Below are 72089 nucleotides of genomic sequence, written 5' to 3'. Positions count from 1 at the left end.
AAGTAGTCCACCTTTTCACTGCTGCATCTGAATAAGGAGCAATCTGACTGCTTAGGGGGGGGGGGCTCCACAGACGTATGATTTAATTTGCTCGAGTCGCCACTGCTGACTATTATTAAATGAAGTACATAAGAAAGTTTATATAATTCTGAATGTCACTCACTACTAGTTCTCAGTCAACATATTATTTGGCTGTGCGGATTTATTTACGTCTAAGTTATTTTGTGGATCACAATGCTGCCATCTAGGGGTGGCTATACAGTAGAGGATATACAGTAGAGGATATACAGTAGAGACTATACAGTAGAGGATATACAGTAGAGGATATACAGTAGAGGATATACAGTAGAGACTATACAGTAGAGGATATACAGTAGAGGATATACAGCAGAAGCTATACAGTAGAGGATATACAGTAGAGGCTATACAGTAGAGGATATACAGTAGAGGCTATTCAGTAGAGGATATACAGTAGAGGATATACAGTAGAGACTATAGGGTAGAGGCTATACAGTAGAGGCTATACAGTAGAGGCTATACAGTAAAGGATATACAGTAGAGGCTATACAGTAGAATATACAGTAGAGGCTAAACAGTAGAGGCTATACAGTAGAGGATATACAGTAGAGGATATACAGCAGACGCTATACAGTAGAGGATATACAGTAGAGGCTATACAGTAGAGGATATACAGTAGAGGCTATTCAGTAGAGGATATACAGTAGAGGATATACAGTAGAGACTATAGGGTAGAGGCTATACAGTAGAGGCTATACAGTAGAGGCTATACAGTAAAGGATATACAGTAGAGGTTATACAGTAGAATATACAGTAGAGGCTAAACAGTAGAGGCTAAACAGTAGAGGATATACAGTAGAGGCTAAACAGTAGAGGCTATACAGTAGAATATACAGTAGAGGCTAAACAGTAGAGGATATACAGTAGAGGATTTACAGTAGAGGATTTACAGTAGAGGATATACAGTAAAGGATATACAGTGGAGGCTATACAGTAGAGGATATACAGTAGAGGCTAAACAGTAGAGGCTAAACAGTAGAGGATATACAGTAGAGGCTATTCAGTAGAGGATATACAGTGGAGGCTATACAGTAGAGGATATACAGTAAAGGATATACAGTAGAGGCTATACAGTAGAGGATAGAATATAGAATATACAGTAGAGGATATACAGTAGAGGTTATACAGTAGAGGATATACAGTAGAGGATATACAGTAGAGGATATACAGTAGAGGCTATACAGTAGGGGCTATACAGTAGAGGATATACAGTAGAGGCTAAACAGTAGAGGCTATAGAGTATCATGTAGTGTGCATGTCCAGTGATTTTTGGGAGTATTTTCTGAACTTGAAAGAAAGACAAGTAGAGAAATACTTTTTTCAAGTTCATTAGCTTTGTTTCAAAAGCTTCCGTAATAAAAATTAATCTCTCATCCAACTTACAGAATCTAAAATATCTAGCACAGTACATTACACATGATAATGAACGTAGTATATTTATCACACGTGGTAATGAACGTAGTATATTTATCACACATGGTAATGAACGTAGTATATTTATCACACATGGTAATGAACGTAGAATATGTATCATACATGGTAATAATGAACGTAATAAATTTATCATACATTAAAATGAAAGTATATATTTACCATACATTATAATGAAATACAGTGCCTTGCGAAATTATTCGGCCCCTTTGAACTTTGCGACCTTTTGCCACATTTCAGGCTTCAAACATAAAGATATAAAACTGTATTTTTTTGTGAAGAATCAACAACAAGTGGGACACAATCATGAAGTGGAAAGACATTTATTGGATATTTCAAACTTTTTTAACAAATCAAAAACGGAAAAATTGGGCGAGCAAAATTATTCAGCCCCTTTACTTTCAGTGCAGCAAACTCTCTCCAGAAGTTCAGTGAGGATCTCTGAATGATCCAATGTTGACCTAAATGACTAATGATGATAAATACAATCCACCTGTGTGTAATCAAGTCTCCGTATCAATGCACCTGCACTGTGATAGTCTCAGAGGTCCGTTAAAAGCGCAGAGAGCATCATGAAGAACAAGGAACACACCAGGCAGGTCCGAGATACTGTTGTGAAGAAGTTTAAAGCCGGATTTGGATACAAAAAGATTTCCCAAGCTTTAAACATCCCAAGGAGCACTGTGCAAGCGATAATATTGAAATGGAAGGAGTATCAGACCACTGCAAATCTACCAAGACCTGGCCGTCCCTCTAAACTTTCAGCTCATACAAGGAGAAGACTGATCAGAGATGCAGCCAAGAGGCCCATGATCACTCTGGATGAACTGCAGAGATCTACAGCTGAGGTGGGAGACTCTGTCCATAGGACAACAATCAGTTGTATATTGCACAAATCTGGCCTTTATGGAAGAGTGGCAAGAAGAAAGCCATTTCTTAAAGATATCCATAAAAAGTGTCATTTAAAGTTTGCCACAAGCCACCTGGGAGACACACCAAACATGTGGAAGAAGGTGCTCTGGTCAGATGAAACCAAAATTGAACTTTTTGGCAACAATGCAAAACATGTTTGGCGTAAAAGCAACACAGCTGAACACACCATCCCCACTGTCAAACATGGTGGTGGCAGCATCATGGTTTGGGCCTGCTTTTCTTCAGCAGGGACAGGGAAGATGGTTAAAATTGATGGGAAGATGGATGGAGCCAAATACAGGACCATTCTGGAAGAAAACCTGATGGAGTCTGCAAAATACCTGAGACTGGGACGGAGATTTGTCTTCCAACAAGACAACGATCCAAAACATAAAGCAAAATCTACAATGGAATGGTTCAAAAATAAACATATCCAGGTGTTAGAATGGCCAAGTCAAAGTCCAGACCTGAACCCAATCGAGAATCTGTGGAAAGAACTGAAAACTGCTGTTCACAAATGCTCTCCATCCAACCTCACTGAGCTCGAGCTGTTTTGTAAGGAGGAATGGGAAAACATTTCAGTCTCTCGATGTGCAAAACTGATAGAGACATACCCCAAGCGACTTACAGCTGTAATCGCAGCAAAAGGTGGCGCTACAAAGTATTAACTTAAGGGGGCTGAATAATTTTGCACGCCCAATTTTTCAGTTTTTGATTTGTTAAAAAAGTTTGAAATATCCAATAAATGTCGTTCCACTTCATGATTGTGTCCCACTTGTTGTTGATTCTTCACAAAAAAATACAGTTTTATATCTTTATGTTTGAAGCCTGAAATGTGGCAAAAGGTCGCAAAGTTCAAGGGGGCCGAATACTTTCGCAAGGCACTGTAAGTATATTTATCATACATTATAATGAAAGTATATATTTACCATACATTATAATGAAATAAGTATATTTATCATACATTGTACTAATGAACGTAGTATATTTATCATACATGCTAATAATGAATGTAGTATATTTATCATACATTATAATGAACGTAGTATATTTACCATACATGGTACTAATGAACGTAGTATATTTATCATACATGGTAATAATGAACGTAGTAAATTTATCATACATTAAAATGAAAGTATATATTTACCATAAATTATAATGAAATAAGTATATTTATCATACATTGTAATAATGAACGTAGTATATTTATCATACATTATAATGAACGTAGTATATTTATCATGCATGGTACTAATGAACGTAGTATTTTTATCATGCATGGTCATGAATGTAGCATATTTATCATACGTGGTACTAATGCTAATCATATTCTACGTTCATTATAATGTGTGATAAATATACTACGTTCTTTACCATGTGTGATAAATTTACTACGTTCATTAGTACCATGTATGATAAACATACTACGTTCATGACCATGTATGGTAAATATACTACATTATAATGAAATTATATATTTATCATACATTATAATGAACGTAATATATTTACCATACATTATAATATATATATGTATTACCATACATAATAATGAACGTAGTATATTTATCATACATTATAATGAACGTAGTATATTTATCATACATTATAATGAATGTAATATATTTATCATACATTGTAATGAATGTAGTATATTTATCATACATAATAATGAACATATAGTAGCTACATTTATAATGATTTCATCTGAGCTATTAATACTCTTGATTGGACTGGTATCTAAAAGCAGTGGCAAAGCTCGTTACAACATTATAGACCAACATAGTGTAGTAGCCTAACAAAAATGCAACCGGTGTGGTTTTCGGGATATTACCCCAACAATTAACCGCTTTTTATTCTAACCATATCATAAAATCAACAACATTTGATGGGAGTAACATGACAAAAAAATGGACCGATCCAATATTTGCAACCATATGTCACCGAATTCTTTCTCCTCAATAATAAAGACAAATACACATAACCTAATAATGACAGTACAGGAAATTCAATCATGTTTCTGAACATGAATAACACATGATAACGTACAAAAATGTCTGCGGTGAACAGGAAGCTATTTCTCAGGTATGGGACTCTTGTCCTCTTCGTGGTTCTGAGCGGCTGCCTCTGATCTGCTCTGTGATTGGTCCGTGGAGGTCTGCTCTCGGCTCAGTGACGGCAGGAGGAGACACTCCAGCTCCTCAGCGCTGATGGCCACTTTCTCAGGTACCAGCCAACGCTTTAGATGCTCCAGGGTACTGTGAAGGGAAGTTATCACACATCCTATCATTACACAAAGAGGCAAGGTTGACAACAGAACGGTCGGTGGACCTGTAATAAACTTTACAAGCTCAGCCTTCAAAGCTGCTCAGTGATAGTGAGTTATATCAGACTTACTACAACAAATGATGCTCTTCTACTCACCTCTGATCTAGCTCGTCCTCCTGAAAGATTTCCGAGCTCTGAGCGTCGTGCAAGAATCTATCCCAGCATTCTGTTTTGGCCTGAGATAGGGAGCGCAGCATCTCCCTGGATGTCACCTCAGTACACTGGCCCTTTATTCTCTTCAGACGATTCTCTGAAAGACAGGATTTAGAATGAATTTCATTAGTAATATGGGACCTTGATTTCTGGCTATCTCACGATCATTCCAAATAGCCAAGGGGAGACCAGGATTAACAGTAAAACCTGTGTTTGGATACTTTCCCAATTCTTTATCTTTCTGGACATAAAATATTCTGCATGAACTACAGCTTACATCTATCAAATCAAATCAAATTATTTGTCACATGCGCTGAATACAATAGGTGTAGACCTTACCGTGAAATGCTTACTTCAGAGCCCTTAACTTTAAAGTAACACAATAAAATAACAATAAGGAGGCTATATACAGGGGGTACCGGTACAGAGTCAATGTGGAGGCTATATACAGGGGGTACCGGTACAGAGTCAATGTGGAGGCTATATACAGGGCGTACCGGTACAGAGTCAATGTGGAGGCTATATACAGGGGGTACCGGTACAGAGTCAATGTGGAGGCTATACACAGGGGGTACCGGTACAGAGTCAATGTGGAGGCTATATACAGGGGGTACCGGTACAGAGTCAATGTGGAGGCTATATACAGGGGGTACCGGTACAGAGTCAATGTGGAGGCTATATACAGGGGGTACCGGTACAGAGTCAATGTGGAGGCTATATACAGGGGGTACCGGTACAGAGTCAATGTGGAGACTATATACAGGGGGTACTGGTACAGAGTCAATGTGGAGACTATATACAGGGGGTACTGGTACAGAGTCAATGTGGAGGCTATATACAGGGGGTACCGGTACAGAGTCAATCCAACATCAAGAATGGAAAGAAGACTGACCCTCTTAACTACAGTAAAGCAGTGATGGTCACCAACACTGGTCCTAGGTAGCTGTTGGGTATACAGGCTTTTGTTCCATACTAGCAAGGACCAGGGTTGATGGCTAGGGCTGTTACGGTGACTATATTACCTCCACACCTGCAGTCATGAGTCATGACTAGCACTGTTAACGGTGACTCTATTATCACAACGGCTGCAGTAAAATTCTACATGACAGTTGAGTCACGGAAATCTCGTTTTATGCATTCTGGACATGCATTAGTAGTAGCCTACCCAATTCGCTAACGATCATCAGGTCGCTAATGGCCTGGTTACTCAGGGCTCTATTGTCCTGCTAACCACTCTGACATGAGTGGAAAACATGGTACTTGTGGATGTTGTTTCAAAGCCTGACAACGAAGTGGTCAGCGCTTTCTAAGGTGATGATTAATTCAAAACTGCCATATGCATATTAGAGCTAATGCATAAGCACAAGTCTATATATGAGCCCAAGCCCCCTCAAACGCTGAATTAAAATAATGATTGTGTATAATGATTATACAATACATAGCCAATTACACATGGCAGAAAAACATTTAACAAAATACTGATTTACGATATTTGGTAAATAATTTGTCTATCCTAAAATAAACAAATTCAGATTTAGCCTACAATTATAGTGCATTCGTTTTGGATTTTGCATGGCCTATTAATATTGTTTTTTGTTAAATGTTTATTTATTTATTTAGTCTTTACTTAACTAGCAAAGTCCGTTAAGAACAAATTCTAGGAACAGTGGGTTAAACTGCCTTGTTCAGGGGCAGAATGACAGATTTGTACCATGTCAGCTAGGGGACTCGATCTAGCAACTTTTCAGTTACTGGCCCAACGCTCTAAACGCCCCATAATTAAGACATCAATAGCCCTATATAGGTCGCATCAATAGCCCTATATAGGTTGCATCAATAGCCCTATATAGTGGCATCAATAGCCCTATATAGGTTGCATCAATAGCCCTATATAGTGGCATCAATAGCCCTATATAGGTCGCATCAATAGCCCTATATAGGTCGCATCAATAGCCCCATATAGTCTCATCAATAGCCCTATATAGTCGCATCAATAGCCCTATATAGTCGCATCAATAGCCTCATCAATATCCCTATATAGTCGCATCAATAGCCCTATATAGCTCGCATCAATAGCCCTATATAGTCACATCAATAGCCTATATAGTCACATCAATAGCCCTATATAGTCGCATCAATAGCCTATATAGTCGCATCAATAGCCCTATATAGTCACATCAATAGCCTATATAGCCTCATCAATAGCCCTATATAGTCGCATCAATAGCCCTATATAGCCTCATCAATAGCCCTATATAGCCTCATCAATAGCCTATATAGTCACATCAATAGCCCTATATAGTCGCATCAATAGCCCTATATAGTCGCATCAATAGCCCTATATAGCCTCATCAATAGCCCTATATAGTCGCATCAATAGCCCTATATAGTCGCATCAATAGCCCTATATAGTCGCATCAATAGCCCTATATAGTCGCATCAATAGCCCTATATAGTCGCATCAATAGCCCTATATAGTCGCATCAATAGCCCTATATAGCCTCATCAATAGCCCTATATAGTCGCATCAATAGCCCTATATAGTCACATCAATAGCCCTATATAGTCGCATCAATAGCCCTATATAGCCTCATCAATAGCCCTATATAGTCGCATCAATAGCCCTATATAGTCGCATCAATAGCCCTATATAGTCGCATCAATAGCCCTATATAGTCGCATCAATAGCCCTATATAGCCGCATCAATAGCCCTATATAGTCGCATCAATAGCCCTATATAGGCCGCATCAATAGCCTATATAGTCACATCAATAGCCTATATAGTCACATCAATAGCCCTATATAGTCGCATCAATAGCCCTATATAGTCGCATCAATAGCCCTATATAGTCACATCAATAGCCCTATATAGTCGCATCAATAGCCCTATATAGTCACATCAATAGCCCTATATAGTCACATCAATAGTCCTATATAGTCGCATCAATAGCCCTATATAGTCACATCAATAGCCCTATATAGTCGCATCAATAGTCCTATATAGTCGCATCAATAGCCCTATATAGTCACATCAATAGCCCTATATAGTCACATCAATAGTCCTATATAGTCGCATCAATAGCCCTATATAGTCACATCAATAGCCCTATATAGTCACATCAATAGCCCTATATAGTCACATCAATAGTCCTATATAGTCGCATCAATAGCCCTATATAGTCACATCAATAGCCCTATAAAGTCACATCAATAGCCCTATATAGTCGCATCAATAGTCCTATATAGTCGCATCAATAGCCCTATATAGTCACATCAATAGTCCTATATAGTCGCATCAATAGCCCTATATAGTCACATCAATAGCCCTATATAGTCACATCAATAGTCCTATATAGCCGCATCAATAGCCCTATATAGTCACATCAATAGTCCTATATAGTCGCATCAATAGCCCTATATAGTCGCATCAATAGCCCTATATAGTCACATCAATAGCCCTATATAGTCGCATCAATAGCCCTATATAGTCGCATCAATAGCCCTATATAGCCTCATCAATAGCCCTATATAGTCGCATCAATAGCCCTATATAGTCGCATCAATAGCCCTATATAGTCGCATCAATAGCCCTATATAGTCGCATCAATAGCCCTATATAGTCGCATCAATAGCCCTATATAGTCACATCAATAGCCCTATATAGTCGCATCAATAGCCCTATATAGTCGCATCAATAGCCCTATATAGTCCGCATCAATAGCCCTATATAGCTCGCATCAATAGCCCTATATAGTCGCATCAATAGCCCTATATAGTCGCATCAATAGCCCTATATAGTCGCATCAATAGCCCTATATAGTCGCATCAATAGCCCTATATAGTCGCATCAATAGCCCTATATAGGTCGCATCAATAGCCCTATATAGTCACATCAATAGCCCTATATAGTCGCATCAATAGCCCTATATAGCTTGCATCAATAGCCCTATATAGTCACATCAATAGCCTATATAGTCACATCAATAGCCCTATATAGTCACATCAATAGCCCTATATAGTCGCATCAATAGCCCTATATAGCTCGCATCAATAGCCCTATATAGCTCGCATCAATAGCCCTATATAGCTCGCATCAATAGCCCTATATAGTCGCATCAATAGCCTATATAGTCGCATCAATAGCCCTATATAGTCACATCAATAGCCCTATATAGTCGCATCAATAGCCCTATATAGGTCGCATCAATATCCCTATATAGTCGCATCAATAGCCCTATATAGTCGCATCAATAGCCCTATATAGTCGCATCAATAGCCCTATATAGTCGCATCAATAGCCCTATATAGTCGCATCAATAGCCCTATATAGTCGCATCAATAGCCCTATATAGTCGCATCAATAGCCCTATATAGTCGCATCAATAGCCCTATATAGCCTCATCAATAGCCCTATATAGCTCGCATCAATAGCCCTATATAGTCACATCAATAGCCCTATATAGCTCGCATCAATAGCCCTATATAGTCGCATCAATAGCCTATATAGTCGCATCAATAGCCCTATATAGTCGCATCAATAGCCCTATATAGGTCGCATCAATAGCCCTATATAGTCGCATCAATAGCCCTATATAGTCGCATCAATAGCCCTATATAGTCGCATCAATAGCCCTATATAGTCGCATCAATAGCCCTATATAGTCACATCAATAGCCCTATATAGTCGCATCAATAGCCCTATATAGTCGCATCAATAGCCCTATATAGTCGCATCAATAGCCCTATATAGCCTCATCAATAGCCCTATATAGTCGCATCAATAGCCCTATATAGTCACATCAATAGTCCTATATAGTCACATCAATAGCCCTATATAGTCGCATCAATAGCCCTATATAGTCGCATCAATAGCCCTATATAGTCACATCAATAGCCCTATATAGTCGCATCAATAGCCCTATATAGTCGCATCAATAGCCCTATATAGTCGCATCAATAGCCCTATATAGTCGCATCATGCAACCCATATATCTTTTGATTTATAAGGCATTCTAAAGTTGCCAAAGAACTCTAAATCTAGTATATAGGACCTGTTTCAAATTATCACTTTTATGCTCAACATAGCCACTGCATATGCGCGCACTCTCACTCCAGAATGGGAAAAATATAGATTATATATTATATATTAAGCTAAGTTCAAATATATCCTTCTTATTATAAAATCCTATAACATATAAAATAATGGCACGGGACTTATATCTTGTCTGCTAAATGAACAAGCCTATAGCATATGGCATGGTGGATAGCCAGATAATATAAAGTAGGCCCAACACATATTCTGAAAAAAATATATATATAATCATATCATAATGTTTTGTTTAGACCTGACTAACATAAATAATGAATTTATTGTGATGGTGTGTATTCAATTCATTTATTATACTTTTAAAAATGTAGATGTTCCAAAGGAACATGTTCTCAACTGGCCTACCTGGTTAAATAAAGGTGTTCTCAACTAGCCTACCTGGTTAAATAAAGGTGTTCTCAACTAGCCTACCTGGTTAAATAAAGGTGTTCTCAACTGGCCTACCTGGTTAAATAAAGGTGAAATAAAAAATAAATAAAATAAATAAAAAAGGTGCACATCAGAAGCTTGTATGCTGCTTGTATGAGTAGAGCCTGGCGATGCTAAACATGTTTCTGTTAATTAATGATCAATTACCGTGAGACTGCCAGCCTTTTGCATGACAATAACAGGCTGACAAAATGTAATGACCGCCACAGCCCTATTGATGGCATCAACTGGGCCATAGATAAGGGTGAGTCAAAACAGAAGGTCGATATTAGATTGACTTTACCTAAACTAGCAATGTAGACATCCGAGTCTTCCATAGGTTCCCAGACGCTGTGAGAGGAGAAACTCATAGACATGCCATTAGATTGCAGGTCATTGCCAACATGTGAAGGTTGGAATGAATCTTTGAACAGAGCAGCATTATCCTCTCCTCGGCCTTGATCTTCCTCCTCCACCTGCACGTCAGGCAGGCTCCAGCAGATCTCTGACCACAGATCTCTGCTGGACCGGGCCTTATGACTCTCGAAATCGTCAATCATCTTCATGTAGATACAGTGATCTGTTGAGACAAGCATCATCAACAATATAGTCAGTGTTGTCATTTTAGACCCAAGCCACTATACCTGGACTTTGAATTACTCCCCTCTGGGCGCAGGTATAGGGCACCCCTCAGCAGGAAAAACAGAACGAGACAATTTGTGCCAGGTGTGATATCCCTCCTAAATTGCTCGGGCGAATGTTCCCATCGACCCCCGTAAGGCCAGCAGGCTAGTCTTTTCTTATTTAAAAAAAAAAGTTATTTCTTATTTCTTACTATTATTAGTTTTATTGGTATGTAACTGTTATGAAAGTTGTATTGTCAATCTTGTTTTGTATTTAAACACCACTTTAAATGTGTACATGACACTGCAACAAAATTTCCCAATGGGGACAATAAAGTCAGTAAGTAAATAAGTACTTAGGTAAAAACACTCCAAAAAACTACTTAAGTAGTACTTTAAAGTATCTGTACATGACTTTACTATTTATATTTCTGCCAACTTTTACTTTACTACATTCCTAAAGAAAATAATGTACTTTTTACTCCATACATTTTTCCTCGCACACAAAAGTACTCACTACATGTTTACAGGAAAATGTTCCAATTAACACTTATAAAGAGAACATCCCTTGCCATCCCTCTACTGCCTCTGATCGGGCGCACTCACTAAACACATGCTTAATTTGTAAATGTCTGAGTGTTGGAGTGTGCCCCTGGCTATCCGTAAATACATTAAAAAAATTATAAAATTGTGCCGTCTGGTTTGCTTAATATAAGGAATTTAAAATGTATTTTAGCGATTCCATTTACTTTTGGTACTTAAGTATATTTAAAACCAAATATTTTGAGATTTTACTGGGTGACTTTCACTTGAGTCATTTTCTATTAAGGTAGCTTTACTTTTACTCAAGTATGACAATTTAGTACTTTTTCTACCATGGAAAAAAGTTATGAACTACTAATAGCAAGCAAAATAATACATTAAATTACAGCTAGAAAGAGCAATGCAATTAAGTTTGAAGGTATACCAAACCCAAGGTGTTGGTAAACTGTCCACCAAATTAGAAATGAGATAAACTGCAACAATGAATCAATGTTCCTATTTGTTAGCTAGGATATTACCGTACTTTAGATTTAGCTAGCTAGTTAATGCTAACGCCAATTTAGTTAGCTAGCTGCAACTAAAATAATCACCTTGTCATTGGAATTTATAATAATAAATGGTAAACATTCACTCTGCTAGCTAAATATGTTTATTGGTGTCTTACCTTCGACTTCAATTTAGAGCAGCTAAACAGTATTTTACCAGGTAGTATCTAGGACTTTAATTTGTTAACGTTAGCTAGTTAGCCTGCTCCTCTAGCTGGAAGAATCCCAAACAAAATCCAAACAAGGCAATCCTTCTTTGGCGTGTTTTGAGTGATCTGACTAGAACTGCCTGTCAAGTCATTCTGAGGTTCTATGGATGCTTATTGGCTTTGATTTATGTCATCCCAATGTTATTGGCCAGCTCTGTGGGGACCAGGAAGTGTGTCCTGCAGCTGGGTCCTACATGGTTGTCTCTAGTTACTACAGCCACAAAGTCAAAATAGGTTAAATCGTTTAAAAAAAGAAAGCCTTTTGGTCTTAATTTATGGTTAGGCTTAGGCATAAGGTTAGCGTTGTGGTTAGGGTTAGGTTTTACCGTCCTACAGCCAGAGATACATTTCTGTAATATCTCTGCATCAGCTGAGGCCAAATGAAATCATCATCATCTTTATCTTCTTCTTCTTCTTCTTCCCCTTCAATGTTTATTGGCAGACGACACTCCAAAAGGTGAATTGCCACAACCTACTGTGAGGGATGAAAACAAAAAGATCACAAAAATAAGGTTATCAGTGTGATTAGGTTTGTCTGGCCTACAGCCAGATAGGCTTTTCTCTAATATCTATGCTACAGCTGATGCGAAATGAAATCATCATCATCTTCTTCCTTTTCCATCTTCTTCTTCTTCTTCTTCTTCTTCTTCTTCTTCTCCTTCTTCTTCTTATTATTATTATTATTATTATTATTATTCTCCTTCAATCTTCATTGGCAGTCTATACCCCAAAAGGTAACTTGCCGCCACCTACTGTGCGGGATGAAAACAAAAAGATCGCAAAAATAAAACAAAACCTTCAAGGAGCCTGAGGGCGACACATCATCCTTTTACCTCCACATAGGAGATCCGATAGAACGTCCTGACTTTCCCCACCTCGACTTCCTTCACCCTTACAGGAATTCTGGATCATCATCCTCTACTCCACAATTGCAGCACTGACCTTCTTCACTCCAATCTTCAGCATACACATTTGCCACACTGCCAAATTCTTTACACTTTTTTTACATTGTAGTATTTTGGGGACGAATGGTCTTACTCCGTACCTTACAGCAGAGTCTGCTGAGGGGAGGACGGATCGTAATAATGGTGAATGGAATGGAAATCATGTGTTTAATGTGTATTTGATACCCTTCCACCAATTCCGCTCCATCCATTACCACAAGCCTGTCCTTCCCAATTAAGATGCCACCAATCTCCTGTGGTACCTTACAAATCCCTCCTGTGGTACCTTATATACCCATCCTGTGGTACCTTAAATACCGCCCCTGTGGTAACTTATACACCCCTCTTGTGGTACTTTATATACCCCATCCTGTGGTACCTTATATACCCCTCCTATGGTACCTTATACACCCCTCCTGTGGTACCTTATATACTCCTCCTGTTTTACCTTATATACCCCTCCTGTGGCACCTTATATATATTTAAATGCATAGGGAGGTGTTCTTTGTATATAAAAATAAATAACCAAAATACTTTCTTCCCTTATCCATTCTGGTCAGGTGACAGGTACTAACCACTGTGGTGGTTCATTTCTTTACTATCAAATGAGGAGAGACAAACTTATCACACAAGTCAGAGTTATACTTAAACTAAATCTTTAATAGTGAGAGCTTTGCAATAGCAATGGCTGGTCGACGAATCATAGTTTCTGATGATCCGTTGAGAGCGGCGAGACAAAAGTACAAAGGTCTTTTATAGCCAAGATACACCCCTTTCAACCTACATGATGAACAACAGATATAAAGATTGGGTCACATAGTTAAGATTTGTATGAAAGATACCTATAATACATAGCAGACAGTATCTGCTGTGTCAACAGTTTTTATTGTCTGTCCCTCCAACTCCAAACTGGAACCATCTCTCCCTGGTCCCGTATAGAACAGAAACACTAACTCATGCTCTGGAATGCTCTTTAGGTTTTATCACCCAAAAGCTCATGAGGCCCCTTGATGATGTGAGGTCTGTGAGGCAATTGCCTCTTCTGCCTAATGGTAATGCCATGTTCAAAACAACTGGGAACTCTACGACTTCCGATGTCAGCGCGTTCAAGGCAACTGGTCACTCTGGAAAAAAAACAAGCGCCGAATGGGAATTGGATGGGAAACAATCCAAATGGGAATTCCAAGTCGGAAACTCAGACGTCTTTCTAGAGCTCCGACATTACAACCTGAGGATCACTGGCATCATGATTTGACCCATTTTCTTCAGAGTGGTCTTGAAAGCACCAAGACGTCATATGTATCTCCCAGATATTCATCCTTATCCAAAAAAACACATCCCAGCCAGAAAACTAATACTTGTCTGCATTACACTTCTTCTTGTTCACGCTTCTTGTTGTTCACGCTTCTTGTTTCAAACTCGCCATCCAGTTCCTTTTCCGCCATTGCGCAACCCAAATGGAATTTTGAAGATCAATAATTGGGAAAAGCTTTGCTACTCATAATAGTTTTACATTTGTTGGCTTACTATAATACTACTTACATGTAGTATTTTACATGTAGTATTTTACATGTAGTATTTTACATGTAGTATTTTAAACCAACCGTTTTTTAAACCAACATTTGCAATGTTTTCTGGCTAGCTAACATCAAGTGTATTGTTATTACAGAGAATTATTACCCCATTAAGGGCATTATGTTGTCAGAGCACTATTACATCATTATAGCCATTATGATTTCAGATTATTATTATAATAGAGGGTTTGCAGTTGTGTCACAAATCCCCTAGCAACCGCACCAGGCACCATGTTGGAAGACCAGAGTCAGTCTGTTAGATGCTTCCAATCATCCACATGGCTGACTGTGTTACCATGGAAGAGGGTGAAAGGATTAGCTAGTATTTCCAGCTGTCAGAAAAGGGAGAGTAGGCTACTCTGGATAGAGCAGGTACCTTTGTGGAAGGACATAATGAAAATATGTCCTCCCACAGTTCCAGTCCCTAGTGAGAAAAAACTGAGGACAGAGAGATAAAGCAATATAATATTCAGAGACACAAACACTACTCCATGGTTATTTAAAAATCTCATAGATGAGGAAAATAAACACAATTCTAGCCCAGTTATGGATTGTAACAATACAATAAAAAATATAGCTTTTCTATATATCTTCACATATAACTAATTGAACACACAAGCACTAATTCAACATAGTGAAGATAAAAACCAAGTAAACATGAAGCACAGTATGTGTGGATGGTGTGGTGTATGTTTATTTTTATTTGTTAGGTTTGGAAAGTAGAGTGAGTGAGTAATGAAATGGTTGCATATCCCAGAGCCAATGTATTGCTGTGGGACAGGGTATGAGAGGGCTTTCAATGTTGTTCAGATGATGGATATACTTTTATAATTAATTATACGTCTTATTTATTTATTTATTGTCCTATCATGGTGGAACAGTTTTAAAGTAGATGATACATTTGATTTGTTATTGTCCTATCATGGGGAACTAAATTTTTAAAATAAATTATATCTAATTATTTATTTCTGATCCTATTTTAATGGTACGGCCCATGACCCTATACCCTAGACACCCACCTGAATGATCCAGATACTAAGGAGAAGTCCCTAACTGTTTTATGTGCGGTATGTATGCAGCCAAATGAGGGTCTGAGACCAAGAGCAGCACTGCCCCCTCAAGATTCTGAGCCTGCTTGGCAGGGTTGGTCCTGAAAAGTCAAAGCCTCCTAAAGGGAGAGCATACTACACAAGGAAATTCTCAAAGCTGCTAATGAGGTCCTTGATGACCTTGTACCTAGCCGGTGGGGATTCCAGTGGGGTGCCCCCACCCAGGCAGTAGCAGTGCTGGCAACAATAGCTGCAGTAACCCATGGGGAGGGGGTCACACTCGGACATTCAGAAAGGGGGTATATTATTGTGACCTTAGAGGCACAGAATCAAAGTCGGACTGCATGGAGATGCTTGGGAATATGGTCAATACGGGTGACTGTATTGTGGGGGTTTCAGGGAAAAGGTGTACATTTGACCTCCATCATCTAGGATGTGACATTTTTTGTGCGGTCTTGCAGGACTTCTCGTGCAGCTGCAACTGCAAGTGCATTTGTAAATCAAGACCTATCTTGAGTTGGGCTCTGGGGTGGTGCAATTGTTGAGTAAGTGAGCTTATGGTTGTGAGGGGGTATGGGTTGAGTGTGTGTGGGCGTATGTGTGTATCCCACAACTGTTGCGAAGGAGTAAAAGATGTTAGGGACAATAGAGGATGATCCACAGCTATATATAATACAAATCAAGGTGAGGGCAATGGAAATTCATTTGGCAGTTGATCTACTTCAATTCGGTAATCCCAGTCGGTTACAGGTGGTCTATGGTGGTCTGCAGGCATTGGGATGACAACCCAACTCGGGATGAGGAGGGCTTTTAGTGGGTGGAATAGTAGGGACCAATTGGAGATTTACTTAGTAGAAAGGCAAAGATCATGGTACAGCTATATAGACACTCAATCATCATGTTACTTTCTAATGGTACGTTTACAAACATATATTATGGTAAAAATAATTGAAACTTGTGTCTCATTATGGTAAGTGGTGAAATAAGTATAGCCAGTTACAATTGTAATGGCCTAGTAGATAATAAGAAAAGACAATCAGTATTTACCTGGCTAAAAGAGAAGGAATATAATATCGCTTGTTTACAGGAAACCAATTCAACAGTTTTAGATTAAGTTTTGTGGAAAAAGAACTGGGGGGGGGGGGAATATACTTCTCCCATGGGCAAAGAAATTCAAAAGGGGTTATGGTTTTAATTAACAATAATTTTGATCCAAATGTGCAAATTGTCCAAACAGATCCTCAAGGTAGATGGATTATTTTAAATATGTTATTGGGGATGTTATTATTTATATGTTATTGGATAACCTATACGGTCCGAATAATGATGATCCAAGCTTCTTTAAAAATATATATACGAATTTATCAACTCTACAAGCAACACTAGACTCTATTATTATGGTGGGAGATTTTAATACGGTCTTAAAAACCTCTATGGACCGGAAAGGAAATCACACTACAAACTATCGCCCTCAGACACTTAAGGAAATCTTGAATGTCATGGATATATTGGAATTAGTGGATATATGGAGACTTAAATACCCTGACCTAGTGAGATATACAGTGGGGAGAAGAAGTATTTGATACACTAATGATTTTGCAGGTTTTCCTACTTACAAATCATGTAGAGGTCTGTAATTTTTATCATAGTTACACTTCAACTGTGAGAGACTGATTTTTTTTTTTTAATCCAGAAAATCACATTGTATGATTTTGAAGTAATTAATTGCATTTTATTGCATGACATAAGTATTTGATACATCAGAAAAGCAGAACTTAATATTTGGTACAGAAACCTTTGTTTGCAATTACAGAGATCATATGTTTCCTGTAGTTCTTGACCAGGTTTGCACACACTGCAGCAGTGATTTTGGCCCACTCCTCCATACAGACCTTCTCCAAATCCTTCAGGTTTCGGGGCTGTCGCTGGGCAATACGGACTTTCAGCTCCCTCCAAAGATTTTCTATCGGGTTCAGGTCTGGAGACTGGCTAGGCCACTCCAGGACCTTGAGATGCTTCTTACGGAGCCACTCCTTAGTTGCCCTGGCTGTGTGTTTCGGGTCGTTGTCATGCTGGAAGACCAAAGTCACGACCAATCTTCATTGCTCTTACTGAGGGAAGGAGGTTGTTGGCCAAGATCTCGCGATACATGGCCCTATCCATCCTCCCCTCAATACGGTGCAGTTGTCCTGTCCCCTTTGCAGAAAAGCATCCCCAAAGAATGTTGTTTCCACCTCCATGCTTCACGGTTGGGATGGTGTTCTTGGGGTTGTACTCATCCTTCTTCTTCCTCCAAACATTGCGAGTGGAGTTTAGACCAAAAAGCTCTATTTTTGTCTCATCAGACCACATGTCCTTCTCCCATTCCTCCTCTGGATTATCCAGATGGTCATTGGCAAACTTCAGACGGGCCTGGACATGCACTGGCTTGAGCAGGGGGACCTTGCGTGCGCTGCAGGATTTTAATCCATGACGGCGTAGTGTGTTACTGATGGTTTTCTTTGAGACTGCGGTCCCAGCTCTCTTCAGGTCATTGACCAGGTCCTGCCGTGTAGTTCTGGGCTGATTCCTCACCTTCCTCATGATCATTGATGCCCCACGAGGTGAGATCCTGCATGAAGCCCCAGACCGAGGGTGATTGACCGTCATCTTGAACTTCTTCCATTTTCTAATAATTGCGCCAACAGTTGTTGCCTTCTCACCAAGCTGCTTGCCTATTGTCCTGAAGCCCATCCCAGCCTTGTGCAGGTCTACAATTTTATCCCTGATGTCCTTACACAGCTCTCTGGTCTTGGCCATTGTGGAGAGGTTGGAGTCTGTTTGATTGAGTGTGTGGACAGGTGTCTTTTATACAGGTAATGAGTTCGAACAGGTGCAGTTAATACAGGTAATGAGTGGAGAACAGGAGGGCTTCTTAAAGAAAAACTAACAGGTCTGTGAGAGCCAGAATTCTTACTGGTAGGTGATCAAATACTTGTGTCATGCAATAAAATGCAAATGAATTACTTAAAAATCATACAATGTGATTTTCTGGATTTTTGTTTTAGATTCCGTCTCTCACAGTTGAAGTGTTCCTGTGATAAAAATTACAGACCTCTACATGCTTTGTAAGTAGGAAAACCTGCAAAATCAGCAGTGAATCAAATACTTGTTCTCCCCACTCTACATGGCGGAGGCTTAATCAAGCTAGTCGTCTTGATTACTTTCTTATACCATTCTCTCTGGCACCAAAAGTTTTAAAAGTGTTGATAGGCGACAGAATGCGGTCGGATCATCACATAATTGGCATATATATTACTCTTACAGAATTTCCACGTGGTCGAGGATATTGGAAATTGAATCAAAGCCTACTAGATGATAAATTGTTTAGAACTAGGACAGAATCATTTTTCAGACATAGCATCGGTACAGCAGATCCCCTTACTGTATGGGACACTTTTAAATGTGCCTTTAGAGGCAATGCAATTCAGTACTCATCTATAAAACAAGAGCAATTTAGATCAAATGAATCCATATTAACAAAGGATATTGAAGGACTAACAGTACAGTTAGATAGCAATAAAAATGGTACTATAGAGTCACAGAATGAGTTAGAGGAAAAACAAAAAGTTTACTTATTCAAGAAAGATCTAGTGTAATATATTATAAAAAATAAAGAGAACTGGATGGAATATGTGGAAAAATGCACCAAATTATTTTTCAATCTTCAATATAGAAATGCTACCAAAAAAAATGTATTAAAACTTTTTACAAATGATGGAGTCATAAATGATTCACCAAATGATATTTTGAAAGAGGAAGTAAAGTACTTTAAGAATATGTTTTCATTTCAGGCTCCTCCATCTCCACTGACTGAAACTAATTGTATGGATTTTTTTCCTAATAATAATGTAAAATTAATATCTGTACAGAAAGACTCATGTGAAGGCCAAATTACAGAGGAGGAACTGCTTGAGGCAATTGGGGCCTTTAAGGATGGGAAAACGCCAGGGCTGGATGGCATACCAGTGGAATTATACACAACTTTTTTTGGTATACTCAAAGGACCATTATTGGCTTGTTTTAACCACTCCTATATAAATGGTAAATTATCAGACACGCAACAAGGTCTGATATCATTATTACTGAAACAGGACCCAAGTGGTAAATAGAAAGATCCAGTCCATTTAAAGAAATGGAGGCCTCTTACACTTCAGTGTTGTGATGCAAAAATCCTAGCAAAATGCTTGGCACATGGAATTAAAAAAGTACTGTCAGATATTATTCATCCTAATCAGACAGGTTTTTTACATGGACGATACATTGGAGATAATATAAGACAAGTACTGGAAACAATAGAATACTATGAAATATTGGGGACACCAGGCCTGGTTTTCATAGCTGATTTTGAAAAGGCTTTTGATAAAGTACGACTGGAGTTTATATATAAATGCCTAGAACATTTCAATTTTGGGGAATCTCTTATAAAATGGGTTAAGGTTATGTATAGTAACCCTAGGTGTAAAATAGTAAATAATGGCTACATCTCAGAACGTTTTAAACTGTCTAGAGGAGTAAAACAAGGTTGTCCACTATCGGCATATCTACTTATTATTGCCATCGAAATGTTAGCTGCTAAGATTAGATCCAACAATAATATTAAGGGATTAGAAATCCGTGGCTTAAAAACTAAGGTGTCATTGTACTCTGATGATTCATGTTTTGGAGTCTCTCCACGGCCTCTTAGAGGATCCAGATACTTTTGCTATCCTCTCTGGATTAAAACCAAATTATGATAAATAATATGTATTGGATCACTAAAAAATGCACATTTTACATTACCATGTAGTTTACCAATTAAATGGTCTGACGGAGATGTCGACATACTCGGTATTGTCACGTTCTGACCTCTATTTCCTTTGTTTTGTATGTAGTTAGTATGGTCAGGGCGTGAGTTGGGTGGGCAGTCTATGTTTGTTTTTCTATGATTTGGGTATTTCTATGTTTCGGCCTAGTATGGTTCTCAATCAGAGGCAGGTGTCATTAGTTGTCTCTGATTGAGAATCATACTTAGGTAGCCTGGGTTTCACTGTGTGTTTGTGGGTGATTGTTCCTGTCACTGTGTTTGTTGTCACAGGATAGGACTGTTTTGCGTTTGCACATTTCTTGTTTTTGTTAGTTTGTTCATGTGTAGGGATTTATTAAAACATGAATAACCACCACGCTGCGCTTTGGTCCGCTTCTCTTCCTCCTACAGACGAACGCCCTTACAGAATCACCCACCACCAACGGACCAAGCAGCGTGTTAACAGACAGGAGCCACAGGAGAGGCAACAGAGGCAGCAGCAGCAGGAGCAGCAGCAGCTGCAGTGGGAGAGGCTGCACCACCTGGAGAAATGGACATGGGAGGAAGAACTGGACGGTAAAGGACCCTGGGCTCAGCCCGGAGAATATCGCCGCCCCAAGGAAGAACTGGAGGCGGCGAAAGCTGAGAGGCGCAGATATGAGGAGGCAGCACGGCGTAGCGGATGGAAGCCCGGGAGTCAGCCCCAAAAATTTCTTGGGGGGGGGCTAACAGGGAGTATGGCTACGCCAGGTAGGGGACCTGAGCCAACTTCCTGTGGTTACCGGGGGGCTAGAGAGACCGGGCAGGCACCGTGTTATGCTGTGGAGCGCACGGTGTCCCCAGTGCGGGTGCACAGCCCGGTGCGGTACATTCCAGCTCCGCGTATCGGCCGGGCTAGAGTGGGCATCGAGCCAAGTGCCATGAAGCCGGCTCTACGCATCTGGTCTCCAGTGCGTCTCCTTGGGCCGGCTTACATGGCACCAGCCTTGCGCACGGTGTCCCCGGTTCGCCTGCATAGCCCAGTGCGGGCTATTCCACCTCGCCGCACTGGCAGGGCGACCGGGACCATTCAACCGGGTAAGGTTGGGCAGGCTCGGTGCTCAAGAGCTCCAGTGCGCCTGCACGGCCCGGTCTATCCGTCACCACCTCCACACCCCAGCCCTCCGGTGGCAGCTCCCCGTACCAGGCTGTCTCTCCGGCCCATCCGTCCAGAGCCTTCCTCCTCTCCAGCGCTGCCGGAGTCTCCCGCCTCTCCGGCGCTACCAGAGCCTTCCTCCTCTCCAGCGCTGCCGGAGCCTCCCGCCTGCCCGGCGCCTCTGCCGGAGCCTCCCGCCTGTCCGGCGCCTCTGCCGGAGCCTCCCGCCTGCCCGGCGCCGCTGCCGGAGCCTCCCGCCTGCCCGGCGCTGCTGCCGGAGCCTCCCGCCTGCCCGGCGCCGCTGCCGGAGCCTCCCGCCTGCCCGGCGCCGCTGCCGGAGCCTCCCGCCTGTCCGGCGCCTCTGCCGGAGCCTCCCGCCTGCCCGGCGCCGCTGCCGGAGCCTCCCGCCTGCCCGGCGCCTCTGCCGGAGCCTCCCGCCTGTCCGGCGCCTCTGCCGGAGCCTCCCGCCTGTCCGGCGCCTCTGCCGGAGCCTCCCGCCTGTCCGGCGCCTCTGCCGGAGCCTCCCGCCTGTCCGGCGCCTCTGCCGGAGCCTCCCGCCTGTCCGGCGCCTCTGCCGGAGCCTCCCGCCTGTCCGGCGCTACCAGGGCCTTCCTTTTCTCCAGCGTTGCCGGAGCTTCCCGTCTGCCCAGCGCCAGCTGAGCTTCCCGTCTGCCCAGCGCCGCCAACGCCGCCCGTCTGCCCAGCGCCGCCAACGCCGCCCGTCTGCCCAGCGCCGCCAACGCCGCCCGTCTGCCCAGCGCCGCCAACGCCGCCCGTCTGCCCAGCGCCGCCAACGCCGCCCGTCTGCCCAGCGCCGCCAACGCCGCCCGTCTGCCCAGCGCCGCCAACGCCGCCCGTCTGCCCGGAGCCGCCAGTGCCGCCCGTCTGCCAGGAGCCGCCAGTGCCGCCCGTCTGCCAGGGGCCGCCAGTGCCGCCCGTCTGCCAGGGGCCGCCAGTGCCGCCAGTCAGCCAGGGGCCGCCAGTGCCGCCAGTCAGCCAGGGGCCGCCAGTGCCGCCAGTCAGCCAGGGGCCGCCAGTGCCGCCAGTCAGCCAGGGGCCGCCAGTGCCGCCAGTCAGCCAGGGGCCGCCAGTGCCGCCAGTCAGCCAGGGGCCGCCAGTGCCGCCAGTCAGCCAGGGGCCGCCAGTGCCGCCAGTCAGCCAGGGGCCGCCAGTGCCGTCAGTCAGCCAGGGGCCGCCCGAGCAGCTGCCCCTCTGTCCAGAGCAGCTGTCGCCCCTCTGTCCCAAGCTGCTGCCGCCCCTCTGTCCCGAGCTGCTATCGCCCCTCTGTCCTGAGCTGCTATCGCCCCTCTGTCCCGAGCAGCTATCGCCCCTCTGTCCCGAGCTGCTGTCGCCCCTCTGTCCCGAGCTGCTGCCGCCCCTCTGTCCCGAGCAGTTGTCCCTCTGTCCCGAGCAGCTGTTTCACCTCTGTCCCGAGCTGCCCCTCTGTCCCAAGCAGCCCCTCTGTCCAGTGGGGTCATTGAGAGGGGTGGCCATGGTGAGAAGGCCACGGAGGCGGACAATAAGGCGGACTAAGACAATGGTGAAGTGGGGTCCGCGTCCCGCGCCAGAGCCGCCACCGCGGACAGACGCCCACCCAGACCCTCCCCTATAGGTCAAGGTTTTGCGGCCGGAGTCCGCACCTTTGGGGGGGGGTACTGTCACGTTCTGACCTCTATTTCCTTTGTTTTGTATGTAGTTAGTATGGTCAGGGCGTGAGTTGGGTGGGCAGTCTATGTTTGTTTTTCTATGATTTGGGTATTTCTATGTTTCGGCCTAGTATGGTTCTCAATCAGATGCAGGTGTCATTAGTTGTCTCTGATTGAGAATCATACTTAGGTAGCCTGGGTTTCACTGTGTGTTTGTGGGTGATTGTTCCTGTCACTGTGTTTGTTGTCACAGGATAGGACTGTTTTGCGTTTGCACATTTCTTGTTTTTGTTAGTTTGTTCATGTGTAGGGATTTATTAAAACATGAATAACCACCACGCTGCGCTTTGGTCCGCTTCTCTTCCTCCTACAGACGAACGCCCTTACAGGTATACAAATCCCAAAAGAAAGAAATGATCTCACTCCAATAAATGTTTATAGAAAGTTAGCAAAACTGGATAAGATCTTGCTACCATGGAAAGGAAAATACCTGTCTATTTGTGGAAAAATCACCCTGATTAACTCCTTAGTTATATCACAGTTTACCTATTTGCTTATGGTTTTGCCTACACCTGCTTTTTAAATTATATGAACAAAAAATATTCAATTTTATTTGGAACGGCAAGCCAGATAAAATAAAAGGGCCTATTTATATAACAAATATGAATTCGGAGGGCAGAAATGATTAAATATTAAAGCATTAGACCTCTCACTAAAGGCATCAGTCATACAAAAGTTATACTGAAATCCAAACTGGTTCTCTAGTCAATTGGTACGGATGTCTCATCCTATATTCAGGAAGGGCCTTTTCCCCTTTATTCAGATTACACCTGCTCACTTTCGGTTGTTTGAAAAGGAAATAATCTCCAAAATATCTTTCTTAGAAAGCCTTAGAAAGTTGGTTGCAAATTAAGTTTAATCCACCTGAAAGGACGGAACAAATACTACAACAAATATTGTGGTTAAATTCAAATATACTAATTGATTAAAAAAAATGTATTTATTGAAATTTTTTAAAAAAGGTATAATTTGAGTGAATGATATCATAAACAGAACTGGTGGAGTTATGTCACACATGCAGCTAACACAGACATATGGAAATGTCTGCTCTACCCAAAATTACAACCAATTAATTGCAGCAGTACCACAAAAATGGAAGAGGCAAGTAGAAGGGGATAAAAGTAAGGAACTTGTATGTCGGCCCTGTTTTAAAGAGCATAAATGGTTAAAGAAAAGTGGGATGAATAAAAACATATACCAATTTTATTTAAGGACCAAAAAACTGACAGCTGTGCCATATAAATTGCAAAATAATTGGGAAGAGATTTTCGATGTACCCATTCAATGGCACATGGTTTATGAATCTATACGCAAAACAAAGCCGGATTCAAAACTTCAAATTTTTCAATATAAATTACTATACAGAGCATACTGAAGATGGTTTGCTTAAGACGACTACAACAATTACATTATCTATGCTAAATGTGTTTGAACTGTAAAAAGAAAGACAATAGTTAGGCTATAAGAAATATGTTTTCTTCAACGGGGCAAAGCAGAGATGAAAAAATACTTTTCATTTCACCCATACAGCAATATAGTCTATCATGAAAGTACAGTATGTTGACAATATCAACAATAGTTTTTCACACGTTCCAAATACATGATATATTCATAAGTTTACACTTTTGTCATATATTGTATATATTTTTTCCATATATAGACACACCCAATGTGTTTTAATAAAATCAACTGTAGGCTACTGAGTTTGTCTGATGCTATAAGCATACGGTGATTAAATAATTTAGGCACACAAGTGACTCAAGAAGGAGCCAGGGATCAAGATAGCCTAACCAGAAGACAAAAACCTCTTCCTCCCGCTGCTGCTGGCCTTTGCAGATTCTGCCATGATGTTCCTGATGTTGCAGTTGCCGTACCAGGCGGTTTTACAGGATGCTCTCAATTGTGCATCTGTAAAAGTTTGTGAGGGTCTTAGGGGCCAAGCCAAATTTCTTCAGCTTCCTGAGGTGGAAGAGGCGCTGTTGCGCCTTCTTCACCACACTGTCTGTGTGGGTGGACCATTTCAGATTGTCAGTGACGTGTACGCAGAGGAACTTGAAGCTTTCCACCTACTCCACTGCGGTCCCATCGATGTGGATAGGGGCATGCTCCCCCTGCTGTTTCCTGAAGTCCACGATCAGCTTCTTCGTCTTGTTGACGTTGAAGGAGAGGTTATTTTCCTGTCACCACTCCACCAGGTCCCTCACCTCTTCCCTGTAGACTGTCTCGTCATTGTTGCTAATCAGGCCTACTACTGTTGTGTTATCTGCAAACTTGATGATTGAGTTGGAGGCATGTGTGGCCATGCAGTCATGGGTGAACAGGGAGTACAGGAGGGGGCTGAGCACGCACCCTTGTGGGGCCCCTGTGTTGAGGATCAGCGAAGTGGAGGTGTTGTTTCCACCTGGGTGCGGCCCGTCAGGAAGTTCAGGACCCAGTTGCACAGGGCGGTGTTCAGACCCAGGGACCCAAGCTTAATGATGAGCTTGGAACCTGAACCTTAAAAGCTGACAGTGTTTTAATACACATTTAATTTATTTAGGATCCTGCGACTCTGTTGGGCTTAGTTGCTGTGAGTACTGCTGTCTGTCCCGGGATCCTGACAGATTCCGTATAGGGGGAGAGACACGAAAGCCCAGCTAGCCAAGCTGGCTCGGCGGTCTCCAACAGAGGTTGCTATTTGAATGTTTCCAGCGCTGCAGGAGCTGTGTTAACTTTGCTTTGTTCCTGGACAATGTGGATGGTGCTGACTTTCAATGCAGCAGTTAGTTTCAGAGTGGGTGGCAAGGAATAAGTTAGGCCTAAATATTTCTAAAACTAAAAGCATTGTATTTGGAACAAAACACTCACTGAACCCTAAATGTCAACTAAATCTTGTGATAAATTAAGTGGAAATTGAGCATTTTGAGATGACTAAACAGCTTGGAGTATACCTGGATTGTAAACTGTCATGGTCAAAACATATTGACAACAGTAGCTAAGATGGGGAGAAGTCTGTCCATAATAAATTGCTGCTCTGCCATCTTAACAACACTATCAACAAGGCAGGTCCTACAGGCCCTAGTTTCTACCTTCTTAACAACACTATCAACAAGGCAGGTCCTACAGGCCCTAGTTTCTACCTTCTTAACAACACTATCAACAAGGCAGGTCCTACAGGCCCTAGTTTCTACCTTCTTAACAACACTATCAACAAGGCAGGTCCTACAGGCCCTAGTTTTGTCACACCTGGACTACTGTTCAGTCGTGTGGTCAGGTGCCACAAAAAGGGACTTAGTAAAATTGCAATTGGCTCAGAACAGGGCAGCACGGCTGGCCTTTGGATGTACACAGAGAGTAATTTTATTTATTTGACCTTTATTTAACTAGGCAGGTCAGTTAAGAAAATAAATTCTTATTGATGAAGGCCTACCGGGGAACGGTGGGTTAACTGCCATGTTCAGGGGCAGAACGACAGATTTTTACCTTGTCAGCTCGGGGAGTTGATCTTACAATCTTTCGGTTGCTAGTCCAACACTGTAACCACTAGGCTACCTGCCGCCCTAATATTAATAATATGCATGTCAATGTCTCCTGGCTCAAAGTGGAGGAGCGATTTACTTCATCACTACTTATATTTATGAGAGGTGTTGACATGTTGAATGCACCGAGCTGTCTGTTTGAACTACTGGTACACACCTCGGACACCCATGCATACCTAAAAAGACATGCCACAAGAGGTCTCTTCACAGTCCCCAAGTCCAGGACAGGCAATGGGGGGCACACAGCACTACATAGAGCCATGAATACATGTAACTCTATTCCACATCAAGTAACTGATGCAAGCAGTAAATTGTGATTTATAAAACAGACACAAAAAACACCTTATGGAACAGCGGAGACTGAAGCAACACAAACAGAGGCACAGACACATGCATACACACACACGATAACACGCACTAAACACACACATACACATGGATTTAGTACTGTAGATATGTGGTAGTGGTGGAGTAGGAGCCCGAGGGCACACAGTGTCTTGTGAAATCTGTGAATGTATTGTAATGTTTTTAAAATTGTATAAACTGCCTTAATTTTGCTGCCTTGGCAGCAGCTAATGGGGATCCATAATAAATACAAATTGAAAATACAAGTGTCAGCTACTGTCAATGACTGTATACATTATATAGAGTATGTATTCACTATATAAAGGGTATGTATACACTATATAAAGGGTATGTATTCACTATATAAAGGGTATGTATACACTATATAAAGGGTATGTATTCACTATATAAAGGGTATGTATACACTATATAAAGGGTATGTATACACTATATAAAGGGTATGTATACACTATATAAAGGGTATGTATACACTATATAAAGGGTATGTATACATTATATAGAGTATGTATTCACTATATAAAGGGTATGTATACATTATATAAAGGGTATGTATACATTATATAAAGGGTATGTATACACTATATAAAGGGTATGTATACACTATATAAAGGGTATGTATACATTATATAGAGTATGTATTCACTATATAAAGGGTATGTATACATTATATAAAGGGTATGTATACACTATATAAAGGGTATGTATACATTATATAAAGGGTATGTATTCACTATATAAAGGGTATGTATACATTATATAAAGGGTATGTATTCACTATATAAAGGGTATGTATACACTATATAAAGGGTATGTATTCACTATATAAAGGGTATGTATACATTATATAGAGTATGTATTCACTATATAAAGGGTATGTATACACTATATAAAGGGTATGTATACACTATATAAAGGGTATGTATACACTATATAAAGGGTATGTATACACTATATAAAGGGTATGTATACATTATATAGAGTATGTATTCACTATATAAAGGGTATGTATACATTATATAAAGGGTATGTATACACTATATAAAGGGTATGTATACACTATATAAAGGGTATGTATACATTATATAGAGTATGTATTCACTATATAAAGGGTATGTATTCATTATATAAAGGGTATGTATACATTATATAGAGTATGTATTCACTATATAAAGGGTATGTATACACTATATAAAGGGTATGTATACACTATATAAAGGGTATGTATACATTATATAAAGGGTATGTATACATTATATAGAGTATGTATTCACTATATAAAGGGTATGTATACACTATATAAAGGGTATGTATACACTATATAAAGGGTATGTATACACTATATAAAGGGTATGTATACATTATATAAAGGGTATGTATACATTATATAGAGTATGTATTCACTATATAAAGGGTATGTATACACTATATAAAGGGTATGTATACATTATATAAAGGGTATGTATACATTATATAGAGTATGTATTCACTATATAAAGGGTATGTATACACTATATAAAGGGTATGTATACACTATATAAAGGGTATGTATACACTATATAAAGGGTATGTATACATTATATAAAGGGTATGTATACATTATATAGAGTATGTATTCACTATATAAAGGGTATGTATACACTATATAAAGGGTATGTATACACTATATAAAGGGTATGTATACACTATATAAAGGGTATGTATACATTATATAGAGTATGTATTCACTATATAAAGGGTATGTATTCATTATATAAAGGGTATGTATTCACTATATAAAGGGTATGTATACACTATATAAAGGGTATGTATTCACTATATAAAGGGTATGTATACATTATATAGAGTATGTATTCACTATATAAAGGGTATGTATTCACTATATAAAGGGTATGTATTCACTATATAAAGGGTATGTATACACTATATAAAGGGTATGTATACATTATATAGAGTATGTATTCACTATATAAAGGGTATGTATACATTATATAGAGTATGTATTCACTATATAAAGGGTATGTATACATTATATAAAGGGTATGTATACATTATATAAAGGGTATGTATACATTATATAAAGGGTATGTATTCACTATATAAAGGGTATGTATACATTATATAAAGGGTACGCATACACTAGCTACATAAATGGTATATAAAGTATACAGTATAAAGCAGATAAATGGGCAGGTCATGAAAATGTTAAACCTTAACTGATGTCAGTTTCGTCACCGCCTGCCGTCATGACTTTGCCTTAATTCTCTCACCCCACATCTAGAGTTGATCTCTTGAGAGATGCTGTTCTGTGTTTTTCTTTCCAGAGGTGAGCTCTGACTGCTGTGTGGTGTGGTTGCCCTTGCAGGAGGTGACTTCCATGTGGTGTGGTTGCCCTTGCAGGAGGTGACTTCCATGTGGTGTGGTTGCCCTTGCAGGAGGTGACTTCCATGTGGTGTGGTTGCCCTTGCAGGAGGTGACTTCCATGTGGTGTGGTTGCCCTTGCAGGAGGTGACTTCCATGTGGTGTGGTTGCCTTTGCAGGAGGTGACTTCCATGTGGTGTGGTTGCCTTTGCAGGAGGTGACTTCCATGTGGTGTGGTTGCCCTTGCAGGAGGTGACTTCCATGTGGTGTGGTTGCCCTTGCAGGAGGTGACTTCCATGTGGTGTGGTTGCCTTTGCAGGAGGTGACTTCCATGTGGTGTGGTTGCCTTTGCAGGAGGTGACTTCCATGTGGTGTGGTTGCCTTTGCAGGAGGTGACTTCCATGTGGTGTGGTTGCCCTTGCAGGAGGTGACTTCCATGTGGTGTGGTTGCCTTTGCAGGAGGTGACTTCCATGTGGTGTGGTTGCCCTTGCAGGAGGTGACTTCCATGTGGTGTGGTTGCCTTTGCAGGAGGTGACTTCCATGTGGTGTGGTTGCCCTTGCAGATGGTGGTGCTGGTGCTGCAGCTATTGAGTTTTTTTTTTTAGATCTCTGTCTGTCTGCTGCCTAGCAACACTTCCCATTTGCTTATTGACTAAAACTGGGCAGCAGATGAACATTATCCCAGAGGGTTGAAGAGGGTTGCCAAGGGCTTTTGGATTAACGACTCTGTCTGTGATTGCTAAAATCGTTCATTTAAGTGCTCCCGTTTTGTATATGCATTCAAAACATCGACCCACTGTTTGTTCCTCACAGATGTCTAGCTGAAAGGTCGGCTTATTCATGTATTTAATTTTACAAAAATTAAAGGGATGTGACAACCCTCATACAAATTGAGTCATCGTACCAACCAACAGGAAGATGTCTTGATAAAAGTGAACATGAATTGTTTTCTAAAGACTGATGTGAATGCAAGTAAACATAGCCTAACCTATAAATGATTACAAGTAGTCTGTTTCGGCAACAGAAAAACAACCCTTTTTACATAACGATGAGAATAGATGCAGTTTAGTCTTTATTTTTTAAATACTGAAATGATTATACAGTAATGTCATAATTTATTAATACAAATATTGTAATGAAAACGCTTGTTTGTGTTTAAATGCATGGGAAATAATGTTGTTTTATTTGAGAGAGATGGGATTGTTTGGCTTTGGGCTTTTTTTAAATACACTTTGCCTCTATCAATTGAACCATTGCCTGTATAAGAGATCATAAATGCTATTTATTTAGGTCTATATATCTTATTATGTTGTATGTGTGAAGCACTATTCAGTGTCAGGAGGATGAGGATATTTGATAAGGCTTTGAAACGGACTACTAACACACCGGGGCGTCATCGACGAGTGCCCGTAGTCATTTGGAAGGGAGACCCATACTTTCATGGCTGCATGTTAGGCTGCTTCAGTGAGATACGTGTGAGTAGTTTGGACACATTTTACAGATGATTTTATTTACCTTTAACCGACAAACAGTGGTTTTTACAGAGGTCCCTAGAGAAAACGATACTCTTTCTTAAATTTGATGGTACGTTATATCAAGAACATTTTCTATGTTCTCCAAGTCTTTAACAAACGCGAAATAACGCTTAATAACAGAACACTATCACGTGCTAGACCTTGCAATGCGCAATTGACAAACGTCACAAATTATAGCGATTTAATTTGTAAAGTGACAAAAGAACATACACTTTACAACTCAGTAAATGAGTTATCATCTGGCCCACGTTTGCATCAAAACCATTTTACAGTAATGTCGCATACAATGGAGTCGACAGAAATGACGAGGGTGTCAGCGGTAAATACCTCAAACACTTCAGTCAATTCTACCACAGACGAGTTGAAAGAAACTTGTAAACGTAAGAGCGAAGAGAAGGACGACCCAGAGAAAAGTAGTCGTGGAAAGAGACGTCGAGGAGGTGGGAAGAAACAACTCCGTACAGGAGAGAGATACATTCCTCCCCCTCAAAAACGCAACCCCGGCGTAAGTTTCAGCAAAGCGCATTTTGATGAAACAACATACTATTTTGAAGGAGGTCTACGCAAAGTGCGCCCATACTACTTCGACTTCAAAACGTACTGCAAGGGACGCTGGATTGGGAAAAGTCTTCTCGAGGTTTTCAGCAGTGAATTCCGAGCTGAGCCGTTGGAGTACTACGTTATGGCTTCCAAACTAGGACGCATCCGACTCAATGAAACCCCAATGGATGACCTCTCTGTAACACTCAGGGTGAGTTCAATCTTGAATTAGATGGATGCTGATTATGTTGGCTTGAATTAGATACAACAGTCTATCTAACTTTGTCCCTAAATTAAATGTAAAAAAAAATCTGTGCAGAATAAATATTTTCAGACCTGTCGCCCCCCCCCCCCCCCCCCCCCCCAGAACAATGACTTCCTAAGGAACACTGTGCATCGCCATGAGCCACCTGTAGTTGGACGGCCACTGGAGATTTTGGAAGATAATGGGGAGGTTTTGGTAGTTGACAAGCCAGCCTCGATGCCAGTTCATCCTTGTGGGCGCTTCCGTCACAACACGGTCATTTTCATCCTGGGAAAGGAACGAGGCATATGTGGCCTTCACACTGTGCACCGGCTGGATCGCCTAACATCTGGGGTGCTGCTCTTTGCCCGGACTTTGGAAGTGTCCCAGAAACTGGATGTGTTGGTGCGAGACAGACAGGTAAGACATCCTCTAGTCCAGTGTGCACCTAATCAATCGAAAAGGAACATTGTGTTTCCTGATGATATTTATTTTTTTAGTCACTTATCCTAGAAATCTTGTCATCAGTTTGGATTAAATAGGGGCTCAAGTATAATCTCTCTCTCTGAGAGGGAACATAAAATATACTTTATTAAAGTTTGATATAAGTGACTGATAGTCTGTCATCTTTTACAGCTGGAGAAGGAGTATGTCTGTCGAGTGGAAGGGGAGTTCCCAGAGGGTGAGATCATCTGTGAGGAGCCCATCCTGGTGGTCTCCTTCAAGGTGGGACTGTGCAGAGTGCATCCTAAAGGCAAGGATTGCCGCACAGTCTTCCAAAGGCTCAGCTGGAACGGCCACTCCAGTGTAGTGCGTTGCCTCCCTCTCACTGGCCGCACTCACCAGATTCGTGTCCACCTCCAGTTCCTGGGCTACCCCATCCTCAACGACCCTGTCTATGGCTCCTCTGCTTGGGGTCCCCAAAGGGCAAAGGGAGGCCTGATGGGCATGAGCGACGATGAGCTTCTCAAAGCGATTCTGGAGGAACATCGTTTGAAGGAGAGTCTTCATCTCCTAGACATCCCAGACGAGGGAATGGTACCGGTGAGCAATGTGCAGACTGATGCTCAGACACCTCAGCCAGAGCTGTTGCCACGTGTTTGCAATTCTGTTTCAAGTGACTGTACACTGAGTGACGTAGAACAGAGTGCAAATCAGGTCCACAGCAGTCCAGCCTTACCCGGTGCAGTACCCGGACCAACTGATGAAAATGATGATCAAACGGAGTCCACAGAATCTTCTCACTTAGCTGCTACAAACACGAAAGACCCTCTGTGTAGCGAGTGTAAGATTGTCCGTCCGGACCCCACCGAGAAGGAGCTCATCATGTACCTCCATGCGTTGCGCTATAAAGGACCAGACTTTGAATATTCAACTCGCCTACCTGACTGGGCCAAGGATGACTGGATTGACGACTAAGGCACTATAGGGATGTTATACCACAGAAGTGCAGGCAGTGTACTATGTGATGTGCCCAATAGGATGTAAAATATCACTATTGTTGTTTTGTTGAAGTTGTCTTTGGACACTTGGTGAACCAAGCTCGGTTGTTAGTTCTGTGGCTCACGGATCTGTAAATCATGAATAATTCTGTTTTTAAATTGTATAATTCATTTCCCTCTGACTCACGTTAAGGGATATATTACTTTGGACCATATATTTTCCATTGGACTCTAAACCAGGAAGATGTTTATCTAGGATTTATTTTCAATAGCCCTTCTAATTGAAAACCAAATAAACATTTTCATAAAGTTTGACAATGAAATTTTATTTTCATGGCATTGAATAAAACAATCCATTCTGCAGGAAAAATACACTTTATTATCATTTTTTTTTTTTAAGTTTCCCCCATGTGAAAATGAGTACAAGTACTGTGTTTTCTCAGGTTTTAATAGTCATTGCAACCTTTCTGTTTTCTCTGCTCCTCAAAAGCCTAAAGTTAAGTTCTATCATTCCTTTCTCTAAGGCAGGTTATTTCAAAAGCTCATCCAAGACTTATGATCACTGAATCAGTTGTCAAAAGGAAACCCTTTCAGATGAGACAACTTCAAAATAACCCTGCTTGTAGGCACATTTTTACAATTCTTGTAAATTCTTCACATTTTTGCAGTCATCAAACCACAATTAAACCCTTAATACATACATTATTCTGGGTTGTATTTTGAACCAAAAATACAACTCCACTGTTGTAAAGGATAATACCTTTCACATAAAACACATTTTACATTTTCTTCATGGAAAAACGACTGTTGCAAAGATTTGGCACATGCTGCACATTGTACACCATGATCCATAGACTGCATGTGTTCTGTCAAGGCAAACACACATATATATATTTAATCTGATGTTCCAGCAGGTGGTGAAATGTAGTGAAGGCTGCTCTGCGGATGTAGAACTACCATTTTTGATTACCCAGCCAAGCCTTAGTAGAGATCGTATTACTCTACATAGAACGCTGATTCTACATTTCTTTGAACCGTGCTGTGAAGCTGGTTATCTACAAGTCATGTTTAATGATGGAAGGAGCCACCAAAAGCTGGTAAAAATCACCTTTGTCAGATTCAGGCCTGCCAATACATCAGTTGGTTTCATGTACAAGACCTTCATTCTTTCATTATCAAAGGATAATGCTCACTATATACATCTGCTGTGCATCTGCAGCTCCCTACTGTAAGTGTACAACAGTGCTGTTCAGGTCCCCTAAATAATTAATACACACGGAATTGTCTTAAGTCACCAAATTAATGTTACATTTCTTGGCATTTGACTTTGTACAACAGCAATTGTTGTGTTGTACATTCTGACAGTGAAGTGGTTTACAAAAATGTTTTTTTTTATTTTTTTAATTACACACAATTTCTGATCTACTTGTAGTGATGTAACTTCCAGCACCATGTGATATGTCTTGATGGTGTTTTAATGGTGGGTGCGTGGAATACATAGCCAAGCGTATTGTTGCTCAAACAAAAGAACCCCTTCCCTCACATCTAAAAAAAAATGTATTTAGAAATTATTTTAAAGTGTGTTCAAATGACATTATTGTCTAAGAATCTATCCAGACTGTGGATATAGATCAGGGTAATACAGTCGAATAACAAACAGGTCAGTGATTATCCAACTTCCAGTGTGTGTCCTGCTGTGAATTTTCCAAAATGTGTAAATCCATTACAAAGAATCTTATTCACAAACGTAACATTCTGCCGTTTCTGACTGAGCTAGTCAAGCTGACAGATGATGAACCGAACACTTCTGCATGCTTAGATTACACATATCTTTTGAAATCTAATTCAGCTTGTATCTTCCCTCTGCCCATCTCGTTTGATCCATACATCAGGCAAATCTGGTTTACTGTTTGGCAACATCACTGGTCCTTCACTCTGGCTCGTACGGCCCCTCCCACACCCCGGAGAGGCTGTCTCATATGTAGTCTCTCTCAGGGAGAGACGTAGGGTGTCTCTCTTTCCGTTAAGGTGCCCTGGTTGTGGTTCCAGTTCTCCCTCTGCTTCAATAGAAGTCTGTTGGTTTGAGGGTCCAGGTTCAATGTCACTCAGGCAAGTCTCATTGGAATCCTCTAGCCCGTCAAATGAACTCTGAGATGACAGTAGGCGTTTGTGAGGGTGATGCTTAAAGTTGCTATTAGGGGCCTCGTCCTTGGAGAGGGATGGCTGGTAAATTGTTTCTATTGTTTGACTAATGATGGTGTCCTCCATGCTTGAGGAAGAGGACAGCGATACGTTCCAGTGCTTGATGCCAGCAGACTGTCCTCTGCACGTCTTGCACAAGAGCCTTTCCTTAGCCAGGTCACCTTGAGGAGCTACTACAGGCCTTAGGGTGTTCTCTTTATATGGGGAAGAGGTCTGCAAAGCTGGGGGTGGGTGACAGCCTTTGTGGTGCCTCCCACAGAGCTCTTCACTATCTGCCTCAATGTTGCTCCTCTCCACATCCCTCCTGGGACTCAGACCACCGAACTGGATGTCATCGGAGAGAACTGAGGGTCTGTTGGATAGCTTACTAGTACACGTGCTGTTCTCAAAGCTGTCACTCAGCTGACAGGCCAATGGCTGAAGCTCATACTGCTCAGGTTCCCTTCCGCCCTCTACCTGTCGCTGTCTTTGACGCTGATGGTTCGGGTAAAGGTAATTACCCTCGTCTTTATTGAAATTCCTTCGAACTCTTGATCTTCCAAAAGCCCCGTTTGCTGCGCAGGTGGAGGACCTAGGTTCTGCTGCTGAGCAGGAGGGCAGACTTTCAGTCCCTGGTTCAGATGAACATGGCAACATTATTTTCCCACAGTTCTTTTGAGGACCGAAAAAGCAGCATAGGGATTGGAAAAAGAAAGTGGCAAATCCACATGCTACACATTTCACCAGAAATAAGAAAATCCCCAGCTTTCTGAACAACAAGGCAGTTGTAGGGAGCATGGCGATGCCCACACAGCAGAAGGCCCCGGATCCTATTGCTACAGGACAGCTCATTCTTTTCAGAGAATGTGCAACTCTTCCAATTCTATCAGAGTGTGGCGCTGAATTATATGATATGCAGTAGTTGGCTAAAAAGTCGACAGACAGCCCAGCAGCAGCTGATATGAAGAGTGCCTCCACACCACTAAGCTGCCATTCTAGAAGGACCAGGAGGCCGATGGTGACAAAAACACTTCCTCCAACAGCAGCAGCGCCATAAATACTCAGTGGAATATTCCATGTGGTCAGAAGAAGCAAGACAAATGCTAGAGCTACAGAGAACCCAGTGACCACAAGGGTTTCTGAGCTCAGACATTGTTGCAAGTCAAATAGTGTCAACTGGCTCACAAACCATCCTTCCTTTAGTCCCAGTGGTGCGCCAGACATTTCACCATTAAACCATGACACAATATCATTATAGAAAAGGGTGGTGTGACTAAAGTTGTAGCTGTAGCGGTGCGTAGTTCTAAATACCATTACCAGGGCTGCTATTCGACCATCTGCCTCAAAATGTAGGCCTCCAACCTCGGACACATAGCCCTCTGCATGCCGCTCGGCCACCATCATGCTCAGGCATTGTTCAAAAACACCCGGTGGGTAAGGAAAGGGAATATTGTTGCAGCAAAAATGTAAGGCGTCCTCACTCTCTGAGCATCGTCGGATAGACACCCAGTGTATGAGTTGCTCGACAATACAGACGTTGTCTGTTGAGCCTTCGTTTTCAGATGATGATGACGACGGTAAATAGAAACTTTGGTTTTGAACTCTTCCACACAAGTCTCTCAACCACACCTGAGCCTCTGGGCTACTCATGTTAAACTCTGGATCCATAACTAAAGATCCGTTGCTTTTCGGATCAAAGTGATTGCCGTTATCGGTTGGGATGACTCCCCAAACAAGAGTCAATGTAATGAGCTTGTCCTCCCCGTTCACCAGCCGTTCAAACATGAATTGGTGGCGATATTCAGCGTCATATCTTTCAAAGGGATGGCTAGAGCGGAATAACTGAGTTGCCCTGTTGTCTAAAGTGGGTAGTCTCATACCAGGGTCTACAACTGAGATGTATGTTCCTCCTGCGGCCAACACTGCGAACCAGCAGACCCAAATGTATCTGAACTTGACCACTCCACATGGGAGGATTTTCAGGAAAAGTAAATTGGAGGTGTCGGACAGTCCTCGCTTCAACCCTCGTAGCTTCTGACCCAAGGTGAAGAGGCACCGCTTTCGTGAGCTTGTGTCCCAGAACCCGCCAATACTTTTCGTGCAGCAAGGCTTCCATGCCTGTGCAGTAACAGAGGCTGAGGCAGGCACAGTGTAGCGCTCGCGTAATATGAGCGAGCTGGGCAGCCACGCAAGGGCGGAAAAAGTACAGATTAAGGAAGCCGTTCCCAGGTACACAGCAAAGCATCTGACTGCTGTGATGCTGCTCAGGAACCCAGAGAAGAACGTGGCACTAGAAGTCAAGCCTGATGCCAATATCAAATATCCGACCTCTTGGAGAACTCTATTGACTCTTATCTCTAGAGAAACGGGTGGATTCTGGGATAGTTGTAGATTCCAGAAATCAATGAAAGTGAAGGCGTGGTTAGAACAACTACCAAACAGGATGAAAGCTGAAGCTAAGTTGAGGAAAGGGAAGAATGTCAGCTGAAAAACCACTTTGTAGAAGAAATAGGAAGTCAAGAGAGAACCCACAATTGCAACTAAAGACAGAGCTGACAGGAAAAGAGACTGCAAATAAAGGGCTATGGTGAGGAACAGCGAAACTACAGCCAGAACAGGGTAGATGGAGTCCCTAGCCAGGTAATACTTGAAAAGCTTTTGTTTGATGCCTAGGTCCATTCCTGTAATAGTAGTGTTCTTGTATGTAAGCTCACGACCTTCAAGGCTGTTCATGTATATCTCCATCAAGTGATCTCCTTTTTCAACTGGTAGAAACAGGAGACTATATTTCAGTGAGGGGACCTGATATTCTATTGTCTGTGGCCCTAGGAAGTCCTTATCAACCAGGTAATGCAATATCTGGAATACGGCGCGAGAGTGTTTGCACCGAGTCGGCACGGATGCACAGTTGCCTTGCAAGCCCCTCTCTGCGCAATATGCCACCAGCCTTCCATCGTGGTAGTATGGGGCGCAATAGCGTAGTAGGCTCAGACTCTCTGACACTTGCACAGAGGTCAGGCTGAGACAGGATGAGGCATTGCTGAGAAGTGCCAAGTAGTTTCCCAGTGACCAACTTGGACAGCATCCGCCCCTGATCATGGCACCGTCCACTTCCAATCGGATATGTTGCTTGCAGAGATCTTGGAAGTGGGGTTGTGAACGAATCTGAAACATGGAGAAGAGAAGTTTGGCAGTTACACACTTCTGTTGACTTATTCTCCCTCTACCCATGGCAAAATCAATGTAATTGATGTTCCATATTATTTTTATCACGAGAGTAAATTGAAATGGACAGATTTTATAGCAACTTTTCACATAACTTATTTCCATCTACCAGCTAATGGGGATCAATAACACCTTTTTTTGTTCTCTTTCAAATACATATAAATGTTTTAAGATGTGTGCTATCAGTGCCTGCCAAGTTCTGTACCCCAGAAAGGTATTTGATTGAGTTGGCTCCCTGATTTCGTGGTCTGGTTGGTAATGCTGGATATATGGCATATATGATATATGATTTTTAAGATGCACGAAGACCTACCCTGGCCTGCTCCATCTCGCACATGGAGTAGATCGCTTTCAGGCTCCAAAGACTGGCAGAGTTTCCAGAGCGGAAGACAAGCTGGGCGTAGCGTTCTCCTGTGATGTCACAGATGGAGTCAAGAACATGGCACCCCCTAAACAAAGACTGTCCTCAGTCTTCACTTACAAAAATGTATCTAGAGGGATTGCTTATGTTTTGCTCATAACTGAAAGTGAACACTGGAATGATGAACTAGCTCGTCAATACCTAGATTTTTGATTGATACATTATGGCTATGTTTCCTGCTAAATTTTTAGGAACATTTCTCTAGTAGCAGAGAGACATGTTAGTAGCCTACCTGGAGCGTCACAGAGGAATGTGTCTTGGGCCGAATCCCTGTCTAGCATTCTTTTAGACCGTTGCCTGGACGACTGTTCCTGGCTCCCACCGGCATCCCCTCCGCTACCATCTCCATAGCTTCATAAAATAAACATGAACACAACAAAATTATACATGAGACATCTAGACAATTCATATCAATCACACAGGCAATAGCTAAATCAGTACCCCACGCAACAATGGACATATGGACTCCCTATACAATTATCCAGCATTTTTTAATCATAGCTATACTACATGATGTGCAAGTGTAACCCTGTTCCATCTCTATCGTGCCTCTGAACTGAAAGATGCCAAATTGTAGCATGTTTTAGTGAGTAATTATAATCTGGGGCTGAGTGAACGCAATGTCCCATGGTTCTACTCTGTTGTGGCAGCCATTTTGTGCAGGGCTCTCTGTGTGTGGTGGAGAGCTCCTCCGGTTTTAGCACAGTACCTCCCAGCTGTCTTGTCTTTGAGGTGTTGCGGTATCAGAGACAGTGTGTTTCCAGGCCCTGTGTTCTGTTGAAGCTTGGCTAAGGCAGACTGTCGCACCCCGATGTATGTTCCTCGAGGCTCAAAGCCCTGCATTAAAAACATCAAAGTCAACGAAACAACATCTGACGACAGCCGAAGCAGGAAAACAATGCACTGAATTAATTTACATGAGAAATATGTACGCCTAATGCTGACTGTTTGGCCTACAGTAGGTGAATAAAGACTGATTTAGATGCTAAGGTTTAGTGACATACTATAATGGATGCTTTGAAAATTGATAGTGACATTGTACATGCAGTGTTGATTGATATAGCGTTGTCTTCAATATTCTTCCAGATTCATTTTTTACCCTGGTCTCTGCCATGGTCATTACATGTTGATTGCCATGAGTTTAACTGTACACATTTATTACACACATGGTAATTCAATTAGTTTATTTAACTATTATTGACTGTTCATTGTACCTGCAACTGCACTGATATGGCTACACTTGTATTTCTTGAGCTGACAAGATGAAATGTTTTGAGAGATCTGCCGGGTCTACTTTATTTACGGCAGCTTTTCAAGAGGCAAGAACGAGCTAAAAACAAAAGGGGTTTACAGTAGCATTCGGTTTGACAGGAAGTTGGCAGAGAATGCGACAGTGCTGCAGAGAGAGGCACTCACCATGAGCGGGTCAGAGAAGTCTGGCAGGGGACCAATCAACAGGCCGGCTAGGGAACATCCCAGGAGGGCCGCTGCACAACTGACGAGCACCGCCAGAGGATACCTCACTACCACCTGGGAGTAACTGTCAAGAAAATGCCACAGGAAAAGAGGATCTCAGTGACACTTATCTCTAATGGGCTTTGCATAGTTAAAGGACTGTACTGTGTGTCTCACTTGGTGTGTGTGCTAGGAAAGTCTCATGGTTCAAGTATTTTTCAGGTAAGTACAACATTTAACATTACATTTCAAAACATTGGTCACCAGTACTCATATTTTGAGTTATGCAATGCTATTGTGCGCTTACAACCATGTTGTATGTTGTTGTATAGCTTACTGAAATACTATTTTGAGCTTAGAACCATGTTGTATAGACTAAAAAATATATTTTTGTCCTAATTACTGCCATGCACTGTGCACATTAAGGATGCAATGGAAATTGTAGGTCATTTTGCTGTTACACAATCATCTTGTTCTCGTGGATACTGACTTTCTAGGGATCCAGTAGAGTCCGTCATCCCTAAAATAGACAAATAATTCTGCGTCATTGACCTTTTTATAATTTTTGCATGATAATTATGCTTGTGTACAGCATACGGGAATACAGACCTGACTGTGACCACATGATGCTGTTTGGACTTCTGGGTGCCAGCGCCGTCATGGGAACCGTGCAGCCAGTGGCAGCGGACAGCGTTGTGACAGGAAGGGACATGGGAGGGGCTGCAGCTGCGACCCGTCTTGACAGCGCTTGTCGAGCAGTCGGTGTGAGGAGGACCCACAGTGATTGGATGCGACTCCAGACAGGCTTTGCCTTTGATTGGCTTGTGATGGCCACAACAGTGACATTGTCGGTGCTGCTGTGAATGGTAGGTGCATCCCTGGGAGACTTGGTGGTAGAGCTGGGAGGAGGTGGAGGAGGAGGGTCTGGGGAGGCTGCAGCTGTCAGACTGGTCCCCTTCGGTTTGGATCCGAGTGGTCTGGGCCTCCGGGCACACACTGTCAGGAGGACACAGTGACACCTCCGGTATCTCACTGGGAAAAGACAGAGGGGGGGAAAGTGTATTTATTTATAACCCCTACGGTGGCAGTGTTTGTCATTGTCAAATGTACACCAGAATTTTCAATAATCAATGTTTCAGCTCAGCGGCTTCCCCGGCTGCAATAGTTTTACTAAGCCTTGAGTAGGTAAACCTAATGAATCGTGTAAGGGGTGACTTCCAATGTATTGTTGCGTTGTTGCTTGAAACCCAATTTGGCAAACCAAATTAATTAGGTAAGGAATGACATCTAAAGTATTGTTTCGTTGCTTGAAGGCCCAATTAGTCCAAGAGATGCTCCATCTGCCCTGTTTGTGTTTCAACATCCAAAAGAGAGTCCTGTTGATGGAGACTGCAGTGGATCTGATGAAGAATTACTCCTGTTTATGGAAGAAGTACATTGCACAGATGTTATGGGTTAAGTTATGTGCTTTACTTCCTCATGTTTTCTCTAAAGAACAGGACATAGACTATACACAATGAAACTCTGCTGACTATCAGCGACAGAGAGAGAGAGCTGACTACGTTAACCACTATTAGTAATTGCGTTAGGCCTAATGACAAGTAACGTTTATAAATCGGAATCCCTATTTACTGAACTGTAAGTAGTATTGAATGCCCGTTATTACAATACTCTATAGCAGGGGTATTCAACTCTGAACCTACAAGGTTCGGAGACTGCTGGTTTTCTGTTCTACCTGATAAGTAATTGCACCCACCTCGTGTCCCAGGTCTAATTAGAGGGGAACAATGAAAAAATGCAGTGGAACTGACTTCGAGGTCCAGAGTTGAGTTTGCGGGCTCTATAGTATGACTGAATTAAACAAGGCAACAGTAAACATGTCATCCCCCAATGAATGATGCAGCGTCCCCCCTTGGGCCAATTGAGATATCGCATGTGACTAATACATTTAAGTTCATTACTACAGCTCCCGCCTTGGGCCAATCAGTGTAATTTAACAAAAATGCCGGATCTCGATGGCAAGACTCATCATTCACCCAAGTTTAGTCAAAATTGGCCCAGTGCTGTCTGAGATATTGCGTGTGACAAACGTACGAACAGACGGAAACCTATCCACAGTCCCCTCCCCGTATTTCATTGTGGGGGACAACCAGACATTTATGTGCACAGTCTAATTTCAATCTGACTCCAAGTTAGAGGGTCAAATGACGTTATGGGTTGTTTTTCCAGACCTGGTCGTCTGGGTGGACTGAGACGCCACTTCTTTGATCCCCATCACCTCATCGCCAAGGCGACGGGGTAAGTAAACAGAGAACAGTACTTGAGGGGTTTTATTTACATTTCCAACCACCGGGGGAGAGATAGGTGGGCAGCAAATTCATCACAACTCGACTGTGTGCCATTGGGCATTTCAAAATGTAGCTGTATTAATAATAAAAAAAGTGTCTAAAGATGTATCGGTCTCTTAAAAGAGTGGAGTCAATTTCTCAAACCTTCGTAGTGGTTTCACTCAAATCACCCCGTCAAGATGACCATTTTTGGCAGGGGGGAAAACAAATATGTTGCTGTTGGTTGGCTGATGCGTCACCAGCTTGCTTCTGAATTTACTCAGGTGAAAGCACTATTTATTTGCTGTCCAATTAGAAGTTGCCATTTACCCCTCAGCTGACACATCACAAGCTGTGCAGAGCACTGAACGGCAGCATGATGGGGGCTTCTGTGCTAGCAGCAGGTCCTGCCCACTGCACTCCTTAGGACTGTGTTGCTGCAGTGGTAAACTCTAGTATTCATTGCTTCTCATTGCCCACTTTTAATAGAGCTAGGTCATGCTTGCAAAGCTAGGCAATTAGTGGATCCAGTTCATTATCGAACAGAGCAGTTACAAAAATACCTCCAGCTGGGCGTTACGAGCCCTCTGCATGCAAGCTACGTAATCAAACAACAATCGCCTGAGATATTGCCAATCTCTCAAATATGATTTGACATGGGAAACGTTCTATCAAAGGTTGATATGACATTGTATTTCAGTCTAAACAGGGTGTTACTATGCTGATACTCTGCTACATTGCATTCGTGTCATACTGTCGGCCAGCACCACCCTCGGTGTAACAGTGCTGTGCATTTTGCTAAACGTTGATATTACATCGTATTTAGGTCTAAAGGTGCTTTCATGTTTGGCCCCCCGTACTACTACTGGTGGCCTGTTTAATGATTTTATGGAGATGGAATTAGCAAGCACGTTGTTCATGAGGGAACCATCTCAGTGTTTGTCCTTTGTTTGAACCGACACGATGTACCAGGGGGGGTCGTGTTCAGTAGTAGCGTACACCATAGCAAAACGTTCATGATCTCCCACCATGTTATCTTAAGATGTGTATGATGTGGAGTAACATGCAGAAATACATTAAAGAGATTCTGGCAGTTAAGTTGCAGAGTTCCAGTCATTGCACTAATGCTAGTTAATTAACATTAGCTTGCGAAACTAACTCTAAATTCCTTCATACTGCAGACAGAAATATAAAAATGGTTAATCTGACAGAATCTCACATTATCCCTTTATTGACCTTCCTTTTCGTAACCTCCCAAGATGCACCTATAGCACAAATCTCAACAAAAATACTTCTACGTAGAACATTTAGGGCCAGTTACCCAGGCACAAATCAGGCCTGGTGCTGGACTGCAGGACTAGTTTAAATCTGTGTTGGAGAAACCGGACATTAGTATTATTCCCTGTTAATTGTGTTTAAGTGTTTATCCAATAGTTCCCTAATCCACAAGTCAAACCAATTCATCAGTATGTTGAGAGAATTATTTGTATCTAACCATAGCTATTACATGAAGTACTGTAATACACTGCAGACCAAAAGTATGTGGACACCGTCTCGTCAAACATCTCATTCCAAAAGCATGGGCTTTAATATAGAGTTGGTCCCCCCTTTCCTGCTATAACAGCCTCCACTCTTCTGGGAAGGCTTTCCACTAGATGTTGGAACATTGCTGTGGGTCTTGCTTCCATTCAGCCACAAGAGCATTAGTGAGGTCGGGCAATGATGTTGGGCGATTAGGACTAGCTTGCAGTCGGCATTCCATTTCATCCCAAAAGTGTTTGATGGGGTTGAGGTCAGGGCTCTCTGCAGGCCAGTCACACTGATCACGACAAACCATTTCTGTATGGATCTCACTTTGTGCATGGGGGCATTGTCATACTGAAACAGGAAAGGGCCTTCCCCAAACTGTTGCCACAAAGTTGGAAACAGAATCGTCTAGAATGTCATTGTACACTGTAGCATTAAGATTTTCCTTCACTGGAACTAAGAGGCCTAGTCCGAACATTGAAAAACAGCCAGAGATCATTATTCCTCCTCCACCAAACTTTACAGTTGGCACTATGAATTCGGGCAGGTAGCGTTCTCCTGGAATCCACCAAACTCAGATTAGTCCGTCGGACTGCCAGATGGTAAAGCGTGATTCATCACTCCAGAGAACGCATCTCCACTCTTCTATAGTCCAATGGCACCAAGTTTTTTTTATGTGCGGCTGCTCAGCCATGGAAACCCATTTCATGAAGCTCTAGATGAACAGTTATTGTGCTGACGTTGCTTCTAGAGGCCGTTTGGAACTCAGTAGTGAGTGTTGCAACCGAGAACAGATGATTTTTCAGCACTGCGGTCCTGTTCTGTGAGCTTGTGTGGCTCACCACTTTGCGGCTGAGCCGTTGTTGCTCCTAGACGTTTCCACTTCACAATAACAGCACTTACAGTTGAACGGGGAAGCAGGGCAGAAATTTGATAAACTGACTTTTTGGAAAGGTGGCATCTTGTGACGGTACCACGTTGAAAGTCACTGAGCTCTTCAGTAAGGCCATTCTACTGCCAATGTGTGTCTATGGAGATTACATGGCTGTGTGCTCGATTTAATACACCTGTCAGCAACGGGTGTGGCTGAAATAGCCGAATCCACTAATTTGAGGGGGGTTTCCACATACTTTTGTATATATAGTGTATGTCCAATGTTGACGGCTAGACTAAAGCAGGGGCAATGTAGTGACTATTAGTTATCTATCAAAAAATTGCCACGGTTGAGTTTTGCCCAGTGGATTTGTGGTTTCCCCTGGGCCGACCCTACAGTAGGCTATTGTGTCAGCAATGTTGTATGCATATCTGCATTATGCTGACTTGGGAGAGCACAGAGTGAGTGTGTAGCTGAGGAATACCAGATATCTCTGGATCCCGGGAGATTGCCTATTGAAGTGAATGTTAATTGTGGATTGGGTGAATTGACTGCCACACTCAACCTGTTATTGGACTATTACATTTCAATTAAACATACTCTGGGGAGAGATTGGCTGCTATTGTACAGCATTTGAGAACACATTTTACAAATACAAATCAATGTATTTCTCACCCACCAAAAAAAAACGAGTAAATGAAAGATGGACTTCTTCCTGTTTAGTCTGCTCTTGATTTACAATTCATGTAAGCAGTGGCACATTTGTACATTATAATAAATACAATATTGAAGAATAGGACTCTTGAGAAATCCATAAAATGTATTGCTGTTGTCATCAAATGCTTACAAATACAAAGAACATTGATATTCATTGACAGACAGATTGATATAGCCTACACTGACATAACGGCAATAATGGCTGGACAAAACACCAATACAAATGTATATTTAATGATGCAGAGGAATAATTTAACGGCCGACTAGACAAACACCGTTATTTTTCTTTGAGGTGAACAGAGAACGAACGGCTACGTACCTTTGAAATGTCTCCCTTGCAGGTCTTTCAGTTCTTGGCGAATCCATGACTATAGCGTCTGCGCGCTCATCCGTGATAGAGCAAGTATCCATTCTATCAGTTACTTTTCTCCTGTCGGAAATGTCCAACTGGGAAATTGAGGGATTCCGCCTCGTGTTTACTACTTGGAATAAATAATAAGATCGGTTCTATTGTACAACGGCAAAAGGGATGGATGGATGGATGTTTGAGTAACCTATCTGCTAAAGCCTGGTTTGCTATTGGTCGACGTGGTGTGATGAGCTCTTCTGCTGTTGAGGAGAAGTTTAGATGACCGTGAATAGCACGGGCGCTGTTCAATTGAGGGTGGTGCTGGCCTATACAGTATGACACGGATACAATGTATCGACGATATTGCCTGCATTGTTTTGATTCGTGCGTAGCCCGCTATTCAAAACAATATCTGTTACATTTTTTCTCCTCTTCTTAATCTATGATTTACCTTTATATAGAAAGCTGGCAGAATGCCATGAATCTGTAAGTCTGAATAATTTATTGTGAATAATACAGTATCAAATCTAATTTTATTGGTAACATCCACATATTTAGCAGATGTTATTGCTGGTGTAGCGAAATGTTTGTATTGTCACATAACTAGCCTATATGACGGGCAACTATCATTTTAGAGTAGATTGGCCGAAGCAATCGTTATATTACACCGTTTTGGTTTAAATACAATACAGAAAACTAAATAAGCTACACCTATTATTTTTATTTATTATTGTGGCCCCAGAGGGTTAATTTGGGAAATACTCTTAGTTTTGCTTCCAAACAGAATTACAGTACTCCATTAATGAAAGTTTAGCTCCAGCTCATATTTTAGAGCCGTTACCCAATTTACCGTCACTGTAGGCATCAGGTGACGACGCTCTTCTGCCGATTTACACTCTGCTGTTCTTTTAATGCAGACAGAAAATGCACCTGGGACCCGAGAGGGAGCGAGTCTGCTCCTCCGTCGGTTACTCTTCATAAAGACATCATGCAGGCTCCTCTGGTGAATGATCAGTGTGGCACGCCAGCTGGTTTGTGTCTACATATGAATCATAATGCAGACACCTCGTCGTCATCACTGATCCCATTAGTATTGGCTGGGGGAAAGAACAAATGTTTTATTTTTTTTACACTCAGAGGCAACCATTGGAAAAATTGGTTGAAAATACCAACATATTCTGCCACAGGGACACAGTCTGAAATCATCCTTTATCAACAACTTGCCTATGTGTCAAAACATTTGATTTCGATGATCCAAGCAAGCAGTTCCTTTTCTAGAGAAACCATTACTTTTTTTTGTTAGCTAGCAATTTTAGTTTTGACTATAACATTTTAAATATGCCTACAGAGTAGCATATTATGTCAAGAACCCGTTGATGTATCTCACATTTAGATGTACATGTTCTAAACAGTCCCTTTTTTTTCTTTCGAGAAACAGTCAATTAACTCCAAAGAAATTCTGAGGTTATTGACTTAATAACATTTGAAACATGGCATTTCGCTCTTAAGATAAATCTATGCAAGTTCGAGTAGTCTATATGACAAGATACTTAAGTAGGCCTTACAGATGCACAGTACTCAGAATGAGCTTCAATCTGCCCATTGCCATTGGATTTTCACATGACAGATTTAACACTGGGTTTAGCATCTGTATTGTACTGTATCTACTGTACATTCAGTCTGTAAATAAGCTGTGAGGGTTGATCATGAAGCGTTGAGGCTAATGCCGCTTCATCCTCAGCCCGCCCATAGCTTTGTCTACTCTGTATTAAGGTTGGACCTGAAACGACACCCATGGTAATTTCCTGTGGCAGATTTCTTCTCAGTGAGTAGTGATGCGAGCGAAAATGGTTTATTTATGTCCTGGATACAGCTCAAGACGGAGCGGAAAGATTTCCCTAATAAGGGATACAAGAGGTTCCCGAAGGCAAGATGTTGCTTATGAACACGAGATAGGAAGATAAAGCGCCAGGAGTATTATTAAAAGGCATGCTATGAGAATTGTGATGATTGTTCCCAAATGAGCAACAAGGTATATTGTATATTTCAGTAAGGGAAGGGTGAACTGTGAACAATATTTCACAATGAATCATCACATCGGACCATCAGTCTAGGATAGAGAGTAATGGTTAATAATTCAACTGTTCCATTTTTAATACCATTAGACATATAGTTAGTTAAAGTAATTGTATGCAGAACTGCAGGGATTTCATCCAAGTATAGTTCCAGTTCATTTGACCTGGCACTGACAGTTGGCGAGCTATTGTTCCTCTGCCCTTGTATCCGTAAGAAGATAATGCCATTTTGCTGATGAATTTTGTGCATGGTGCCATTTAAAAAACAGACTAGGAAGGTGCGTTGCTATGGTTACTCCATCCATCTGCATGAGGATGTTTACCTATCTTATCTCACAATGAAATAACATGTTGATTTTTATATGTGTAAAAAAAAAAAAAGAAGTTCTTACAAAATCTAATTTGAACTTTTTTTTTTTAGTTTAGACTGACAATCATCAAACTGTTATTTTCAATGTAAATGTACTAGTCACTAACAAAGGTATTTTCAGTCTAGACCAGAGGTATTCAAATCCTACCCTGGAGCTCTGAAGTACTGCTGGTTTTCTCTTCTACCTGATCATTAATTGCACCCACCTGGTTTCCTAGTTGTAAACCAGTCTCTGATTACAGGGGAATCACCCACCTGGTGTCCCAGTTGTAAACCAGTCTCTGATTCCAGGGGAATCACCCACCTGGTGTCCCAGTTGTAAACCAGTCTCTGATTACAGGGGAATCACCCACCTGGTGTCCCATTTCTAAATCATTCTCTGATTCCAGGGGAATCACCCACCTGGTGTCCCAGTTGTAAATCAGTTACAAGGGTCTAGACTCTCCTAATCTCTAGACTCTCCTAATCTCTTTTCCAAATTAATAATTTAATAACATGCCAAGTGAATCCCACCTGTATGAGATATATTACACTTAGACTACTAGTCACTACTGGGTATGCTACTGATAGACTACTAGTCACTATACTGGGTTGGTCTACTGATAGACTACTAGTCACTACTGGGTAGGACTACTGATAGACTACTAGTCACTATACTGGGTAGGACTACTGACAGACTACTAGTCACTATACTGGGTAGGACTACTGATAGACTACTAGTCACTATACTGGGTTGGTCTACTGATAGACTACTAGTCACTATACTGGGTATGCTACTGATAGACTACTAGTCACTATGCTGGGCAGGACTTCTGACAGACTACTAGTCACTATACTGGGTAGGCCTACTGATAGACAACTAGTCACTACTGGTCAAATTAAACCATGCAATTGTGTTTTCCTACTAGCCCTGACTTTGCTAATAACTACATTGTTGAGGGAAAATAAACTTGCTACGATTGTGATATGTTATTGTCTCACCTAGCTATCTTAAAGAGGGATGCAGTACTGTAAGTCACTCTGAATATGAGTGTCTCTAAACAAGAGTGTCTCTGGATAACAGTGTCTCTGGTTAAGTGTCTCTGGATAACAGTGTCTCTAAACAAGAGTGTCTCTGGATAACAGTGTCTCTGGATAACAGTGTCTCTAAACAAGAGTGTCTCTGGATAACAGTATCTCTGGGTAACAGTGTCTCTGGATAACAGTGTCTCTGGGTAACAGTGTCTCTGGATAACAGTGTCTCTGGGTAACAGTGTCTCTGGATAAGTGTCTCTGGATAACAGTGTCTCTGGTTAAGTGTCTCTGGATAACAGTGTCTTTAAACAAGAGTGTCTCTGGATAACAGTGTCTCTGGATAACAGTGTCTCTGGATAACAGTGTCTCTAAACAAGAGTGTCTCTGGGTAACAGTGTCTCTGGGTAACAGTGTCTCCGGATAACAGTGTCTCCGGATAACAGTGTCTCCGGATAACAGTGTCTCTGGATAACAGTGTCTCTGGATAACAGTGTCTCTGGGTAACAGTGTCTCCGGATAACGGTGTCTCCGGATAGCAGTGTCTCCGGATAACAGTGTCTCTGGGTAACAGTGTCTCTGGGTAACAGTGTCTCTGGATAAGAGTGTCTCTGGGTAACAGTGTCTCCGGATAACAGTGTCTCCGGATAACAGTGTCTCTGGGTAACAGTGTCTCTGGGTAACAGTGTCTCTGGATAAGAGTGTCTCTGGATAAGAGTGTCTCTGGGTAACAGTGTCTCTGGAAAGCAGTGTCTCCGGATAACAGTGTCTCTGGATAACAGTGTCTCCGGATAACAGTGTCTCTGGATAACAGTGTCTCTGGATAAGAGTGTCTCTGGGTAACAGTGTCTCTAAACAAGAGTGTCTCTGGATAACAGTGTCTCTGGGTAACAGTGTCTCTAAACAAGAGTGTCTCTGGATAAGAGTGTCTCTGGATAAGAGTGTCTCTGGATAAGAGTGTCTGGGTAACAGTGTCTCTGGATAACAGTGTCTCTGGATAACAGTGTCTCTGGATAACAGTGTCTCTGGATAACAGTGTCTTTGGGTAACAGTGTCTCTCGGTAACAGTGTCTCTGGATAACAGTGTCTCTGGGTAACAGTTTCTCTAAACAAGAGTGTCTCTGGATAACAGTGTCTCTGGATAAGAGTGTCTCTGGATAAGAGTGTCTCTGGATATAAAAGTGTCTCTGGATAAGAGTGTCTCTGGATAAGAGTGTCTCTGGATAAGAGTGTTTCTGGATAACAGTGCCTCTGGATAACAGTGCCTCTGGATAACAGTGTCTCTGGGTAACAGTGTCTCTGGGTAACAGTGTCTTTGGGTAACAGTGTCTTTGGGTAACAGTGTCTTTGGGTAACAGTGTCTCTGGGTAACAGTGTCTCTGGGTAACAGTGTCTCTAAACAAGAGTGTCTCTAAACAAGAGTGTCTCTGGATAACAGTGTCTCTGGATAACAGTGTCTCTGGATAACAGTGTCTGCTATATGCACATGTGTGTGAGAGGAAAGTCTACAGAGTGACAAAGTTGTAAATGTTTAGGAAGAATATGAACTTGAATATTCTGTAAAAAAAAAATTCTCCCCTGTAATTCTTGAATTAGGTTTATGCATCTTGGCTGTATCACATCCGGTCATGATTGGGAGTCCCATAGGGGGCAGTGCACAATTCCCCCAGCGTCGTCTGGGTTTGGCATGTAGGCCGTCATTGTAAATAAGAGTTGGATCTTAACTGACTTGCCTAGTTAAATAAAGGTGAATATATATATATATATATATATATATATATATATATATATATAAAAACACATTTAACCAGGGATGAACAACTTTGATGAGGGTGTGGGCCCCCACCAATTATTATTGTTTTGCCATTGGGCAGAGAAAAATGTTTGCATTTTTTAATGTGATATCTGAGGGACCACCAGCCGGTAATTCGATCATTATAAATGAATTTAGCAATACCATTTTTTTGCTGACATGGCTAATTGACTGACTATCAGTGACTTACACAACATGATAAAAACTGCTGATGCACAACCAAATATTGAAATTGCACCTTGTGTATTCTACTATTATCATTTGCAACAGTAAATTGAGACCCCGATTGAGTTCAATTAGTTTTTGGTGGAAATTGATCTGAGGGTGTTATGCTACCCGCAGGCCAACAGTTGCCCATCCCTGATTTAAACCATTTTACTTGAGAAAACACTGCATCCGCTAACTCAGGGGCGTGATTTTACGGGAAGACACGCTTCTTTCTGGTGGGCGTGCCTCAAGAGGTAAAAACAATGAGCTCAGCCTTGCTTTCTCTCTGACCACGACCACAAAATATATCTATCATCCGATTGAATTGACAGCTTTTGGTGTGTTTTCCTACAACCGTTGAAAGACCTGTCCACAATGCGCAGCCCTCTTTGCGCCGCGGCATTTTTATATATTCTGGTCTTTTCTTTAACATTTTTTTATGAACAGTTGGCACTTCAGAGTTCATAAACTTAAATTTACCAATGGAACTCTTGAGGATAATTTTGTTATGGAGTGTAACGGATGTGAAATAGCTAGCTAGTTAGCGGTGGCGCGCTCTAAATAGCGTTTCAATCGGTGACGTCACTTGCTCTGAGACGTTGAAGTAGTGGTTCCCTTTTGTGGAGCGGGTAACGATGCTTCGTGGGTGACTGTTGTTGATGTGTGCAGAGGGTCCCTGGTTCGCGCCCGGGTATGGGCGAGGGTTATACAGGAGCATAACGCATTAGTTCATGAACTCAACGAAAGACGCAAGGAAATCCTCCCTTTCCTCATCTATTCTGGGGCAGAGAGGTTGTTGATGAATCCGTACCTTTTGCACAACATCAATCATTTGAAAGTAATAATTTGGATATTAGTTTGTAGAAGGAGAGTGAAGTTTCCATTGAATCTATTAGAACGAATAAGGATCATATTGTCTGTGATCAGCTTGCTGATATGAAAGCTGTGAATATCCTTGTTTCGGGTTATACCAAAATAGTGCTCAAATTTGTGCTATCGGAGGGACCTTCTGTTGCTTTGAAGACTGTGTACGGCAAAGGAACTGAATAAGGATAAAGAATAAGGATCATATTGTCTGTGATCAGCTTGCTGATATGAAAGCTGTGAATATCCTTGGTTCGGGTTATACCAAAAAAGTGCTCAAATTTGTACTATCGGAGGGACCTTCTGTTGCTTTGAAGACTGTGTACGACAAAGATTTTAAAGACCCCTTGGGCTGTCACAAGCTCCTGTCTTTCAAACTGAAAAAACTGGGGAAAAAATTGTTTTGCTGCAGAAACTGCAACATCCAAACATCATCAAGGTACCTGAAAATGGTATTAATTGAATAAATACATAAATGGCCTAAGGAATAGAATATAAGTTTATTGATATCCAGGGGGTATCGACAAATCAAGGTGTCAGAGGCTTACACAAACACACAACATAGCCCCGCCTTTAAAAAAAACATGACCTACAGTGTTAGAAAACTAGAAACCTCAAGCCCATCAGTGTGACTTAGTTGCCTATTTAAGGAGCTATCCCCTTCTCTATGTCTATTATGCTCTGCTGCATGTGTAAAATGGATGAAAAGCCTCAATGTGCATCTGCAGGACTTTCCTAATGTATTTCCTCTTGAACCTCTCCTGACCTTGGCTCTCAGTTCTGCTTCAGCAGCTGTAGGAGATACAGTGTCCCTCTGTTGGCTACTCTGCCCATTGCTCTAAAAATCCACCAAGTCTATTTAATCAATCCATTACAGTCTAATTTGCAATGTGATTGTAAGCAGTCGTAACTGCAGTTGTAGGCTACTGTGATGACTACCTTAATGAACACACTTGGCTCCCGAGTGGTGCAGCGGTATAAAGTACTGCATCTCAGTGCTTGAGGTGTCACTGCAGACACCCTGGTTCGAATCCAGGTTGTATCACAACCAGCTGTGATTGTGAGTCCCATAGAGCGGCGCACAATTGGCCCAGCGTTGTTTGGGTTAGGCCGGTGTAGGCCTTCATTGTAAATAAGAATTTGTTCTTAACTGACTTGCCTAGTTAAATAAAGGTTAAATAAATAAAATAAAACAGTTATCTATTCACTGTAACAGACCAAAGTAATAGAGCACATTTTGCTAGTTTGTCCTGAGAACGTGTTGAAACAGTTATGCTGCTTTCTCATAATTCTCTCCTGATAGTGCAGTATAACCTATTTCCCCCTGTAGCTCTGAGGCCACTGTGAGGACAGTAAAGGGGCAGGTGGTATCACAGCCGTCTTGGAGCAGGTCATCCCACTGCAGATGATCCAGCTACTACAGAGCCCTTGGGAGGAACGCTTTCGGGTACGAAGAACACTAGGCACTAGTCTCTCTTCCTCTCTCTCTCTCTTCTCTCTCACGCTCTCTCTCAATTCAAAGGGCTTCATTGGCATGGGAAATACAGTTGAAGTCAGAAGTTTACATACAGTCGTGGCCAAAAGTTTTGAGAATGACACAAATATTACTTTCCACAAAGTTTTCTGCTTCAGTGTCTTTAGATATTTTTGTCAGATGTTACTATGGAATACTGAAGTATAATTACAAGCATTTCATAAGTGCCAAAGGCTTTTATTGACAATTACATGAAGTTGATGCAAAGAGTCAATATTTGCTGTGTTGACCCTTCTTTTTCAAGACCTCTGCAATCCGCCCTGGCATGCTGTCAATTCACTTCTGGGCCACATTCTGACTGATGGCAGCCCATTCTTGCATAATCAATGCTTGGAGTTTGTCAGAATTTGTGGGTTTTTGTTTGTCCACCTGCCTCTTGAGGATTGAGCACAAGTTCTCAATGGGATTAAGCTCTGGGGAGATCCTGGCCGTGGACCCAAAATATTGATGTTTTGTTCCCCTGAGCCACTTAGTTATCACTTGCCTTGTGGAAATGTGCACTATCATGCTGGAAAAGGCATTGTTTGTCACCAAACTGTTCCTGGATGGTTGGGAGAAGTTGCATTCGGAGGATGTGTTGGTACCATTCTTTATTCATGGCTGTGTTCTTAGGCAAAATTGGGAGCGAGCCCACTCCCTTGGCTGAGAAGCAACCCCACACATTAATGGTCTCAGGATGCTTTACTGTTGGCATGACACAGGACTGATGGTAGCGCTCACCTTGTCTTCTCCGGACAAGCTTTTTTCCGGATGCCCCAAACAATCGGAAAGGGGATTCATCAGAGAAAATGACTTTACCCCAGTCCTCAGCAGTCCAATCCCTGTACCTTTTTCAGAATATCAGTCTGTCCCTGATGTTTTTCCAGGAGAGAAGTGGCTTCTTTGCTGCCCTTCTTGACAACAGGCCATCCTCCAAAAGTATTCACCTCACTGTGCATGCAGATGCACTCACACCTGCCTGCTGCCATTCCTGAGCAAGCTCTGTGCTGGTGCCCCGATCCCACAGCTGAATCAACTTTAGGAGACGGTCCTGGTGCTTGCTGGACTTTCTTGGGCGCCCTGAAGCTTTCTTCACAACAATTGAACCTTGAAGTTCTTGATGATCTTGATGATCCGATAAATGGTTGATTTAGGTGCAATCTTACTGGCAGCAATATCCTGATGTCAGCTGGTCCTTTTGTGGCAATGCTGAAATGCAGTGGAAATGTTTATTTGGGATTCAGTTCACTTGCATGGCAAAGAGGGACTTTGCAATCAATTGCAATTAATCTGATCACTCTTCATAACATTCTGGAGTTCATACACATTGCCATCATACAAACTGAGGCAGCAGACTTTGTGAAAATGTATATTTGTGTAATTCTAAAAACATTTGGCCATAACTGTACACCATAGCCAAATACATTTAAACTCAGTTTTTCACAATTCCTGACATTTAGTCCGAGTAAAAATTCCCAGTCTTAGGTCAGTTAGGATTACCACTTTATTTTAAGAATGGGAAATGTCAGAATAATATTAGAGAATGATTTATTTCAGCTTTAATTTTTTTCAACACATTCCCAGTGGGTCAGAAGTTGGGAAGTTCACTCACTCAATTAGAATTTGGTAGTATTGTCTTTAAATTGTTTAACTTGGGTCAAACGTTTTGGGTAGCATTCCGCAAGCTTCCCACAATAAGTTGAGTGAATTGTGGCCCATTCCTCCTGACAGAGTGGGTGTAACTGAGTCAGGTTTGTAGGCCTCATTCCTCCTGACAGAGCTGGTGTAACTGAGTCAGGTTTGTAGGCCTCCTTTGCTCGCACATGCTTTTTTCAGTTCTGCCCTCAAATGTTCTATAGGATTGAGATCAAGGCTTTGTGATGGCCACTCCAATACCTTGACTTGGTTGTCCTTAAGCCGTTTTGCCACAACTTTGGAAGTATGCTTGGGGTCATTGTCCATTTGGAAGACCCATTTGTGGTCAAGCTGTGTTGAGATGTGCTTCACAGTTGGGATGGTGTTCTTCAGCTTGCAAGCACCCCACTTTTTCCTCCAAACATAACTGTGGTCATTATGGCCAAACAGTTCTATTTTTGTTTCATCAGACCAGAGGACATTTCTCCAAAAAGTACGGTGTTTGTTGCAAACCGTAGTCTGGCTTTCTTGTGGCGGTTTTTGAGCAGCCCCTTCTTCCTTGCTGAGTGGCCTGTCAGGTTATGTCGATAAAGGACTCATTTTACTGTGGATATAGATACTTTTGTACCTGTTTCCTCCAGCATCTTCACAAGGTTCTTTGCTGTTGTTCTGGGATTGATTTGCACTTTTTGCACCAAAGTACATTCATCTGTAGGAGACAGAACACGTCTCCTTCTTGAGCGGTATGACGGCTGCATGGTCCCATGGTGTTTATACTTGCGTACTATTGTTTGTACAGATAAACGTGGTACCTTCAGGCATTTGGAAATTGCTCCCAAGGATGAACCAGACTTGTGGAGGTCTACACATTTTTTTCTGGCATCTTGGGCTGATTTAATTTGATTTTCCCATGATGTCAAGCAAAGAGGCAATAAGTTTGAAGGTAGGCCTTGAAATGTATCCACAGGTACACCTCCAATTGACTCAAATTATGTCAATTAGCTTAAGCTTCTAAAGCCTTGACATCACTTTCTGGAATTTTCCAAGCTGTTTAAAGGCACAACCAACTTAGTGTATGTAAACATCTGACCCACTGGAATTGTGATACAGTGATTCATAAGTGAAATAATCTGTCTCTAAACAATTGTTGAAAAAGGACTTGTGTCATGCGCAAAGAAAATATCCTAACCAACTTGCCAAAACTATTAACAAGAAATTTGTGGAGGTGTTGAAAAATGAGTTTTAATGTCTCCAACCTAAGTGTATGTAAACATCTGACTTCAACTGTATGTGTTTACATTGCCAAAGCAAGTGAAATAGATTATAAACAATAGTGAAATAAAAAATGAATAGTAAATATTACATTCACAGAACTTCCAAAGGAATAGAGATATTTGAAATGTCGTTAAGGCTGAAAGTAAATTTAAATAAGTATACAGTAAATTTAAAGAAGTATACAGTAAATTTAAAGAAGTATACAGTAAATTTAAATAAGTATACAGTAAATTTAAAGAAGTATACAGTAAATTTAAAGAAGTATACAGTAAATTTAAATAAGTATACAGTAAATTTAAATAAGTATACAGTAAATTTAAATAAGTATACAGTAAATTTAAATAAGTATACAGTGAATTTGGAAAGTATTCAGGCCCCTTGACTTTTTCAAAATTTTGTTACGTTACAGCCTTATTCTAAAATGTATTATTATTATTATTTTGTAAATCATGAATCTACAAACAATACCACACGATGACAAAGCGAAAACAAGTTTTTAGAAATTTTTGCAAATACATATATTTACCGGCTACAAAGGGAAGCACAGCCGCGAGCTGCCCAGTGACACGAGCCTACCAGACGAACTAAATCACGTATATGGTCGCTTCAAGGCAAGACACACTGAGGCATGCATGAGAGCATCAGCTGTTCCGTACGACTGTGTGATCACGCTCTCCGTAGCCGACCTGAATACCTATAAACAGGTCAACATTCCCAAGGCTGCGGTGCCAGACGGATTACCAGGCCGTATGCTCCGGGCATGTGCTGACCAACTGGCAGGGGTCTTCACTGACATTTTCAACATGTCCCTGATTGAGTCTGTAATACCTACATGTTTCAAGCAGACCACCATAGTCCCTGTGCCAAAGAAAGCGAAGGTAACCTGCCTAAATGACTACAGACCCATAGCACTCACGTCCGTAGCCATGAAGTGCTTTGAAAGGTTGGTAATGGCTCACATCAACACCATTATCCCAGAAACCCTAGACCCACTCCAATTTGCATACCGCCCAAACAGATCCACAGATGATGGAATCTCTATTGCACTCCACACTGCCCTTTCCCACCTGGACAAAAGGAACACTTATGTGAGAATGATATTCATTGACTACAGCTCAACGTTCAACACCATAGTACCCTCAAAGCTCATTACTAAGCTAAGGATCCTGGGACTATACACATCCCTCTGCAACTGGATCCTAGACTTCCTGACTTCCTGACGGAGGGTAGGTAGCAACACATCTGCCACGCTGATCCTCAACACAGGAGCTCCCCAGGGGTGCGTGCTCAGTCCTCTCCTGTACTCCCTGTTCACCCACGACTGCATGGCCAGGCACGACTCCAACACCATGATTTAGTTTGCAGACAACACAACAGTGGTAGGCCTGATCACCGACAACGACGAGACAGCCAATAGGGAGGAGGTCAGAGTCATTGCCGGGTGGTGCCAGAATAACAACCTATCCCTCAACGTAACCGAGACTAAGCAGATGATTGTTGACAACAGGAAAAGGAGGACCGAGCACGCCCCCATTGTCATCGACAGGGCTGTAGTGGAGCAGGTTGAGAGCTTCAAGTTCCTTGGTGTCATCATCAACAACAAACTAGAATGGTCCAAAAACACCAAGACAGTCGTGAAGAGGGAACAAAGCCTATTCCCCCTCAGGAATTTTTTTTTTTTTGGCATGGGTCCTTAGATCCTCAAAAGGTTCTACAGCTGCACCATCAAGAGCATCCTGACTGGTTGCATCACCGCCTGGTAGGGCAATTGCTCGGCCTCTGACCACAAGGCACTACAGAGTGTAGTGCGTCCGGCCCAGAACATCACTGGGGCCAAGCTGCCTGCCGTCCAGGACCTCTACACCAGGCAGTGTCAGAGGAAGGCCCTAAAAATTGTCAAAGTCCCCAGCCACCCCAGTCATAGCCTGTTCTCTCTCTTTAACCATATCTACATGTACATACTACCTCAATCAGCCTGACTAACCGGTGTCTGTATGTAGCCTCGCTACTGTATATAGCCTGTAATTTTACTGTTGTTTTATTTATTTACCTACCTGTTGTTCACCTAATACCTTTTTTTGCACTATTGGTTAGAGCCTGTAAGTAAGCATTTCACTGTAAGATCAACATATGTTGTATTCGGCGCACGTGACAAATAAACATTGATTTGATTTTTATTCTGAAATTATTTGGAAAGGCACACACCTGTCTATATATAAGGTCCCACAGTTGATAGTGCGAAAACCAAGCCATGGGGTTGAAAGAATTTGAGCTTCGAGACAGTAGAGCTCCGAGACAGGATTATGTAGAGGCACAGATCTGGGGAAGGGTACCAAAAAATGTTTGCAGCATTGAAGGTCCCCAAGAACACAGAGGCCTCCATCATTCTTAAATGGAAGACGTTTGGAACCACAAGAGTCTCCCTAGAGCTGGCCTCTTGGCCAAACTGAGCAGTCGGGGGAGAAGGGCCTTGGTCAGGGAGGTGACCAAGAACCCAATGGTCACTCTGACAGAACTCAAGAGTTCCTCTGGAGAGATGGGAGAACCTTCCAGAAGGACAACCATCTCTGCAGCACTCCACCAATCTGGCCTTTATGGTAGAGTGGCCAGACAGACGCCACTCCTCAGTAAAAGACACGACAGCCCGCTTAGAGTTTTCCAAAAGGCACCTAAAGGACTCTCAGACCATGAGAAACTAAACTAGTCCCTGAATATCCATGAGTAGCCCAGCCAGATGCCGGACTTGAACCCGATCGAGCATCTCTGGAGAGATCTGAAAATAACTGTGCAGCAACACTCCCTGTCAAACCTGACAGAGCTTGAGAGGATCTGCAGAGAGGAATGGGAGAAACTCTCCAAACGTGTGGCAAGCTTGTAGTGTCATACGCAAGAAGACTTAAGGCCGTAATCAATGTCAAAGGTGCTTCAACAAAGTACTGAGTAAAGGGTTTGAATACTTATGTTAATGTGATATTTACGTTTTTTTGTAATACATTTGCAAAGATTTCATAAAACCAGTTTTTGCTTTGTCATTATGGGGTAGTGTGTGTAGATTGTCAAGGGGTCATAATACTTTCATAATGCACTGTACATTGTTGTAACAATGTGCAAATAATTTAAGTACAAAAGGAAAAATACATATGGGTTGTATTTACGATGGTGTTTGTTCTTCACTGGTGGCCCTTTTCTTGAGGCAACAGGTCACAAATCTTGCTGCTGTGATGGCACACTGTGGTATTTCACCCAATAGATGTGGGAGTTTATCAAAATGTGATACGTTTTATTATTCTTTGTGGGTCTGTGTAATCTGAGAGAAATATGTGTCTTGAATATGGTCATACATTTGGCAGGAGGTTAGGAAGTGCAGCTCAGTTCCCAACTCATTTTGTGGGCAGTATGAACATAGTCTGTCTTCTCTTGAGAGCCAGGTCTGCCTTCAGCGGCCTTTCTCAATTGCAAGGCTATGCTCACTGAGTCTGTACATAGTCGTAGCTTTCCTTAATTTTGAGTCAGTCACAGTGGTCAGGTATTCTGCCACTATGTACTCTCTGTTTAGGGTCAAATAGCATTCTAGTTGGCTCTGTTTTTTTGTGAATTCATTCCAATGTGTCAAGTATTATCTTTTTGTTTTCTCATGATTTGGTTGGGTCTAATTGTTTTGCTGTCCTGGGGCTCTGTTTGTGAACAGAGCCCCACGACCATCTTTCATAGATGAACCTGGAGAAGATCCCCTATCTGTAGGTGATGGGTTTGTTATGGAAGGTTTGGGAATTGCTTCCTTTTAGGTGGTTGTAGAATTTATCAGCTCTTTTCTGGATTTTGATCATTAGCATGTATCGGCCTTATTCTGCTCTGCATACATTATTTGGTGTTTTTCGTTGTACAAAGAGGATATATTTGTGTAATTCTGCATGCATCGTCTCAATTTGGTGTTTGTCCCATTCTTTGTTGGTGAGCGGACCCCAGACGTTCACAACCATAAAGGGCAATGGGTTCTATGACTGATTCAAGTATTTTTTTGACAGATCCTAATTGGTATGTCGAATTTGATGTTCCTTTTGATGGTGTAGAAGGCCCTTCTTACCTTGTCTCTCAGATCGTTCATAGCTTTGTGGAAGTTAGCTGTGGCACTGATGTTTATGCCGAGGCACGTATCGTTTTTTTTTTGTGTGCTCTAAGGCAACGGTGTCTAGATGGAATTTGTATTTGTGGTCCTGGCAATTGGACCTTTTTTGGAGAACCATTATTTTTCTCTTACTGATATTTACTGTCAGGGTCCAGGTCTGTCAGGGCCCAGGTCTGTCAGGGCCCAGGTCTGTCAGGGCCCAGGTCTGTCAGGGCCCAGGTCTGTCAGGGTCCAGGTCTGTCAGGGTCCAGGTCTGTCAGGGTCCAGGTCTGTCAGGGCCCAGGTCTGTCAGGGCCCAGGTCTGTCAGGGCCCAGGTCTGTCAGCGTCCAGGTCTGTCAGGGCCCAGGTCTGTCAGGGTCCAGGTCTGTCAGGGCCCAGGTCTGTCAGGGTCCAGGTCTGTCAGGGCCCAGGTCTGTCAGGGTCCAGGTCTGTCAGGGCCCAGGTCTGACAGAATCTGTGCAGAAGATCTAGGTGCTGCTGTAGGCCCTCCTTGGCTGGGGACAGAAGCACCAAATCATATCTCTCTCTGCCTCGCTCTCTTTTCCCTCTCACTCTGCTCTCTTTCTCACTTCGCTCTCTCTGCTCTCTCTCTCCCTTGCTCTGTTCTTTCTCTCACTTCTCTCTCTCTTGCTGTCTCTCACACACAGGCACACTCAATCTCTCTCTCTCTACTGCACTCCTCCTCCACATCCCTGGAGAAAGTGCTAATCAGGAACAGCCCGTCCCCTGGCTCCCACTGGGGCATACCTGGGGTGGATGATGGGGGAGAGGGAGCTGCTGCTTGGAGGATGACGTTCTTAGCCTGGAGTGGATTAACCCAGTCCCCATCTTCATTCCAACTGGGCCTGATAAAATACTCTGAAGGACAGATGTCGGTGCTCAGGGGGGGATCTTGAATGTCGGCCTCCTCTCTCAAGCCTTAAGCCCTCTACTATTTTCTAGTGTGCGTAGTGTCCCATATATGTCTGTCTGTGTGTGACACTGATTCTCTGTGTGTGACACTGATTGTCTGCGTGTGTGCATTTTGTGTGTGTGAGAGGACATGCATGGATGTGCATGCGTATACGTCCAGAAGTGTTCCTGTTTGCAAGTACAGTATATGCTCATTAGAATACAAGAGTCATCAGGGGTAGTAATTTGGGGATCTGTGAAGGTGAGAAATGAGTAACAGTAAGGGTGAGGTGCCTGGTCCCTCAAAGCTTATTTGTCACATACACAGATTAGTAGATGTCAAAGCAAGTGTTGCAAAATGCTTGTGTTTCAGTAAATGTCTAACAGTACAATACTAAATTAATAATCTCAATTAAATAAAAAAATAAATAAAAAGATAAGATTGCAAAAAACATCAGAACGAGCAATATCAGAGTCCAGAATATAAATATGTGACCGACCGCCTCGACTTGAATATAAATAATATTACAGTGCCTTCGGAAAGTATTCAGAACCCTTTGACTTTTGCCACAATTTGTTACCTTACAGCCTTATTCTAAAATTGATAAAATTATTTGTATTCCTCATCAATCTACACACAATACCCCATATTGACAAACAGGTTTTTGCATATGTATTAAATATAAACAACAAATACCTTAATTACATAAGTATTCAGACCCTTTGCAATAAGACTCGAACTTGAGCTCAGGTGCATCCTGTTTCCATTGGTTATAGAAACAGGATGCACTTGACAAACCTTGAGAAGACCTGCATCCAACTTGACAGAGATTGATAGGACCTGCAAAGAAAAATGGGAGAAACTCCCCAAATACAGGTGTGCCAAGCTTGTAGCGTCATACCCAAGAAGACTCGAGGCTGTAATCGCTGCCGAATGTGCTTTAACTTCTTATGGCTGCAGGGGCAGTATTGAGTAGCTTGGATGAAAGGTGCCCAGAGGTGCCCAGAGTAAACTGCCTGCTCCTCAGTCCCAGTTGCTAATATATGCATATTATTATTAGTATTGGATAGAAAGCACTCTGAAGTTTCTAAAACTGTTTGAATGATGTCTGTGAGAATAACTAAACTCATATGGCAGGAAAAAACCTGAGAAGGAATCCAAACAGGAAGTGGGAAATCTGAGGTTGGTCGATTTTCAACCCAGCCCCTATTGAATACTCAGTGGGATATGGATAAAGTTGCACTTCCTAGGGCTTCCACTAGATGTCAACCATCTTAAGAAACTGGTTTGAGTATTCTACTGTGAAGTTGGACTGAATGAGAGAGTAATGAGTCAGAGGTCTGCCAGCAGTCATGTGCTGATCACACATTTCACATGAGAGGTAGCTGCATTCCTTTGCTTTTCTGAAGACAAAGGAATTATCCGGTTGGAATATTATTGAAGATTTATGTTAAAAACATCCTTAAGATTGATTCCATACATCGTTTGACATGTTTCTACGGACAGTAACGGAACTTTTTGACATTTCGCGCTTCATGACTTTGGATTTGTTTACCAAAAAATCATGGCCATTTTGCCTTCTTCACCACAGTATTGGTGTGGAGGTACCATTTCAGGTACTCAGTGAAGTTTTTAACCTTCTCCACAGCGGCCCCATCAATGTGGATGGGGGCGTGCTCTCTCTGCTGTCTCCTGTAGTCCACGATCAGCTCCTTTGTTTTGTTGACGTTGAGGGAGAGGTTATTTTCCTGATACCACTCTGCCAGCGGTATGGTTGCGCTTCACAAAATAGATGGCATCATGAGAAGGGAAAATGATGTGGATATATTGAAGCAACATCTCAAGCAGTTAAAGCTTGGCATCAAATGGGTCTTCCAAATTGACAATGTTGTGGTAAAATGGCTTAAGGACAACAAAGTCAAGGTATTGGAGTGGCCATCACAGCCCTGAACTCAATCCTATAGAAAATGTGTGGGCAGAACTGAAAAAGCATGTGCGAGCAAGGAGTCCTGAAAACCTGACTCAGTTACACCAGCTCTGTCAGGAGGAATGAGACAAAATTCACCCAACTTATTGTGGGAAAATTGTTGAAGCCTACCCAAAACTTTGACCCAAGTTAAACAATTTAAAGGCAACGCTACCACATACTCAAGTTAAATTTTGGAACCCCATAGACCGAGGATATACAGAGGAGATGCACTGTCCAAGACCTAAAGTAAAACAGATACACCTAATGTCTCCCCTTTTTTCCAGATTATTTGTTCTACTGATTGTTCCTAACACTGTGTTTCTGGAGCTCAACCCTGTCACCCTTTTGTTTCCAGCTTAAGTTTTCACTTTTAAAGTGAGCCTCTGTCTGCCTCACAAATTCCCCAACAGAAGCGCTTGTCCCCCAACTATTGTGCCACCCAACATTTCCAACACCGGCCTTGTAGGTTTAGGTGAAAGAATACCAATGGAGTAACATGACACCCCTGCCACCTTCCTCTCACTGTGAATGAGTTGACTTCCGTCCTGATGTTGGGTTGGAGCGATGCCAGGCGCTCATAATTCACATCTCATGCTAATGTTTAGCAGATAAGTTTGGCCCAGGCCCCACAACATCTCTGAAAGACTCTGGTGTTTCTCCCCCCCCCCCCCCCCCCAATCCATCCCATTAGATTATCCAATCATGAGAGGCATCAGCAATACTGGAAATATGGAATCCAGATGCTGGCCCTCGTACAACCACCAAAGCTGCATGCTGTCGGTGTACAGCGCCAAGGAGGCGGCCTTCATCTGTAACTCCCATCCTCAGTGCACTAGCTTCAGCCTGAACAACCAGAGGATGTGGACAGATTAGTGTCACTCATTTTCACCCTTGAGACATTGACTGAACCGTGGTTGTCATCAGGGTTGGAATTGGAAAATTATGCTTTGGGAAGTGAACAAAGTAAAATGCCTAATTTCACCTTTTAAAGTCACCTTTTTACAGATCAAAATTATTTCAATTTGGGAACGCCTTGTTGTGTCACGCTCGCTATCCTCAAACTCCCTGTCATACATCGACCAAGGCGCAGCGTGCATGTAGATCCACATCTTTTAATGAAAGTGAAACCGAAACAACCAACCAACAAACAGGTAAACAGCAAAGACCGAGGTGCACACAAACACACACAGAAAAATAATTACCCACAAAACACAGGTGGGAAAAGGCTACCTAAGTATGGTTCTCAATCAGAGACAACGACAGACAGCTGTCCCTGATTGAGGACCATACCCGGCCAAAAACAAAGAAATACAAAAACATAGAAAAAATAACATAGAATGTCCACCCTAGTCACACCCTGGCCTAACCAAAATAGAGAATAAATAGCCTCTCTATGGCCAGGGTGTGACACGTTGACTCCCCTTAATGCTGAGTACTTTAAACCTGATTATCAAATGATAATGCGCCTTGTGGCTTGCCGTATTAATACAGGTTTGTGCGTCGAGGGCTGCGCATGGTAACAAGCATATAGGTGCTTACATCACAGCAGTCGGCCTAGATGATCACAACCATTTCGTTCCCTCGTAATGGTCTTTGATTTGAATGCCAAGTTAAGTTAATACCAATTGTCATTGCATTGTTTGTGTTTCATTTTGTGGGTGTGAACCTGTAACTTTTTTCAATGAAAGAGATTCTGTTCAATGATTACGTTCTGTTCTGGACTTTTAATATGCTCATTTAAATGTTTTATATTGTTGTTTAATATTTTAAAATGCTTTGATATATTGTGTTTTGGAGTCTGTCTTTTTGATAGCGTCACAATAGGAATTGATCCCGTCTCTACTCCAACCAGCCAATCACACTTCACACTAATGTGTGGGCATTTGTATGCATTCCTTCCGGCACCCTCTCCTCTCAATCTGTTACCCGTTTCAACGGGGACAGATCCCACGACATATGGTGTTCCGTCAAGTTTACACAAAGCCCAAGGAATGCGTGCCACCTTGCCAGGTCATTATAGGGTTTACATGTAAATGCTCCTTGTTTTCAGGCCCTTTCTCATGGAACAGGTCCATAATACTAAGGAGCCCTGAGAACATTTCTAAGTAAATCTCCTGGTAGCACACAAATGGGACCAACCATCTGCCCTGTTTGGGAGAGCTCCCGTGAGTTCCATTGAGAGGAGGAGTTATTGAATGCAGATATGCAGAGCCAGAAATAAGCCTGGTAGAAGCAGGTTATGGAGGGCTACGGGAGTGTCTCATTGTCCCTGGTCCCATACTGTCTAGGTTAGAACTGGTTGGCATGATAAGGCATTGGGGAGAAAATACTAATTCAATGACTGACTGAATCACTGCGTGTGATTCAGTTGGTAGAGCATGGAGCTTGTAACGTCAGGGGTTGTGGGTTCGATTCCCACGGGGGACCAGTACAAAAAAAGTATGAAAATGTATAAACTCACTCTCGATAAGAGCATCTGCTAAATTATTAAAATATAAATGTAAACTACTTTCTGGACTGAGCTTTCATATAGTACTGGATATACATTTGAAAATGGATTTTAAAGAACTGATTTTAGCATTAAAAGACTCCAAAAAATGTCAGATCATTTCAGGTCCAGTACCATCGTTGGGCCGCGGGTGTGAAAGATTCAGCAGACTGCTGGCATTACACATCTGTCTAAAAGACTAGTGCAGCTCTGCTGGAGTCTCTTTTATCGATAACTTTGACACCTTCCGGAAACAGAAGATACTCTACAGGAATGACGGAGTCCATCCAAGTCATCTTGGCTCCTGGACTCTGTCTATGCACTTCAAGGCTGCGTTGAAACAACGACTGGTAAATGATCTAAGACCAGCTCAGTTAATCCCTATCATTGTGAAAATGAGTCGTCATAATGCTGCATCAAATGTGCGTGATCTTAGGGGCATTGACAAACACAATGTAAGTCATTTAATTTATGTACCCCTAATTGCACCAAATACATCTGTTTATCCTACAGCTATTGTAAGCAGTAAACATGAGCCTATAAACCAGAGTTACACTGTTAGCACTGAGGTGATGTGCACTAGTAGGAAGACCACTTTATGCAGCTCACCCTGCACTATCAGCTCCAATGTAAATAACATGAGTAAGTCTACCTCTGATAAGCTTCCCAGTAAAGCATTAAAAACAATCAAGCAACCCAGAAAAGTGCTAAAAATAGCCCTTATTAACATATGTAGCCTAAGAAACAAGGTCCATGAAGTCAATAATTGCTTGTAACAGATGACATTCATATTCTGGCTCTGAAACTCACTTAGATAATACCTTTGATGATCCAGTGGTAGCAATACGTGGTTATAACATCTACAGAAAAGACAGAAATGCCAACGGAGGCGGTGTTGCGGTCTATATTCAGAACCACATTCTTGTAAAGATTAGAGACAATCTAATGTTAAATACTGTTGAAGTAATATGGCTACAGGTTCCTCTGCCTCACATAAAGCCCATTATTGTTGGAAGCTGTTATAGACCACCAAGTGCTAACAGCCAGTATCTGGATAACATGTGTGAAATGCTTGATAATGTATGTGATATCAACAGAGAAATATATTTTCTGGGTCATTTAAATATTGACTGGCTATCATCAAGCTGCCCACTCAGGAAAAAACTTCAAACTGTAACCAGTGCCTGCAACCTGGATCAGGTTGTCAGTCAACCACCAGAGTAGTTACAAACAGCACAGGAATTAAATCATAGACATGTATTGATCACGTTTTTTACTGACGCTGCAGATATTTGCTTTAAAGCAGTATCCAAATCCATAGGATGTAGTGATCACAATAGAGTAGCCATATCTAGGAAAACCAAAGTTCCAAATGCTGGGCCTAATATAGTGTATAAGAGGACAGGCTGGGCCTAATATAGTGTATAAGAGGACAGGCTGGGCCTAATATAGTGTATAAGAGGACAGGCTGGGCCTAATATAGTGTATAAGAGGACAGGCTGGGCCTAATATAGTGTATAAGAGGACAGGCTGGGCCTAATATAGTGTATAAGAGGACAGGCTGGGCCTAATATAGTGTATAAGAGGACAGGCTGGGCCTAATATAGTGTATAAGAGGACAGGCTGGGCCTAATATAGTGTATAAGAGGACAGGCTGGGCCTAATATAGTGTATAAGAGGACAGGCTGGGCCTAATATAGTGTATAAGAGGACAGGCTGGGCCTAATATAGTGTATAAGAGGACAGGCTGGGCCTAATATAGTGTATAAGAGGACAGGCTGGGCCTAATATAGTGTATAAGAGGACAGGCTGGGCCTAATATAGTGTATAAGAGGACAGGCTGGGCCTAATATAGTGTATAAGAGGACAGGCTGGGCCTAATATAGTGTATAAGAGGACAGGCTGGGCCTAATATAGTGTATAAGAGGACAGGCTGGGCCTAATATAGTGTATAAGAGGACAGGCTGGGCCTAATATAGTGTATAAGAGGACAGGCTGGGCCTAATATAGTGTATAAGAGGACAGGCTGGGCCTAATATAGTGTATAAGAGGACAGGCTGGGCCTAATATAGTGTATAAGAGGACAGGCTGGGCCTAATATAGTGTATAAGAGGACAGGCTGGGCCTAATATAGTGTATAAGAGGACAGGCTGGGCCTAATATAGTGTATAAGAGGACAGGCTGGGCCTAATATAGTGTATAAGAGGACAGGCTGGGCCTAATATAGTGTATAAGAGGACAGGCTGGGCCTAATATAGTGTATAAGAGGACAGGCTGGGCCTAATATAGTGTATAAGAGGACAGGCTGGGCCTAATATAGTGTATAAGAGGACAGGCTGGGCCTAATATAGTGTATAAGAGGACAGGCTGGGCCTAATATAGTGTATAAGAGGACAGGCTGGGCCTAATATAGTGTATAAGAGGACAGGCTGGGCCTAATATAGTGTATAAGAGGACAGGCTGGGCCTAATATAGTGTATAAGAGGACAGGCTGGGCCTAATATAGTGTATAAGAGGACAGGCTGGGCCTAATATAGTGTATAAGAGGACAGGCTGGGCCTAATATAGTGTATAAGAGGACAGGCTGGGCCTAATATAGTGTATAAGAGGTCATACAATACGTTTTGTAGTGATTCATATGTTGATTATGTAAAGAATATTTGCTGGTCTGTGGTGTGTAATGAGGAGCAACCAGACGCGGCACTTGACACATTTATGAAATTACCTATTACAGTTATTAATGAGCACGCAGACATTAAGAAAATTACTGTAAAAACTGTTAAATCCCCTTGGATTGATGAGGAATTGAAAAATTGTATGGTTGAGAGGGATGAGGCTAAAGGTATGGCAATTAAGTCTGGCAGCCCAACTGATTGGCGAACGTACTGCAAATTAAGAAATCATGTGACTAAACTAAATAAAAATATACTACACTATGAAGCAAAGATACATTATTAAGGAATGATAGTAAACAGCTTTGGGGCACCTTAATGACATTTTGAGAAAATAAGCCAACTCGTCTCCTTCATTTATTGAATCAGATTGCTCATTCACCACAAAGCCTACTGATATTGCAAACTACTTTAATGACTTTTTCATTGGCAAGATAAGCAAACTTAGGGGGGACATGCCAGCAACAAACGCTGTAAAGTCAGTGTAGAAGAGGTGAACAAAAATATTGTTGTCTATCAACAATGACAAGCCACCAGGGTCTGACAATCTGGATGGAAAATTACTGAGGATAATAGCAGACGATAGTGCCACTCCTATTTGCCACATCTTCAATTTAAGCCTACTAGAGAGCGTGTGCCCTCAAGGTTGGAGAAAAGCTAAAGTAACCCCGCTACCCAAGAATAGTAAAGCCCCCTTTACTGGCTCAAATAGCCGACCAATCAGCCTGTTACCAACCCTTAGAAAACTTCTGGAAAAAAATAGTGTTTGACCAGATACAATGCTATTTTACAGTAAAAAAAATTTTACAACAGAATTTCAGCCTGCTTATAGGGAAGGACACTCAACAAGCACAGCACTTACACAAATTACTGATGATTGGCTGAGATAAATTGATGATAGAATGATTGTGGGGGCTGTCTTGTTAGACTTCAGGGCAGCTTTTGACATTATTGATCATAGTCTACTGCTGGAAAAACATGTGTTATGGCTTTACACCCCCTGCTATAATGTGGATAAAGTTACTTGTCTAACAGAACACAGAGGGTGTTCTTTAATGGAAGTCTCTCAAATATAATCCAGTTAGAATCAAGAATTCCCCAGGGTAGCTGTTTAGGCCCTTGCTTTTTTCAATTTTTACTAACAACATGCCACTGACTGAGTAAAGTCAGAGTGTCTATGTAAATGGATGACTCAACACTATACAAGTCAGCTACTATAGCGACTGAAATGACTGCAAAACTTAACAAAGAGCTGCAGTTAGTTTCAGAGTAAGTGGCAAGGAATAAGTTAGCCCTAAATATTTCTAAAACTAAAAGCATTGTATTTGGAACAAAACACTCACTAAACCCTAAACCCTCAACCATAAATTGTAATAAATAATGTGGAAATTGAGCAAGTTGAGATGATTAAACTGCTTGGAGTAACCTTAGATTGTAAACTGTCATGGTCAAATCATATTGATGCAGTAGTAGCTAAGATGGGGAGAAGTCTGTCTATAATAAAGCGATGCTCTGCCTTCTTAACAACACTATCAACAAGGCAGGTCCTACTGGACCTAGTTTTGTAGCACCTTGACTACTGTTCAGTCGGGTGGTCAGGTGCCACAAAAAAGAGACTTAGGAAAATTGCAACTGGCTCAGAACAGGGCAGAACGGCTGGCCCTTGGATGTACACAGAGAGCTAATATTAATAATATGCATGTCATTCTCTCCTGGCTAAAAGTGGAGGAGCAATTGACTTCATCACTACTTATAGTTATGAGAGGTATTGACATGAATGCCCCGAGCTGTGTGTTTGAACTACTGGCACATAGCTCGGACACCCATGCATACCCAAAAATACATACCACAAGAGGTCTCTTCACAGTCCCCAAGTCCCACACAGTACTATATAGAGCCATGACTACATATAACTCTTTTCCACATCAAGTAACTGACACAAGCAGTAAAATTAGATTTATGGAAACAGCGGGGACTGTGAAGCATCACAAACATTGCCACACACACACACACACACACACACACACACACACACACACACACACACACACACACACACACACACACACACACACACACACACACACACACACATATATAAACACACACACACACAATAACAAAAACACTACACATACACATGGATTTAGTACTGTAGATATGTGGTAGTGGTGGAATAGGGGCCTAAATACTGTAGCACTGGGCTTTCTTTAGCAGGGCACAACATTGTTAAACGATGTTGAAGATTATGTATAATAAGGGTCTCAAACTCCTGGCCCATGGGCCACATCTGGCCCGCAATCATTTTATTTGTGGCCTGCGGGTATGACACCACTGATGTAGAATGAACATGCCAGCTTTATTAATGCCTAAATGGCAATGCAAATGGCCCTGGTCTTCAGAGAAGGACCATACAGTTGCTCTGGAAGAACAGTCCTGAATCTGTGAGGTTGGTGAGAGGGGCCCTGTATCATGTGTTTTTACTGTCCCCCAAGTTAACTCCAAGGCAAAGGTTTATTCCGCC

General features: G+C 42.0%; 3 protein-coding genes and 1 pseudogene across 4 annotated transcripts; 2 read left to right on the top strand and 2 right to left on the bottom strand.

Moving 5' to 3' along the window:
- Positions 1-4238: 4238 nt before the first annotated feature.
- On the bottom strand, positions 4239-13017 carry LOC110498202 (coiled-coil domain-containing protein 32). 2 transcript variants are annotated; one of them, XM_036955202.2, is made up of 4 exons: positions 12668-13017; positions 10726-11001; positions 4849-5002; positions 4239-4682 (listed from the first exon to the last, which is right to left on the bottom strand). In XM_036955202.2, exons 2-4 carry the CDS (start codon positions 10985-10987, stop codon positions 4499-4501), a joined length of 600 nt encoding a protein of 199 aa, XP_036811097.1. In that variant the 5' UTR covers positions 10988-11001; positions 12668-13017; the 3' UTR covers positions 4239-4498. The 2 variants fall into 2 exon arrangements, with proteins under 2 accessions (XP_036811097.1, XP_021430502.2); XM_021574827.3 differs by lacking the exon at positions 12668-13017 and adding an exon at positions 12252-12551.
- Positions 13018-30506: 17489 nt separating this feature from the next.
- rpusd2 (RNA pseudouridine synthase domain containing 2) lies at positions 30507-33948 on the top strand. The gene is made up of 3 exons (XM_021574826.3): positions 30507-32103; positions 32260-32556; positions 32773-33948. The coding sequence occupies exons 1-3, from the start codon at positions 31399-31401 to the stop codon at positions 33553-33555; spliced, it is 1785 nt and encodes a 594-aa protein (XP_021430501.3). The 5' UTR covers positions 30507-31398; the 3' UTR covers positions 33556-33948.
- disp2 (dispatched RND transporter family member 2) lies at positions 33884-47672 on the bottom strand. The gene is made up of 8 exons (XM_021574825.3): positions 46625-47672; positions 41470-41892; positions 41351-41380; positions 40822-40945; positions 40115-40242; positions 39638-39756; positions 39298-39395; positions 33884-38924 (listed from the first exon to the last, which is right to left on the bottom strand). Exons 1-8 carry the CDS (start codon positions 46714-46716, stop codon positions 35424-35426), a joined length of 4515 nt encoding a protein of 1504 aa, XP_021430500.3. The 5' UTR covers positions 46717-47672; the 3' UTR covers positions 33884-35423.
- A 4833-nt stretch (positions 47673-52505) lies between these two features.
- On the top strand, positions 52506-61158 carry LOC149975301 (uncharacterized; annotated as a pseudogene).
- The last annotated feature ends 10931 nt before the right edge of the window (positions 61159-72089 follow it).

Source organism: Oncorhynchus mykiss, chromosome 19 (assembly GCF_057628025.1).
Source record: "Oncorhynchus mykiss isolate SJ-2025 chromosome 19, ASM5762802v1, whole genome shotgun sequence".
Lineage (NCBI taxonomy): Eukaryota > Metazoa > Chordata > Actinopteri > Salmoniformes > Salmonidae > Oncorhynchus > Oncorhynchus mykiss.
Note: the sequence above shows the minus strand (reverse complement) of the source record. Positions and strands in the feature narration are given on the sequence as shown.

What these genes read in the sequence shown, in the direction of transcription:
- LOC110498202 (XM_036955202.2), bottom strand. Translation starts at nt 10,987, where the DNA reads ATGAAGATGATTGACGATTTCGAGAGTCATAAGGCCCGGTCCAGCAGA. An exon ending in TGTCTACATTGCTAGTTTAG is followed by an intron (nt 5,003 to 10,725) that starts GTAAAGTCAATC and finishes CCTGTCTTTCAG; the next exon opens with AGAATCGTCTGAAGAGAATA. An exon ending in GAGGACGAGCTAGATCAGAG is followed by an intron (nt 4,683 to 4,848) that starts GTGAGTAGAAGA and finishes TTCCCTTCACAG; the next exon opens with TACCCTGGAGCATCTAAAGC.
- rpusd2 (XM_021574826.3), top strand. Translation starts at nt 31,399, where the DNA reads ATGGTACGTTATATCAAGAACATTTTCTATGTTCTCCAAGTCTTTAAC. An exon ending in ACCTCTCTGTAACACTCAGG is followed by an intron (nt 32,104 to 32,259) that starts GTGAGTTCAATC and finishes CCCCCCCCCCAG; the next exon opens with AACAATGACTTCCTAAGGAA. An exon ending in TGTTGGTGCGAGACAGACAG is followed by an intron (nt 32,557 to 32,772) that starts GTAAGACATCCT and finishes CATCTTTTACAG; the next exon opens with CTGGAGAAGGAGTATGTCTG.
- disp2 (XM_021574825.3), bottom strand. Translation starts at nt 46,716, where the DNA reads ATGGATACTTGCTCTATCACGGATGAGCGCGCAGACGCTATAGTCATG. An exon ending in ACTTCTCTGACCCGCTCATG is followed by an intron (nt 40,243 to 40,821) that starts GTGAGTGCCTCT and finishes TTTTTAATGCAG; the next exon opens with GGCTTTGAGCCTCGAGGAAC. An exon ending in GCGAGATGGAGCAGGCCAGG is followed by an intron (nt 38,925 to 39,297) that starts GTAGGTCTTCGT and finishes TCCATGTTTCAG; the next exon opens with ATTCGTTCACAACCCCACTT.